The sequence below is a fragment of the Cydia strobilella genome, chromosome 25 (genome assembly GCF_947568885.1).
Source record: "Cydia strobilella chromosome 25, ilCydStro3.1, whole genome shotgun sequence".
NCBI classification, from domain to species: Eukaryota; Metazoa; Arthropoda; class Insecta; order Lepidoptera; family Tortricidae; genus Cydia; species Cydia strobilella.
Window position 1 is genome coordinate 8,301,137 of NC_086065.1, and position 57,492 is coordinate 8,358,628.

Below are 57,492 nucleotides of genomic sequence, written 5' to 3' on the forward strand. Positions count from 1 at the left end.
ATTTCGTCTCTAATATTTTTTTTACAGAATGCTGATTGAAAAAAGAAATACCTAAATTTCTACCTAAGCAAATACCTAGGATGACACAAAATATTATTTTTAGGTTTAGTATATGCTCTGGAAACTATATATAAAAAATAAGCAACATTAATATTCTTATAACCTCAGAAGTTATTGGTACAGGTCTATTTTGCCAGGCTGTACACGAACTAACGAACGAAGCTCTCTCGATTAGGCTTGGGCAAAGTATCGGAACGCACTTAAAGTGTCACTGTCAACGCTTGTGACGTCAACGTCAGTGTCATTGTCATGTCATTTTACAACTATCTTATAGCGAAACGAAAGCTCTTTTCGTTCGAATTAAAATGTGGCATAAACTAAACTAAAATATTCAATTTTGAATATTGTATAGAAAGAAACATCCCTGTTATTGTTTCAATAATGCTACAAGCTATAACGATGTTATTGCTACAATTGCAAACGATTTTACGTACTTTATAGCAGTGTTACTTGCATGTGATGTTTTTGTTGATGGATATCGTCATGCATAACTGAAGCTTTTCTGTAATTATGAATGGAATAAATAGCGACTGCCATAATGTAAGTATTTCTATTAATTTACAAACTGTATACAATGCGTAGGTACTTCGTATTCATGTCACTTTTTCCTCAAAACAAAGTAGAGTCCCAGATATGTTAAAAGTAAAGTTTAATTATAAAAGTAATTAGTGTTTATTTATTTAATCGTATGGCATTATGTTAATATATACAGATACAGAGAAATCATAAATCTAACTCCAGAGAATTAATCCACTTGATAGCTTCGTCGTTCAGTTTTATCAGGTCTTCCGGGGGGCCTCCAGTATATCGAGTAGATGGGCAAATTATAGTGTGGCATTTTTTGAACTACTGTGATGAATCTTCTGTGTTTTAGTGATGAAATGTTGGGTGCCGGATGGTGTAATTGAAACGAGTGTTTTTTTTATACCACTTCAGTGGCAATCAAGCATATGGCCCACCTGATGTGGTTATGAACTGTATGAACATGTAATAACAAATTGTTTATCCCTTAAATTTATTTTTATATTTATTTATTTGGGAAACATACAGCACATAATAATACAATAAGGTAAAAGATATAGTAAGAACATAGGCCAAAAGAGTTTCCACTTATAGTTAATACAAAATTCCTTAGCTCCGAAAAAAAAAAGTACAATTATTAGGTATTTTGAATTTAAAGTTGAATTTAACAATAACATTGAGTAATATTCCACGAGCACGATTAAAAATATAACAAGCATAATTTAGATAATATTTTATTAGCCTGGTTTAGTGTCGCACTGCTGGGCAAAGGCCTCCCCTCATTTCCTCCACTCGACCCTGTCGTTTGAAATTTCCCACCAGTCCGGATAAAATGCATCCAAGTTGTCCCGCCATCTCCTTTTCGGCCTGCCTGCACTCCGGCCAGCACCATCTATGGTGTTCCGTGGGTCCCACTCGGTAACCATCCCTTAAATGGATGATTTTTTCTTTTTGCCTGAAATTAACCTCATATTTAGTCCCCGTGTACTTACAAGTACAAATTAAATTTGAGTTTTGAACTCATATAGAAATAAAAGAAAGTTTCAAATTCAAAATGCGCAAAAATTGCCCTGGGTTTTACTAGGTTAATACCTATAAGTATATATGTAACATAATTGTTTACTAATTCTGGGAAAAATAATTTAAAAAAAATTAAAATTGATTTTCACAGCTAATCAGTGCTAGAATTAGACTTTATGTAGGGTAAATAATAATTTATGTAAATATACAATTATTGGTAAAAGATATGAAAAAACTTACTACCATTAGAAATTTACACTATTTATAATATTAGAATAGAATATATTTTATTTGTAGTAATTGTACATCGTCATATTCAAAAATTATTTACAATTAGAACAATACAATTATAAAATTATTAAGTATATTTTAAATATAGAATAATTGCAAACCCCGAAAAAACCTGACTAAATTACTAAAAATCATCAACTTTTCCAAATTTTTCGCCATTTTGTCTTAAAACATTTTTTTTTTTTTTTACTTCAATGGGAATGTACTTTCTTTTTAGCCAGCGTATATACTAACATAGAGTAACTTATACTAGAGCGGTACTGTCATAGTAAATTTTGTAACCCCAGTAAATTCACTGCCATCTGTCGACACACTTTAAAACTAAAAATAAATATTTATAAAAATACGATAAAATGTATTTAAATATAGATAAATGATTTTTTTATTTGCATTAATTATTTTTATGATTTTGACCCATGTCATTTCACTGATATGCGTTAAAATTGTTAAATAACAAACGAAACCGTCGACGCCATCTATACGACAGTTGGCCAAAGCTAGTAGCGCCCTCTGAACGAGAATCAAATTTTCTTGATTTTCGAGGCACGTTTTTTCCTTAGACTGTATCCATCTATCTTAGTTATCTTAGATACTTGGGAGGTCTACATGTGAAAGGTGTCAAATTGTTGTTTACTTATTACTCAATATGGTAGGTATTCTATTGCATCATATTGTCCCTTGTATGGTATTACATTCCAAAGTCTATATTATATGTAATGTTTCTGGTTAAAACTATTATTCTAATCCTTAATCTGTGCATTCCACGAGAATGTCCCTTATGAATAGGGTTGCCACCCATACTATAATATATAGTATCGTACTATATTTTAGTCAATTGTACTATATATTATACAAAAACAATATAGTACGAAAAATACTATATTTTCATAACTCAAGAAACGGTTATACAAATCTCACCGATATCACATCATATGCCAATTGGATTTTTAATTCGCCTCACATCGGCGTCTTATTTTTTTTTTTCTGAGTAAATACAATATTTTGACAAAAATACTATGTGTGTATAGAAAAAAGGTGGCAACCCTAGTTATGAAACGCCGTTCTTCTAATAGTTTATATATTGGCAGTATATCCTTGAACTAAGTATATATGGGAGAGGTAGAAACGGGAGTTGGAAGGGGCAGACCTCGGCGGACTTTCTCTGATCAGATCGGGGAAATCCTGAAGAAAGGCCAGGTCAAGAGCACCCTAAACCGGCGAGCGTGTATGAGGAATGTTATGAAAGTGAAGGAAGCGAAAGAGGTATGTCAGGATCGTAGCAAGTGGAAATCCGTGGTCTCTGCCTACCCCTCCGGGAAATAGGCGTGATTATATATATGTATATGTATGTATATCCTTGAACTTTACGGATTTGATTGAATTTGATTTGATCAGATTGGATTTGTTTTGTCGACCGGTCTGGCCTAGTGGGAGTAGTGGGTAGTGACCCTGCCTGTGAAGCCGATGGTCCTGGGTTCGAATCCCGGTCAGGGCATTTATTTGTGTGATGAGCACAGATATTTGTTCCTGAGTCATGGATGTTTTCTATGTATATAAGTATTTATATATTATATCATAGAGTAACTTATACTAGAGCGGTACTGTCATAGTAAATTTTGTAACCCCAGTAAATTCACTGCCATCTGTCGACACACTTTAAAACTAAAAATGAAGATTTATAAATATACGATAGAATGTATTTAAATATAGATAAACGATTTTTTTTATTTGCATTAATTATTTTTATGATTTTGACCCATGTTCTTTCACTGATATGCGTTAAAATTGTTAAATAACAAACGAAACGGTCAACGCCATCTATACGACTGTAGGCCAAAACTAGTAGCGCCCTCTGAACGAGAATCAAATTTTCTTGAATTTCGAGGCACGTTTTTTCCTTAGACTGTATCCATCTATTACGGAGTTATATCTATCTTTGATTATATATATCGTTGTCTGAGTACCCATAACACAAGCCTCCTTGGGCTTACCGTGGGACTTAGTCAATCTGTGTAAGAATGTCCCTATAATATTTATGTGTTTAATTAGCTGCCATACAAGGCAAAAGCATTTCGTAAGTGACATTCTCGTAGAATATCCCATATGCCTATAATTAGTGATATTTGCATTGAATTATCAGAACATAATCACTAGGTTAGATATAGTAGATTGTTAACCAAGGGATGAAAGGCACTCATTTCTGCCGAGGTATTTTGGCGATCGAACGAAGTGAGAGCGCCAATAATCCGAGGCTTTAATGATGCCTTTCACCCGAGTTAAACACTCTACTTTTCATTTCGAATACGAGGAATGTAAAATACATGTGTTTTTACACACTTTTATTTAGCTTTATATACCTACCTTTGTATATAAAGCTAAATTGCATTGCTTTGCATTGAAGCTTTGATTTGAAGCACTATATATATATAGTGCTTCAAATCTTGTAACTAACATTTGAACCACTTCCCGGTATCTGATTCAGTTGAAATTTGGAGTCCTGTCGTAATTCCGGTGACAATCCAATAATATGCTAACATGGAGCTGTTCTGATGATGCAGCCGGTAGGTAGCCAAAGGAACTCCTCGATGGAAAAACACAAACACATCAAGTTTAGGCTCATTTAAAGGTCTCAAGAAGTACTCGATAGACATGCAAACGAGAAGTACAGTCAGCAATAAAAGTGTGTGTCACAAAAATATTTTTTTGACAATTACTTGTTTATAAAACATGACCAACTATAATTTTTTATAGTATTTTTTTAAGGGTACCTTCAGTTAACAATTTAGGCAAAAGTGTCTCTATTTATGGAATGGAGAGTCAAAATATCAGAATGGAAATTGTATAACCAGTCCATTTAAACTCAAATTTTAATTGCTTATCGTAAAAAAAAAACGTACTTTGAACGTAAAATGCTCTAGTGCAGACACGTATCGTTTTCTGCACACCTTTTAGAACAACAATGACCCTTTTTCAGAGCATGAGAAATGAAAAGTAAATTTTATATCCCACAAGGAAGCAAATTTCTGTAATGGTAGGCCATGTGAACTACCAAGAGCTAAAATGTTTATTCCATGTATGCATTATTCATTTATTTAGCCTATTTATTCTGCTCTTAAGAGTCCCCGGTAAGCTTGGCCGAATTTCACCTTCCTATACAAACTGAGTTCCGTTCTCATTTTAAAACTACGGGTTGGATTGTAATGAAACTTTGCACATGACATGAGGTATATCTAGGTCTGTAAATAGTTTATATAGCTCCAGTTTATAAAACAAACGAAAAACAAGTTTTGTATGAAAAACTTAAATTCGCTGTATTTTTTTAACTATGGTATCTAAAGCTACATAAACTAATTACAGACATACACTACCTCTCATAACTATTTAGGCACTCGTAATTGTTTCCATATAATTGTATACAAAATCGACTTAGGTTTAGGTTTAAAGATATTTATTCTCATAAAAGACATACAAGTCACTTACACGAGAACAGAGTTATAAGTAAAAGTTATCCTATTTACGGTAGCATTAAAGTCGAGCTCGAGAGGTACACGCTCACACATTTTTTTTTTTTTTTTAAGGTGGGTAGTGGTTTAAAATGTATTGCGATAATTTAGTTTTAAACGCATTGAATGAGCCTGTCCCTCTCAGATCAGACGGTAATTTATTATAAAGCTGTGCACCTTCATATGTAAACATTTTTTTCCCTAATTGTGTTCTTATCTTCGGTAGCACAATGAAACTTGCACGACGAGTAGTGCGTTTGGATATTTGCTTCTTCGTTATAAAGGCTAAGTTAGTATGGAGTGCGCTGTTTAATATTTTCCTAACAAGAATGCTGGTACTATACATATACAATTGTTTAATGTTCATTAGGCCAGTTTCTGCATATATACGCGTGGTAGGTGTTAGACGGTGATAGTGAAAAAGAATTTTGATTATTTTATTTTGGAGTATTTGTAGGGGAGTTAGTTTGGTTTTGGCTGCGCTGCCCCACAGCTCAATCAAGTAGAGTAGGTGCGGTTTAATTAGACAATTATATATGGTATAACGTAGCTTATGCGGAATACAGCCTGATATGCGTCGTAAAGAACCAGTGATTGACGATAATTTTGACCTTATATGTTCAATTTGAGTATTCCACGTAAGATAGCTATCCATTCGGAGACCGAGGTATTTCTCATGTTTTTTATTTGTTATAGCTACATTATTTATCGTCAGTGGGCTGTGGGGTGGGATAGTTTTATTTTTTGCTTTGAAGATTACGTAACTAGTTTTGGATATGTTAATTGTGAGGAGATTGTATCGAAACCAGGAGTGTAATTTATTTAAATCGGTTTGAGCGTTTTCTATTAAATATTCTATCGAGGAGCCGAAGTAGAACAGACATGTGTCGTCTGCATATAATGATACATGACCTTTTAGGCCTATTTCGTGTACATTATTTATGTAGATTAAAAACAGTAGAGGCCCTAAAATGGAGCCTTGAGGAATTCCGCAAGTTATCGGCAATTTAGCACTTTGGGTTTTGTCTATTTTGACTACTTGATGTCTGTTTTCAAGGTAGGATTGAATCATCTTTAGTGCGTTACCATCTATACCGATTTGTTTTAATTTTTGAAGTAGCAAATTATGACATACCGTATCGAACGCCTTTTTTAGATCAATAAAGACGCCGAGGACTATGTTTTTTTTATCTATATTTGATTTAATTTTAGTTACAAGGTCGATTGTTGCAGTTAATGTATTACTTTTAGGCCTGAAGCCATATTGACGTTCAAAGATAAAGTTGATAGATTTAAGATATTCGCTCAAACGGGTATATATGACCTTTTCCAAGATTTTAGATAGTGTAGGCAAAACAGAAATCGGCCTGTAATTACCCGGGTCAGTTTTTGGGCCAGATTTATGAATAGGAGTAACTTTGGCGATCTTTAAGGACTCAGGGAATTCCCCTTTATACAGTAATTTATTGATTGAGTTTGTGAGAGTATCTGCGATTAGATTTTTTATGCATTTGATAGATTTGGTATTTATTCCGTCGACACCAGCACTGGAGTTAGAATCTATATCGTTAATAATTTTAATAATTTCATCGGTATTGCATGGTTTAAAATTTATCAACTTAGTATTAGTATGAGATTTAGGTAGGGCTTGTTTAGAATCATCATGGTATAATTTTGGTATTTCATCTGCTAAAAGAGAACCTATAGTCGAAAAATATACATTAAATTCTTCACATATTTGTTTGGCATCTATTATTTCTTTAGATTGTATTATAATTTTCGGTGGTGCACAGCTTTCTCGTATTTTATTACATGCTAATGTATTCACTAAACTCCACATTTTTTTAGGTTTCTTATTGTAATGTATGAACTTGTTGTAGTAATATGTGTCTTTTGTATTCTGAATTAATTTGGCAAGGTCATTCTTGGTTGTTTTATAGTTTTCTTCTAGGATCTTGTTTCCCCGGTCTTCCTTTAATTCACTCCAAAGTTTGTTTCTCCTGTTTATCCCGTTGATTATGTCCTTACATATCCAATCTTTTTGCGGAGGATTGAGGATTTTAGTTTTAGTGATTTTACTAGCATTTATGTATTTCTTTATAGAACTCTCAAGTGCCGTGTAGTCGTCATCGGTATTGTTCAGTTCAGCTTCTTCGAAGTTTGTATATAGCCTGTTGTAGTCAACTGCTTCATATGTGGTCTCTATCCTTTTTGGTTGCTTGGTTTTCTTTAATTCAATACATATTTGCTTATGATCAGACATTCCCGATTCAATGATTGCCATATGAAAATAGTCGTCTTTTAAATTAGTGCTAACATGGTCCAGTATAGATTGTCGTGTTTTAGAGTCCCTCGTACAGTATTGTTTATTAACTTTGTTTAATAGTGTGAAGTCTGTTTCTTTTAGAAGAGCTTTGTATTGTCGAGTTTTCTTTTCTTTAGCGAGTAGGTCAATATTGAAATCTCCGAAAACTATTGCTCTATTTCTTCTCTGCAACTGGTTATTTAGCTCATCGAGAAAATTTTGATAATTTGTATGACCTGGGTTATATATTACTCCAATTTCAAGTGAATAGTATATACTTTCAGAAGTATACCGCTAAAGGGGCCCACTGACTATCAGTCCACCGGACGATATCGGCCTGTCAGATGTTCGGAACTGTCATATTTTTGTTCTAACTGACAGGCCGATTCCGGCGGACTGATAGTCAGTGGGCCCCTTAAGTCTCAGTCGGGTAACAGTTTTTTGTGCAGTTCACTTTTTTAATTTAACAGACATATATCGAGCTTCAAAATGATGTGCAGAATATTTGTGTACATTGCCTATTTACCAAATGGCAAGCGTAAAAAATCCATAAATCGTTTTCCAGTACAAAACCGTTTTATTTTGTATGAACTAGTACATACGGGTTTTTTAAATCGTTGCATAAAGTAAACTCGAAATTTTAAAGGATGTTTTTTGGCAACAATTTGAGGCTCAATATATTTAATTTACCTTAATCAAAATTCAATCCAACATGCAAGAGTCATTTGCCTGCCATCGAACAGTATGATTTTGTTTTTTTTTTTTTTTTTTTAATTCATTACATTTCACAGCATAACAGTGATCCAAAGCACTGTGAAACCAATAGACATTTCATACACATAGTACACAAATCTAAATTAACATATAACAGAAGAAGGCCGTTCATTCCTCGTCTCGCAGAACCTCAAGCATTCATAACACACGTCCAACCATCCACTCGCAAACACATCACAGTTTGGTGCTGATTCGAGGAGCGAGTTTAGCAGGTGCAAGGCTTGAACAAGCGGTGATTTACGGCGGGACACAGGCGGGACAAATGGCGACAACGCGGTTGAAACAGAACTCTAGTCGGTGAGGGAACATATAGACGCAGCAACTGAGCTACTAGTTCGGGGCAGTCAGAATCCCCACGTAAAATTCTACTGGCTAAAGTACATAGTCTGTAATTTCGCCTCACCTCAAGTGAGTTAAAACCTAATGTACCTTGCAAAAAATTTGTATAGGTAGGTACAATTGTTGCGGGTGCCTTTTAAGCGGTAGTGTAGATATTCTACCGTAAGTACAAAGTTTCAGAGCAAACTAGCTACTCGCTTTAAAATGAGAGCGTAACTACGTTTTCGATTTTATAAGAATTGGTGTAGAACTGTACCGAATGTGGATTAAAGAAGATGTGTTCCATATCTTGGTGGAATGTGTCCGAAACGAGGCAGAGAGAATAAACTTTAGGCAAAAGTGCAACTGTAATTTATATCATAGGTAAAGTTAACTTCATTTTGGCCAACCCGCAATCAAAAAAGGCGATGAAAATATATGAAATTGTCAACTTAGGTATTAAGCGTAGATAATAAGAGTTGATTTGTCTTGCTATGTCACAATAAGGGTGACATTTTCATTTGTGAAAAAACCCTTTTTCTAATAAAGATAAAAAAAAAGAATTATTGTATTGTATTTATTTACATGTACATTACAGATTTTAGTACATAAGAGTGTAGGTAGGTACACAAATGACATGAAACCCTGATGGGCGCAGCAATGTAGGTAGATAGATAAGCAATACTCGTTTCGTGCATAATTTCATTAGTTGCAGGTGTTTGTATAATACATATTCTAGCATTATACAACTAGGTACAATGTTACTTTTGCACCGAGACCGTGGTACAGAGAAATACGAGTAGATAGACTGGATGGATACGAGTAGATATTTGTATATATATATATAAATTCGATGTATATATTTATGTTAGTAGTACTCTATGTTATTATATCACGTCGTCCACAACGTGTCCCGTCCCGAACTATGCTGTCCCGCACACTCCGCTGGCTCCACAGAAAACCAGCGCCGTTGACCACGCTAGTCGTGCCAGCTGCATTGCTGAGTGGAGACCATTTCAGCTTCACATCTCTATTTCTACTGTTTCGTTTATCTTTGTCTTGTATTTGCTATATATGTGTTGTATTGATGTGTTGTCTGAATAAATGATTTCTATTCTATTCTATTCTAGATAAATTCGCGATAGACCCGTTTCTAAATGTGATTTAATATGTGTTTAAACCGCGAAAGTTTTAAATGTTATATAGGTAGATAGACTGGATCAGCTATATTTACTTACAAGTAAGTATTTAAGAGTTAGAACAGCGTATATATTTATTTCGCTGTTTACTCATGTATTGTTTTAAAGTTTTATTAAATATTTTTACAAATTCGATGTCTTTTATAACATAAGGTAATTTGTTATAAATTTTTATGGCATTATTTTGTGGGCTTGTGCTATGTAATTATAGTTTTGAGTTTGTTGTCTGTATAAGGTTATTTTTATATCTCGATTCGTATCGTCTAGGTTGGTAAGCATTTTTTTTAAATAGATCGGGGTATTTACGTACAAATTTGCAAATTTCAAAGATATAAATTGAAGTTAAGGTTAAGATTTTAAATTTTATGAAGTAAGATTGGCAACAATGGCAACTGTAGGGGCAATAGATATTTGCTAATAATCTTGCGCATGTTTTTTGGAGAATAAACAACTCGTTTGCATCCGTGCTACTACCCCATAGGATGATGGAATATTTTAACCATGAATAGGCGTACGCATAGTAAGCTGCATGGGCAGATTTTAGGTTAGTGTTTTTTTTATTTATTATCTTAATGCATAGGTGAATTTTGACTTTTTTGTTGCAATCTTTTCTACCTGCGCTTTCCAATTTATATTGGAGTCGATATCCTATCCAAGTCGAGAAGTGTAAGACTTCCGGTTCGAACGCCATCTTGATAGTAGCCTCGTGATTAATTCCTTTGTTTTTTGCTCATAAATATTGTTTAATGTGTAATATCGTTACTTTTATTATAAAGTAATCTAATGTGGTAGTGTGCAGTGAACGGAGAATTTCTCTCAAAGCGTGTTTAACCACCATTTTGGAGTCAACGGCCGGTAGTCCATGTGCTTCTCGTAAAATCCAGCTATCGGTTTTACGAGACAACTACAACAACCACCGAACAACGTCGTGCTCTAAGAGCATTTGGTATTTCTACCTCTAACAGTCTATGAAAAATTTATAGTTATGTGAGTTTAAATTATATTAGTGAGTTATATTTGTCAATATGTTTTTGAGATTTTCGTAAAGGTTTTGGTCATTTAGACATGATGTAAGGACGGAAATATCGTCAGCAAATACACAATTTTGATTTATTATTTTTGGGAGGTCATTTATATAAATGAAAAATAGCAATCAGATCGGGGAAATCCTGAAGAAAGGCCAGGTCAAGAGCACCCTAAACCGGCGAGCGTGTATGAGGAATGTTATGAAAGTGAAGGAAGCGAAAGAGGTATGTCAGGATCGTAGCAAGTGGAAATCCGTGGTCTTTGCCTACCCCTCCGGGAAATAGGCGTGATTATATGTATGTATGTATGTAAAAATAGCAAACATCCGACGACATTACCTTGAGGAATGGAATTCTGTACGTGTTGCACATCAGATTTGATGTAGGTAATTTATACTACCGGTTTTGTTATCGATACTTTGTAGGGCGGGTGTAATTAGAGCAAGGCCGTTACGCAGCAGTGGGACATAAGTAGTTAGGCTCATAATTAAATAATTTAATAATGTTTCAGGAATACTCAATCATATCATCAGCGGGAGATGGAGGCACGGATCAGGAGGTTTGACAGTGAGTGTGTAGCGGCAGTGCGTCATATCGGACGTTTACAAGAACAAGTAAGTGGCCCCTATTTCCATGGAGACTATATAAAGGAGCCAAATCTCTATGTATGAAGTGTCCATCAAAAAACAGTAATTAGGCGGCGCCACCATACACCGAAATACTACCAAAAACAACCTACGTAATTTGGTCGGGTTATTTGTTGCCTTATATGATTCATGTTATACTCATGTCCCAGAGCCTAACTAGCGCCACCGGAGAGATTAGGAACTATTATTTAAAGCTTAAAGCGGTCACTTTTGCAACAATTCTGCCATAAGAGATTGGCATCCTTTCTATACCATCCATACCTATTTCACCACGGTGACAGGTGCGACAATTGTCGACATCACTGTTACCAAAGAGGATACAATAGGATAGAGCGGTACTGTCATAGTAAATTTTGTAACCACAGTAAATTCACTGCCGTCTATCGACACACGATTAAAGCTAAAAATATCAAAATATGTATTTATATGGATTAATGTTTTTTTATTTGCATTAATTATTTTTATATTATTTTGAGCCATGTTATTTCACTGTTATGCGTTAAAATTGTTAAATAACAAACGAAACCGTCAACGCCATCTATCCGAGAGTAGGCTAAAGGTAGTGGCGCCATCTGATAGAGAATCAAATTTTCTTGATATTCGAGGCACGTTTTTTCCTTAGACTGTATCCATCTATTACGGAGTTATATCTATCTTTGCTGTTACTAACGTCACAGCCGTCACAGGCCTCCATAGGCTACGGTAACCGCTTACCATCGGACGAGCGGTGTGCTTGTTTGCTACCAACATTTTAATAAAAAAAAACTCCATTATATCACCAATAAATAAGTACTTATTTTGCGAAGCTAATAACAATTGTAACAACATTTAAAGGAATTTTCGGTAAATCTTGACAGGAAATGAGTTCTGTGTCGGAATTTCGCGACAATTGTCGTGTCTCTTGTGACAATTGTCATTGGCCGTGACAGACGGACAGACAGACAGACGCACGAGTGATCCTATAAGGGTTCCGTTTATTTCCTTTTGAGGTACGGTACCCTAAAAAGGTTGGTTTGTGTAAGATTCTCCCATAATACTGTGCAACCTTTTTAAAAAAAAAAACTTTATTTCAGAACATTCAAGATTCCATACAATATTGTTAGTACCATCGTTATAGCTATGTAAATACATTAAAAATAAAAGCAAAACTTTCAACAATAAAATCAAAATCCAATTAATTTAAATAATGAATACAATAATAATAATTAATATAATATTGTCTTCGGTTACCGCGATAGTTACTCATGAAATAAAACTATGAAAACGGATTATATCGCGTATATTGAATTTATAATACATCCCGCGTATATTGTATTATAAATTCAATATACGCGATATAATCTGTTTTCATAGTTTTATTTCATGAATAATTAATATGTCAGATTCAGAATAATATAGACTAGAAAAATAATTAGAATGTCAAAAATTTACCATTTTTTAACAATATTATTTCTCTACAGGCAAGAAGTTTCCTGACCCAGCTATCGTGTGAGCCTAGAGAGTTTAAGCACCGCTTTCTGCAGTGCAACAGACACCTAGATGAATTCATGTATGCTGTTACAGATTTTAACATGGTAGCGAGCAGTTTCGGTATGCCTATACTTTGTTTTATTATCATTAGAAATAAGTTTTTGGCAAAAATTTAATTTTTGGTACAAGCTTTTATCGCTGACTGTACTTTTCTTTCCACGAGCAACTAATACTCATCGAGACAATACTAAAAACCCCGAACACAATTAGGTTGCGTTGTTTTATCACAGAGTTCCTATGACCACCTCCTGTCTCCATCATCAGATCAGCTCGATGGTACCATATTATTGTATTGTCACCCGATTTTTTATTTTATTTTATTTAAAAGGCACACTAAACAGACAACATTCAACATAGTTACAAAGAGTACATGAGTGGTAGGTATTGCATAAGAATGCCATCCAAAGCAAGCATGCACAGCAAGAAAGAAATATAAGGAGCAAAAACTATCCTAAAACTATAAAAAAGTATCCTAAAACTACTCAAAATTATACTAAATTACAAATTACAACATTTCGCAAATACTTAATAATACAAGAAATACGAAAATAATAATAATAATAATTAGAAACTAAAATCCGTTCTGAGCCATGCCGGGTCCAAAGATCCCCATAACACTAGCAGCGTTACCCCGCTGTATGGCGATGGAGACCTGTTGGACGAGCCATGACTCAGAACGGGGGTCACTCCCTTAATAATTACATGTCAAATTGCGTACTATTATTGAGAAGTGTGATGATGATGATGGCCGAGAACCCCAAGAACCTGCCTCCTAAATACTGCCTGCCGTGAGTCGAATACATGTGTATGCAAAGTTTTAGCTTCATCGGAAACCGGGATGTGGGTCAAATTTAACTTGCAAGATTTGACCCTTACAAACATAGTTACATACATACTTACATACATTGCAAGTTAAATAAAAGCTTAAAGACTACATAATCTTGATGTGTCTTTTTATTGAACTTTGACGACCGCTTTGGCCTAGTGGACAGTGACCTATGAAGCCGATGGTCCCGGGTTCGAATCCCGGTAAGGGCATTTATTTATGTGATGAGCACAGATATTTGTTCCTGAGTCATGGGTGTTTTCTATGTATTTTAGTATTTATATATTACATATATCGTTGTCTGAGTTCTCGCAACACAAGCCTTCTTAAGTTTACCGTGGGGCGCAGTCAATTTGTGTAAAAATGTCCTATAATACTTCTTTATTATTTATTATTAACTTTACCTTACGTAAAATAATTTTGGTATCAAGCAAAAACGTCTGCGATTAAGCGAAGAAATGTCATAGTCATAGTCATATCATTTATTGCATACATGTGTTTACATTAGGTCCTATTTATATCTTAGGTTACAACATGCACCCGTTAATGCATAGCAACATAGTTACTTAAATAATACTTAGTCTAAATTATATCTTAACAGCTATACATTATTCACCAGCTTAAATTATAATTTATCACAAAATTATCCCAATATTAATATTTTTACAATTACAAATTTTTACATTATTATTATGAAATCCAATTTATTCCAAATTATCATTTAAGAAATAATTTAAAGGATAATAGCATTTATGTAACAAAAATTCCTTGATTGCCTTATAAAATAATTTATAATTATTGTGCGACTTGATTTTGTTTGGCAGTTTATTGTATACCCGGATTGCTGTATATTGTGGGCTATTGGCTATATTTCCATGCATAAATGGCAAATGATAGGATATATTGGCACGGCAATGGCAGTATCCCGGAAATGGAAAGATTCGCACACATCTCTCATGATCTGGTATGCATCTGTGGCTTAGTTGGCAGAAGCGATTGGACCGGTGTTCCAATGGTCGCAGGTTCGAGTCCTGCCGGAGGTGTAAATTTTTCCTTTAATTGAAACATTTTTACCTTACCTCTTCAAACCTTCATATATTCGTGAAAAAATCAATGTTGTATGTGTACCTAGTCCCCCACTCACTTTAGCGTGGGGACCAGTCCAATCCCTTACGACCTGTCCCCAGCTGTGAGTACACAGACAGGTATTTTAGGGCTTCATCACTCCAGACGTAACTGGGACCCGGACGGACGTTTTCCAACCAATATTTTAGTGGATAATTTAGTGACACCTATCTACAAAAAGGGAGACAAACTTAACCCCAGCAACTACAGACCAATCAGTCTAACTTGTCTAGCAGTTAAGCTAATGGAGGCTATTATAAACGACGAAATAAGGCTATTCCTAGATAGGAATCATATAATTGTCGACCAACAACATGGCTTTATGAAGAGAAGATCCACTGTCACTAACCTACTAGGATGTGTCAAGGTCTGGTCTAGCCATCTGGATAAGGCAGAACCAATCGACGTGATATACCTGGACTATGAAAAAGCTTTTGACAGAGTGCCCCATCATAGACTCCTGGCCAAACTCGAGCACTTTGGCATAAGAGGAAAGCTTCTACAATGGATAGGATCATTTCTAAGCGACAGAAAATTTAGAGTACGTATCGCTGACAGTGTTTCTGACGAATTTGATGTCTGGAGCGGCGTCCCACAGGGATCGGTCATCTCAACCACAATGTTCAGCATATTTGTTACCGACTTACAAACCACCATCGAATCCAACTTCAGCTTCTTTGCAGATGACTCTAAGCTTTTTGTAAACCCCATGATAGACCATAGTAAACTACAGTCAGATTTGAACCGAATTAGGGACTGGTGCCTAGACTGGCTTATAAACCTCAACGAATCTAAATGCACAGTCCTCCACATGCACAACAAAAACCCAAAGTTGCCATACACTTTAAACAGCGTAGCGTTAGCAGGAACCATGACCCAACAAGACCTGGGAGTCATAGTGTCTAATGATCTCAAGTGGGAACCCCATATTTCACGAATAGTAAAAAAGGCTAACTCTATAATCTACATAATTAGAAAAGCTTTTCGTATCCTCACCACCGAAACAATGCTAAAGATATATAAGACCTACATAAGACCAATTCTGGAATATGGCTTTCAGATATGGAATCCATACTTCAAAAAAGATATTGACATGATCGAGCGAGTGCAGCGTAGATTCACTAAAATTCCCGCACAACTAAAGTCACTTTCATACGAAGAAAGATTAGTCAAGCTGGGCCTGACAACACTGCAAAAAAGGCGTGAACGCGGCGACTTGATCGAAACGTTCAAAATAATTAACGGATATTACGACTGTCCAGAACTAAGCGATCTGTTCGCTCGAAACTCAAACACGCGCACAAGAGGACACAACCTTAAACTAATAACAACAAAGCACAAAACAAATATCGGCAAACACTTTATTGCAAACCGAGTAGTAAAGGCTTGGAACAAATTACCCTCAGAAGTTGTGAACTCTGCAAGTGTTAATCAATTTAAAAATAGACTAGACAAACTATGCTAACTGTGCTAAGTGAACTATGATTTAGACGTACCAGCATCAGCTGCCTGTCTAAAATGAAATAATAATAATAATAATATTTATTTATTTAATCTTTATTGCACAAAAGAAAAACCTTTCAGTTCAAAAGGCGGACTTAATGCCATATGCCCCATATGGCATTGTCTACCAGTCAACCTTAAGGCTAAGCAGAGAGATTGTGGGCGGTGCTACAAATACAACAGCAAAACCAATAAAATAAAATAAACCGGTCAAGTGCGAGTCGGCCTCGCCCACTTTTTAGTATTTGTTGTTAAAGTGGCAACAGAAATACATCATCTGTGAAAATTTCAACTGTCTAGCTATCACGGTTCTTGAGATACAGCCTGGTGACAGACAGACGGACAGTGGAGTCTTAGTAATAGGGTCCCGTTTTTATCCTTTGGATACGGAACCCTAAAAATGACATATAATCACATATAAACAAATATAATATAATAAGAATTAAATTAATTTTTTACAGAAACCAACAGTGCACAGATGCATACATATCACCCTGTACAACCAAAGAACCCAAAGCTTGCACGTGAAATATCGTCTTCTCACTCTAATACACCATCTCACTCTAACATGCGAAAGCTACCAACAAAAGATAGAAAGTCATATAACAGAAGAGATCATAAAGGAATAAATAATACAAGACAAACAAGAGGGAATTCGAGAGATAGTTTAGGTTCTATTGGAAGAGATTTAAATAAAATTGAAGAAAATGAAACAGTTGTGGAGCGAAATGGAGATTTAACTGATACAGGTATTTATAACAATAATGCTATACTTATGCCGAGCTAATTAGGACTATTAGGAGTCGAAGTGGTAGCCATGGTCGAAATTGGCTGGAATGTATTCAGTCCAGGGACCGGCCCGCTATCCCTTATCGGGGTTTTATAAGGGTATTGCATAAGGCTTAACTTACCATACCCTTTGCCAGACGAAACCCTTTGTTTTGCTTTTAAAAACCCTTATATAAAGCTACCACATTTGAGTAATCGGTAGCCCAAATACCCTTACAAAACCCTTATCATCCGCTCACCAACACCTTGCATATTGCTTATAACTTATAAGGGTTAGCCTTATAAAGGGCTTCCCTTTTAGCATATAAGCGTGCAAATTTAAGTCGTCTACCTTGTTCATAAAGCACACATTACTTCGAATCCGAGCGATTGTCGGCGGCGACAGCGGCGTTCTTTGACTAGGCTTGTATTTTCTTTCCTTTTCATACACTACCGTAGATATATACTAATCGTGTCTCTTTCACGCAAAGGGAAACCTTTATAAAAAGCGCTTAAAGATAAGGGTAACCCTTATTAAGAGCTAGCCTTATTTTTGGTTAGCTTTTCGTTAAGGGTTAGTCAAAGGTAAGGGTATGAATGGGCTTGCAGTTCAAAAAGGAAAGTCTTTCAGTGTGTTAGCCGTGTTTAAGTGTCGCCCATTGAAAGGGTTTTATCGCGGAAAGGGTTGTCCGGTCCCTGATTCAGTCCCTGTGCAGAGGCCCTCTAATACAAGTGGAAGTCTCTTTCTGCAATAACAAAAGCTGTCAAAAATCCGGAGAATTATCCGGGACATGCTTAAATATCTTGATAACTTCTTTAAATAATTTTATTTTTTGTCTATTTTATTTTATTTATAAATCTTTTATTTGTACATAAGATATAATGTGAATTTTTGAATTTTAGAATAATTTAATTTTGTTTTTATTAATATCTGTGTTAATTCAATTTAATTTATTTGACTTAGCGTGTGTTGTTTTAATGAATATGTGATTAATTTATTGTTATCTATTTTTAATGATGTTTGTAATTAAATTATGTATATAATAGATTTAGATTAGAGTTAGATTTAGATTTATTTATTTCAGGATAAAAATTACACTATAAATATAACCACTACTACTACATACACTACTACTACATGTATATGTATGTGTATGTATGTGTTGATTATATGGACTACTTGTCTGAAATAATATTACAATACAATACAAAAGAAGAGACTTCTAGCTTTTGATAAACGGCCCCAAAGTGCCCTGCGATTTTCCGAATGTCGTCCACCCAACGAGATGCGGGTTTATATCTATCTATCTCGACGACCGGTCTGGCCTAGTGGGTAGTGACACTACCTGTGAAGCCGATGGTCCTGGGTTCGAATCCCGGCAAGTGATGAACACGAATATTTGTACCTGAGTCATGGGTGTTTTCTATGTATACATGTTGGCTAAAAAATAAGTGCATTTCCGTTGCCAGGGAGGTTTTGGGATTATACTGAGCAACTTTTACTATGGGACCAACCCCGAAATCGCGAAAAAGATATTGGCTGTTTCATACATTTTGTCTGGTCCATTTTTTATGGGAGGGTATTTTTTTTTTGAGTTTTCCTGGTTGGTCCCATAGTACCTAAAAGTTGCTCAATATAATCCCAAAATCTCCGTGGCAACGGGAATGCACTTATTTTTTAGCCACCCTGTATAAGTATGTATTTATCTATATAAGTATGTATATCGTTGCCTAGCACCCATAGCACAGAATAAGTAATAGTATTATCATACAGAACGGCCACGCACCGCCCCGCCCCGACTCGAATTACCTCGCCCCGCTACTGAAATCTGGCGGACTTCTGGCGTGCTCTCAGTACTATGTTTAAGCAACTTACTCACACTGAAGCATGACGCGTGTACGAACGTGCCGTTCACACAGAGACGCGAGTGATTTTTGATGTATAGCGTGTCCGCCCTGTGCCCGTAGTACAAGCTTTGCTTAGTTTGGGGCTAGGGTGATCTGTGTAAGATTTCCCCTAATATTTATTTATTATATGTCCAGGGACTCCAGGGTGTCAACCGGTAGGTCTGCCTCCGCAACCAAAGTTGGATCCATTGACGCACGAAGCTACTATTGTAAATGTGGAAGGTGCCCAATTATGGATAGTGGTCGAGGATACTTCGTTTTTCAAGTAAGTCATCAATGATTTTATAGTTTGGCAAGGGACTGTCTCATTTCGGGAGTAGACGGAGAGAGTCATACTGTCTTTGTCTTGCACTGGTGCTGGCGCCCAGAAGAAGGAATCTTATTTACTGACAAGATTTGCTTGACCAACTATAATGACCTATCCTCGCACAGCGCAGCTTTGCCTCTAGCGGCCCGAGTATGTACTGATAGTTCCGCTACTTGACGCTAGATGTCGCCTACGAAATCAATAGTCGTTTTGATGAAAAAACTGATGTATGGAGTGAGCACTCTTATGTCTACTAAATTGTCTTTGGCGGAAATAGAAATACATCATCTGTGAAAATATCAACTGTCTAGCTATCACGGTTCATGAGACGCCTGGTGACAGACAGACAGACGGACAGTGGAGTCTTAGTAATAGGGCCTTTTTTACCCTTTACGCTCCCTTACGTTCTCTTTACCCTTTAGGGCTTTTTTTTACGGAACCCTAAAAACGGGACACTGTTTACAAATTAATCCTTTTATTTCTTTCTTTTCAGGCTTATGGAAGAAATGTTGAATTATTACCAAAATCGAGAAGTTGTAGATTTCATACCTAAAACCGTTTGTAGTTACTATGACGAAACCGAAACTAAGCACTTCCTTAGAGCTCTCTACATTACATCAGAGGTATGTATTGTCTGGAAGAGATCGCTCTTTAGCGATAAGACCGCCTTCTGTCTACCATAATTTAGTAATATGCTAAATATGCATGTAAGTTTCAATAGGGGATATTACTGCAATGTTCTGCCACCAGAGTGCAGCACTAGCCCGTTTCGTAAACCATAGAGTAACTTATACATACTGTGCCTTTAACAGTTTTTTGACAAGTTTTCAGAGATAATGAAATATGATATCATAGAGTAACTGATACTAGAGCGTTACTGTCATAGTTAATTTTGTAACCCCAGTAAATTCACTGCCATCTGTCGACACACTTTAAAACTAAAAATGAAGATTTATAAAAATACGATAGAATGTATTTAAATATAGATAAATGATTTTTTTTTATTTGCATTAATTATTTTTATGATTTTGACCCATGTTCTTTCACTGATATGCGTTAAAATTGTTAAATAACAAACGAAACGATCAACGCCATCTATACGACTGTAGGCCAAAACTAGTAGCGCCCTCTGAATGAGAATCAAATTTTCTACAGGGCCTACCGGGAAACGCGAATCCGAAATTTCGCTATCTGCCTCTTTATCTCTCGAATATGAAAGAGTGACAGAGATGTTAGATAACGAAATTTCGATTTTCTTGTTTTGCGATAGACCCTCAGATTGTGGTAGTGGCGCCCCCTGCGCAGAGTTTCGCGTAATATTCCCTATTGTTATTATAGTTTCTTTTTTTGTGTAATTTGACATTTAGAGACATCTCTAACAAAGTATCTAATATTTCATTGATTCCATATTTGTAATTGTTTTTTTTTTGTAATTTTTGATTAATTTTATTGTTTGTAAAAATTTACATGTAATTATCTTATACCTAATATTATATTCATACTGATGTGTTTTGCTATGTAACTTAGATTTAAATAGTTGTAAATATGAAATACTGTATTTGACATGTAAAACTATGTTTCATAAAGGAATAAATGTTAGATGTTGAATTGTTGATGTTGATTGGTGAGCAATAAATAATATTTGTATTGTATGTAATAATGCAATAACATTACATTCAGACCATTCAGTTATCGTGCATTTCACTCGTACTTGTCCGTACATGTATTGGCGCGGGCAAGACGCACGATAACTAAATAACATGATTCAAATATCATTCTGATGACGTTCTAATTGAGTTGAGAATTTAACTAAGATTTTTTTTATTTAAAAATAAAATAAACTTTACAATGTTTTATCTATAGGATGGTGATCCAGAGATATTTCTCGTGGACACGGGGGAATTCCAACCAGCTACCCAAAGTCGCCTGTACCCTCTCGCCCCGCAGTTCGCAACCACCCCGCCTTTGGCGCATTTTTGTTATTTAGCTGATGTAAGTAACCTTAAAGTAATGTCTTAATGTCTACATACTATACGCTCCTACCTTGTAGCCTAAAAAATCTGTAATTTACACTCTTAAAGATATTTTATTTAAAAAAAGCGCTGGTGGCCTAGCGGCTTTCAATCGGGAGGTCGCGGGTTCAAACCCCGGCTCGTACCAATGACTTTTTCGAAACTTATATACGAAATATCATTTGATATTTAAAAGTTGCTTTTCGATGAAAGAAAACATCGTGAGGAAACCGGACTAATCCCAATAAGGCCTAGTTTACCCCCTGGGTTGGAAGGTCAGATGGCAGTCGCTTTCGGAAAAAGTAGTGCCTACGCCAAGTCATGGGATTAGTTGCCAAGCGGACCCCAGGCTCCCATGTGCCGTAGCAAAAATGCCAGGATAACGCGAGGAAGATGATCCTTCGACCCAGATATGAGTGATATGACAATGGAGAATCACAAAATTATACTAACATGATTTGTGCCTGCATAGTCCTGTCCAACGCTAAACCCCTAAGCGTCTTGGACACGTCGGACACGGACACGCCGGACACGGATACGGACAAGATATTTTATGTAATATTTCTGTTTAGGTAGAACAGACGGATGATAAAAAATTAGAAGAGAGACGAACAGAATTTCTGCAGCAATACTTGGGGCAACGATACAAAATAAAACTTGTAGAAGATTTAAATGATGACCGGTAAGATTTTATTATACTATAAATATTTATTTATATTAAATTAACTGTTGTTTTTATAGTACCGTATACCGAACTGTTATTTTTTAACAAACGAGCGCAAAAGTAGGGTCTCTGTTTCAGCATATAGGCAAAAAAGCTTTTGTATTGTTGTTGAACTGTTTTTTCCTACATGTAGCATTTCTAAGGTTCCGTACCTAAAGGGTAAAAACGGGACCCTATTACTAAGACTCCGCTGTCTGTCTGTCTGTCACCAGGCTGTATCATGAACCGTGATTTTTTACCGTTTTTTGCGTAATTGTACGGAACCCTTCGTGCGCGAGTAAGACTCGCACTTGGCCAGTTTTTCAACGGATTCTCGTAAAGTTTTACGAGCAGGTTCGATAATTATGTTTATTTTTTTGTACTTAATTCAGTTTTTGGTTTTTTTTTTCGAAATGTGGGATGCAGAAACAATGATTAATTTTTTTTTTTTTAATAGCCTACTTTAGTGTCCCACTGCTGGGCAAAGGCCTCCCCTCGTTTCCTCCACTCGACCCTGTCGTTTGTAGTGTCCCGCCAATCCGGATAAAATGCGTCCAAGTCGTCCCGCCATCTCCTTTTCGGCCTGCCTGCACCCCGGCCAGCACCATCTATGGTGTTCCGTGGGTCCCACTCGGTAACCATTTTGGCCCACCTTTCAGGGTGCATGCGGCAGACATGCCCAGCCCAGTCCCACTTAAGCTTAGCGGTCTGGACACCTGCATCTATGATTAATAATTATCTTAATTTCAGTTCTTTTCTGTCTCTGGGTGTTTACGTGTTTTTAGAAGATGGGACTACCGTCAATGAGAAGGTACAAGCACTGGATTCATGTAAGTCGAAATAGTACTAAACGCCACAACCACCTTATAACTCATCATCTTCCTCGCGTTGCCCCGGCATTTTGCCACGGCTCATGGGAGCCTGGTTGGGTAGTCCCCAATTATTGTAGTTAGTAGTAGTAGTCCCAATAGTCCCAAAAGTAGTTATCCCAATAATTAGCGTAGGCACTAGTTTTTACGAAAGCGACTGCCATCTGACCTTCGAACCCAGAGGGTAAACTAGGCCTTATTGGGATTAGTCCGGTTTCCTCACGATGTTTTCCTTCACCGAAAAGCGACTATTAAATATCAATTGATATTTCGTACATAAGTTCCGAAAAACTCATTGGTACGAGCCGGGGTTTGTACCCGCGACCTCCGGATTGCAAGTCGCACGCTCTTACCGCTAGGCCACCAGAGCTTTTTTAGCATTAGAACCACCTTATAACCGTGCTAAAATATTTGTGTACATATAAAATTAATGTTTTAGACGATCCAGAATTGAACAATAACTCCAAAACCAGTATTGACAACGAAAACGTACATTCTTCGACTGAAATAAATAAAATAAATAACCCCACACAAAATGATAAAATCAAACCTGATGAAAACGAAAGTATAGATATACTTAACAAATCTAATGAAAATATTGTTAAAGATATAAGTTCTGAAGGAAATATAATAATGTTACATGAAACAAATACACCTAATGAAGAAATTGATTCTGAAGAAAATAAAATAGAGACAGATGAAATTAATATTATAAGGGTGAATAAATTAGACCTGAGATCTGATGAAGAAAGGGCCAAGGAATTGGAGGTGATAGAACATATGAATTTAGATGAAATGAAATATACCGAATATGAGAATGCCGTTGAAGCTGTTACGGTAAGTTTTGAATATACAAGTTTTTAACTTTTAGCTACGGAACGTATGTAGATGCCCAGGGCAGTCTGTTTTAAATGTTTGGAAGTATACCTAGTCGGCTCATAAGTTCTGTCACTGGCCTTTAAAATTTAAATTTGGAACTCCTAAAACAAAAACCGTTCTGCATTTGAATTTCGAATCTTTATTAAATATTTGAGTAGTATAATTTAGCAATTTTCTGTTTTCTTCAACATGGAGTGGACGCTTAAAGATAGCCGTACCGCAATAATTGCACTATATCGTTGTGGTCACTCGCCGACTAAAATTTTTAAGCTACTTGAAAATTTAAAATTCTCTAAGATTTGTGTATCGTACCATAGAAAGATACAGTGAGGTCTCTAGTTTAAATGACAAGAAAAGAAGCGGTCGTCCGCGTACAGCTAGGACTCCAGCGGTTGTACAAGCAATTAGGGCACGCATTGCCAGAAATCCCGCTAGGAAACAAAAAGTTATGGCCCTCCAGATGGGTTTGAGCAAAAACACGGTGAAAAGAGTGCTTAATCAAGACCTGAGACTTCGTGCTTATAAACGAAAAACTGGCCATCTTCTCAATGGTCGGCTTAAAGCTTTAAGGCTTAAAAGATCTAAAGCTTTATTGAAGAAGTACGCTAAAAATAAGCACCGTTGTATACTGTTTTCGGACGAGAAAATTTTTGACATAGAAGAAAACTGTAATAAACAAAATGATAGAGTGTACGCTCGCAATAGTAAAGAAGCGTCTAATAGCATTCCCCGTATTCAAAGAGGTCATCACCCTTCATCTGTGATGGTTTGGCTGGGAGTTTCTTATGCGGGCGTCACTAGTATGCATTTTTGTGAGAAAGGAGTAAAAACTAGTGCCAAAGTGTACCAAGACACGGTGTTGACTAATATTGTGAAACCACTATCCCATACGATGTTTCTAAACCAGCATTGGGTTTTCCAGCAGGACTCTGCTCCAGCGCATAAGGCAAAGTCTACACAAGCCTGGCTCGCCTCCAATAAAATCGACTTTATACGGCATGAAGATTGGCCCTCCTCTAGCCCAGATCTTAATCCTTTAGACTATAAAATATGGCAGTATTTAGAGGAAAAGGTGTGCTCAAAACCTCATGCAAATCTAGACTCGCTGAAAAAATCTCTTGCTACGGCAGTGGCCAATATCGACATGAAAGTGGTGCGTGAATCCATTGACGACTGGCCACGAAGACTTCAAGCCTGTGTAGATAATTATGGCGGTCATTTTGAATAAATGTTATACATTTAGATTCTCTAGTTTATAAGCTTTCAAACGCTGTACAAATTATACGGAATAAACTTAAACTTTTGATTTTATTTGATACTATGTATATGACAGAACTTATGAGCCGACTAGGTATATATATATATATATACTATAGTATAAATCTTCTTAAATGATTTTTACGTCTAAGACATCTGTTATGCAAAAGCCATTGTTTCTTTTGTACGAGCGGTCGGCCATTGTGTGCCATTGTCTCTGGGCGCGTGCCACGGCGCGTGCTATTGTGTCTAACAATGGCACACAATGGCCGACCGCTCCTAAGAGCCCCGGAATCACCTGATTGGTTGATTCGGTTAGGAGGTCGAACAATACTGTTTTACTTTAGGAATGGCCAGGGGGCGCCACAAGCCCTCAGGAAATTGCATATACTTTGAAAAATTCGACCTACGCCGCCTTGACCCCGGTGGCCGAGGGGCTAAGGCATCTGCCGCGGTAGAAGAGGCCGCTGGTTTGATTCCAGCCCTGGGCACTTGGCCTTGGTCGCTTTTTCTTCGGATATGACATTTATTTTGGGGTTTATTATTATTATTAATGATTAATTCATTTATTCATATAATAAAACAATTACACAGTTACATCTTATACCTTTAAACGTGCAATTCTTGTATATATCTATCTATATATATTTATATATTTCGGGGGTCTCGGAAACGGCTCTAACGATTTCGATGAAATTTGCTATATGGGGGTTTTCGGGGGCGAAAAATCGATCTGCCTAGGTCTTATCCCTAGGAAAACACGCATTTTTATATGTTTTCCGAGCAAAGCTCGGTCTCCCAGATATTATACTATAAATAATGTTAATGTTATTTGTTTATGCATTTATAGGGTTATAACAACAGAGATGAAATGGACATCTGCAAGCATTACAAAGGGGGCGAGAGTTGCTTCAAGGGTAACCGATGCAACAAACGACACGTCAAAATCCACCCAGGTACTTAAGGAGCTTGGGGTCTGCTCAGCAACCTAATCGCAATAATTGCTATAGGCACTTTTTACGAAAGCAACTGCCATTTGACCTTCTTAAACTAGAAAACTAGTCCTTATTAGAATTAGTCCGGTTTATTTATGATTTTTTTATTCGAACGGGCATTTTAAAAACAATTAGTAGTAAAAAAGGATTAACTAAATTCGTCTAAGCTAATTCTTCATCAACTTTGTAGTGGCATAGACATAGACATAGACATAATTTATTGGTAATAAGGTATTACAGGTCACAATTTTTTGTTACATATTTCTACACATCTTACATCTTTTAATTATATCACAAATATTTTTTTTTTTAAATTAAACAATTCAATATTACACGTTACTATTATAGTGAGAAAGTGTCACCATAGCCATCATATTTTCAGTAATTTGACGAAGTGTGCACAGTTAGCTTGGTCTGACTATCTAGATTTCGAACCCTGACCAGGCGTGGCTCACTCCGCGATCTCGTCGCGCCGCTACAAGTACATGCGGCCGCCCCCAGTTCTGAGGTATAGCCATAATGATTGCCGCGCACCGCTACGGAACGGACGCCTGTTCGTGCTTGCGCCACCTAGCGGTCATATCTGCGCGTTTTGTTAGTGAATCTTCTGTACCTAGTACTATTATTTATTCTGTGCCCTAACACAAGATGTACCTTCCACAGACGGCTGGACGCTAGACCGCGTGTCCGTACATGTCAAGTGTCCATCCCCGCCCCTCCCCCTGCCGGGCACGTGGCACAAGATCAAGGTCACGCACGTGGATGACACGTGTCAGCTATACGTGCACTTTGAAGTTCCAGGTGAGTGTCTGTTACTGCCAAATGTCGCTATATGCCATACATTTTTCGTTCTTTCCATCATACAAAGTATATACAAAATTGTAACGGAATGCAAGTAAAAGTTTAGGACACTTTCTTAGGGTTCCGTACCCAAAGGGTTAAAACGGGAACCTATTACTAAGACTCCGCTATCCGTCCGTCTGTCTGTCTGTCCGGGTGACCCCTGGTGAGGCTGCTGTACCTCATGAACCGTGGTAGCTAGACAGTTGAAATTTTACAGATGATGTATTTGACCAATGCGCGTTATTCGTCCAAATACGATGAAGTGTGGAGGACTTATTCGTCTGTATTTGCCTTATTCGCACGCATAACGCATAAGCGCAAATAGCAAATACGCGTATCCGTTCACTTGTCTGTTTTTTGACACACTTCAAAGGAATATTTGATGATATTTTGTATTTGACCTGGGTGGAGGGGGTTTGGTTTGCGTAATGTGACAAGGAGGCGGGAGGGGTCAAAAAACCTAGAAATTCTTGTGACGCAAATAATGGACTATGCTAAGCTGACCCACGAACTTTGTATAAAATTAATATTATTTAATTCTAACTATTTAATTACAGAGGAACCTATGTCTCTATCCGATATCACGGATGAAATCTCCCTCGCCGCCGAGAATTCCGGACCTTTAAAGGTATTTTTGTATACTTACTTTTTACAAGCTTTTATTTAACCTGAAATGTTTGTTTGTATGTAGACTATGTATGTTGAGGTCAAATCTTGCAATTTGGCCCACGAATCCGAAATTTCGCTATCTGCCTCTTTATCGCTCGAATATGCAAGTGACCGAGATGTTTATAACGAAATTTCGATTTTCTTGTTTTGCGATAGACCCTCAGATTGTGGTGGTAGGAGCGCCCTGGCGCCCCCTACGCAGAGTTTCGCGTAATATTCCCTATTGTATGTATGTATGTTCGAGTCAAATCTTGCAAGTTAAATTTGACCCACTTCTCGACTTCCAATGAAGCTGAAAATTTGCATACACGTGTAAGTCGGGTGACAATGTAATATTATGATACCATCGAGCTGATCTGATGATGGAGACGGGAGGTGGCCATAGGAACTTGTGATAAAACAACGCAACCTAATAGGGGATATTACTGCAATGTTCTGCCACCAGAGTGCAGCACTAGCCCGTTTAGTAAACCATAGAGTATTTTATACACACTGTGCCTTTAACAGTTTTTTGACAAGTTTTCAGAGATAATAAAATATGACATTAATGCATCAAGTCGGTTTGTTTACAGAGGACCTACCGGGAAACGCGAATAAGAGAAATCGCTATCTGCCTCTTTATCGCTCGAATATGCAAGTGACAGAGATGTTAGATAACGAAATTTCGATTTTCTTGTTTTGCGATAAACCCTCAAATTGTGGTAGTGGTGCCCCCTGCGCAGAGTTTCGCGTAATATTCCCTATTGTGTGTGGATTTTTTTAATAATTTCAGTTGTAATTTGACTGTTAAAAGCACAGCAACAGCTTATTATTTCGTAGTTAATGATAATTACCATTTGCAGTTAATGCCGGCGCCTGGCGAGTTGGTATCGGCGCCGTATGAGGGCAGCCACTACCGAGCCAGAGTCATCGTAGCACACGACACAATAGAGGTAACATGAAATAATTATTGATAGATTTAGATATTTAAATTTTACCCCCTTATTCATGAAACTTTACTAACCTGAATTAAAAACTGTAATAGATGTCATATATTAAAGTGACGAAGCCCTCCAGTGGTGAAGGCCGGATTCGAACCGGCGTCTTTAGCTATCGCGGCTAACGCCATGCACCCCTAGGCCACCCCGCCACGGCGGTGCCCGTCCGAATTTCTCGACTATATGCCATCTTAGTAAGACTAGGCGTCTTTGACCAGCTCTAAGGGCAAGCAGTGCGCGCTTGCACCTCCTAAACGAACTCCTTACGGATTTACGTTGTAGCTAGAGAAACTGGTGCTGCCATCTATGAGCAAGTTTGGGAACAAAACAAATTATTTTATTAAATATTTTGATTTGTGTTTTAGCCTGAATTAGTTAAATTATGTTTTATCCCATTCTTACAAATACATAAGGTTAATAATAATAGCATAGGGCATAATACGGTTTGCACGATGGATCTGAAGTGTATGGGAAGATCCGCAGATCCGGATAATTTCATACATTTCGGATCCGGATTGCAATGTGAAACTTGGGGAAACGAATTAAAAGGAAAGGGGACGAAGCCACGTGACCGCTTTCTCCATACAAACGTAGTTCCTTACGATGTTTTCCTTCACCGAAAAGCTAGCGAACTGAAGAAATATTATTTATACAGGCAAAGACAGATATAACTCCGTAATAGATGGATACAGTCTAAGGAAAAAACGTGCCTCGAAAATCAAGAAAATTTGATTCTCGTTCAGAGGGCGCTACTAGTTTTGGCCTACAGTCGTATAGATGGCGTTGACGGTTTCGTTTGTTATTTAACAATTTTAACGCATATCAGTGAAAGAACATGGGTCAAAATCATAAAAATAATTAATGCAAATAAAAAAAAACATTTATCTATATTTAAATACATTCTATCGTATTTTTATAAATCTTCTTTTTTAATTTTAAAGTGTGTCGACAGATGGCAGTGAATTTACTGGGGTTACAAAATTTACTATGACAGTACCGCTCTAGTATCAGTTACTCTATGTTACAGGTATTTTACGTAGACTACGGTAACACGGCGAGCGTGTCTATCTCCGATCTTCGCCCACTTGAACCCCGCTGGCTCACGCTGCCAATGCGGGCGGTGCCGTGCCGGCTTGCTGGCGTGTCCGTGTCCGGCGTGTCCGTGTCCGACGTGTCCAAAACGCTTAGGGGTTTAGCGTTGGACAAGACTATGCAGGCACAAATAATGTTAGTATGCCTTCTGTGTGTGTGTGTTCTCCGTTATCACATCTGGGTCGACGGATCAAAAATGTGGCTGGATCTTATCTGGCTCGAAGGACCAATAATGGCGGAAATATATCCGTAAGAATAACCCAAAGTAAGAGAATCGACGCTCGTGGAATTAACGTTGGAAAGAAAGGCAGGCACTAATAATTAAGTAAATATTCTTATTTGCACCAATAATTATATACTATGTTAGTATTCATAATACTTGGTTAGAATAAGTAAAAATGTAACTAACACATATCCGGTTCGAAGGACCAAAAATGGTGGAATTATTCGAATATCTAAGGTAGGACTTACTTTTTCTCAGCAACGTAGATGCTCAGAGAACTCACTTTGGAGAAACAGGACTGCATTTCCTTTAGTAATCGTTAAAATTACTTAAAATAGGAAAACCCGTATCTAGTTTGTAGGACCAAAAATGGCGAAAAGCTACTTTTAGGTAAGACTTATTTAGATCCGACACCGGCGCCAGCGAGACTCAAGGGACTCGCGTCAGATAGGACTAGGGTTTGCACGACGGATCTGAAATGTATGGAAAGATCCGCGGATCCGTATCCAGATCCGGATAATTTCATACATTTCGGAACCGGATTGCAAACCCTAGATAAGACTATGCAGACACTTAACATGTTAGTACCTTTGTAATTCTTAAAGATTATAAATAAAAACCGACCAAGTGCGAGTCGGACTCGCCCACCGAGGGTTCCGTACTTCTTAGTATTTGTTGTTATAGCGGCAACAGAAATACATCATCTGTCTAGCTATCACGGTTCATGAGATACAGCCTGGTGACAGACAGACGGACAGCGGAATCTTAGTAATAGGGTCCCGTTTTTACCCTTCGGGTACGGAACCCTAAAAACCCCATCAAACATTGTTTAACTTTTTTTTGACAGCGCTCGAGGCTTCGACGAAGTGACCGTGAAACTTATCGACACCGACGGTTTCGACGTCGGCGAGCAACTGGCCGTGTTTGCCGACTTCACCCTACAGCCTTACGACGTAGAACATGACGAGCGACGTTGCGTGCTCGTGCCAGCTTAGCTTGAACATTTGAGGTTAGAAGATAATCATAGTCACAGACCACAGAGCAACATAGACCTACGTGCATATGCATAAAGTTCAATTTCAATTTTGACACTTCGGTGACGTGGCAGATAAATAAGTGACAGCTTTTGTGTTTGACACGGCGTCGAAAAAGTTAATAACGCTAATTTAAATTTCTTAACAATTTTTTTTTAGGTGCAGCGCATGACAAACGAGATTAATTTGAAAACTGAAGATTTATATATAAGTTTTTTTTAGACAAACAAAATATTAATTAAGTATTATGCCGGGTCACAGACGTCACAGTCTTTAAGTACTATACACTCGTCGAGTGAGAGTAATACAAGTGTGTACATATTGCTTCTCGTCTCGCCCTTTTCCGATTGGATCCATTTATTGCCGAGATTGTGAGTCTCTTGACGATTGTGTACAACTGGCATTAGTTTTAAAGTAATAGGGTATTTGACAACATTAAAAATATATAACGAATTGCTGTCATCCTGGAAGATAATAAACTAATAAAGTATATTTCACTATATTTGAATGTAAATTATGTTTATTTTTTGGAAAATAAACGAAAGAAAATTTAATATTTTTTGAAATTTCATCAGGGACGTGAACGCTCTGTGATTGGTCAACGCTCGGATGACGTCACACGCGTGTAAAAATTCTTGATTGCCTTGAGTGTTTTAACTGTTTTATTTGTATTTAGTTAATTTTAGTTATTGTTCCACAGTTTTCTGATATATTCCGATTTATCCGTATATCTAGTAGCACAATATTCATAAGAATCTCAAAATGGAGCCGAAATATGTGAAAGCTGATAGCGCAACCTACCAGACAGACGCATTAATGGTTGCACTTTTCTTTAAAGATAATCCGGATTACTATGCTGCGGAACTTAGAAATGTAAAAATAGCTGTGTGAGTATACGTAGAAATTGTTTATTTACGATGACGAGAATAATATCTCTATACTGCACTTTAGTTTGAAAGAAAAAGTATGCCTACCTACTAATGCTGAAAGAGCTATGTTATGAGGTTATGTAGTAACATTAAATACCTAGATCTTGTTTCGTTAAATAACAAAATCCGCTGCTTTAATTACCATATTTATTTACAGTTAAATATTACTTACATCGAAGTGGTCTTCACACATAAAAACATTTGTATGCGCTAAAATGCTCTTTGGGTCTCTTCGCGCTAGTTTTAACCACATTTTTCTTTTTTTGGGATCGTTGGAACGGAAACAAACAATTTATCTGGATTTTTTATAGTCGTACTTGAACATTGCGGCACTATACACCATTTATATACCATTTTACAGTGAAATAATCAATTCAACGCACATAAACCATAAGATTTACTAAGGTCATTGACTGAGTTTATTAGCGTGTGACGTCACATGTGCCACGTGATTAGCCCCTTTGCAAAAACAGCGTTTAAGGCGCGTTCAAAATAAATAAATTTTAACATTGTTTTTTTTATATTTAATACAGGAAATTTCACGGAAATATCAATGTAGTGTAATTATTAAGTCATACACAATAAATTAAAACCATTTTCAAAAATTAGTCAAATAGCCTATAATAAAAAACCAATATTAATTATTAGTTTTTAAGTAACAACGGTGAGTTTCTTGCGGCGTTTCTTCTCACCGGATATCGATTTCCGAAGCGCTGGTAGGTCAGACATGTAAAATAAAAATAAAATAAAATAAAAATAGCCTTTATTTCTACTATTACATTTACATAATAATTTAATCACATTTACAGGTTAGGTAATAGTAGTCGGTAAAATAGTTTTAATAAATTCTATACTTTTATAAAAATTGTTTTATTTATATTTAAATTAGTTGTATTGAATAAATTAAAACAGGGGCCTATTGCATAATAAAATACAAGCTAACCTGCTATGGAGTACACATAAAAAGCGATTATACAGGATTTGGATTTAGTTAATTACTTAAATTAGTATGATTTTTATATAATTATAAATATTTTTTATTGGACTTACAACTTACGAGGAACTTTTGACATTTCTAAATTCAGCTGAACAAGTATTCGTTTGATTGTAAAAACTCTTCAAGCATCATCACATAAATTCCAGACAAATTACTTAACACTTAAGACTGACTATTCATAACGTGACAAACTTCATCTAAAAAACTACAAAAAAAGTAAATGAACAATATTTAGAGGACTTAACTATTTTACCTATTAATAGTAATTAATGCATCTTAATTTTTTGAATGGAACGTTCATGATCAAGAGAACTAAAATTAAAAAGCTATAAAACCTGTTTATCTACCTACCTACTTAATTTGTTCGCCGAGTTCGCCGACCAAGTAAGTGACACAACACAACATTATTCGACTTAAACATTAATAAATAGTATTACTTACATCGACTATTTCACATAAGTCGGCACTGTAATTACAAGGATAAGAATCAAAATCGTCCTTGTACCCTTTAACATACAATGATTCCTTGACCTGGCTGTTCAAGTCTACGTCCGGCCTATAGTGCGCGGAGCAGGCGGTGATGTTACGGATCTCGCCGTGTTCCACTATTATCAGCCCGGCGCCGGTCACCGCGTTCCCCGCTAGCAGGCTCGACGTGTGAGTGTGCCCTCTCTTATGAAACTTCGAGACCAAAAGCTGTCCGTCTGGTCCCATCACGAAAATGGCCGCCTTCTGCGAATAACACTCGTCGGCATCGCTCGTGTCAAGAAGTACTCCTTGAGAATCATACAGCCTGCCATTCTTAACTGACACCTCCCACTGCGCCCTGCTGTGAACATCGTAGTACACCACAGTTGGCGGACACGTGTAAATAATACCGTTGTAAATACATTTTTTCGTCTCCAACCTCTCTCTTTGCCTAGCCACGTCCCATTTCATTTGGGGTCGGCTCTCCTCGTCAATCTTCGCCACACTCTTCTATTCTGGGTCGTCGTGTCGTTGATTTGGGCTTTCTTTAGGTCATTGTTGATGACAGACATCCAAGTTTGAAGGGGTCTACCGGGATTCTTCGGACCGGTGTTTATACTGAGGACCTTTCTGGTCATATGATCCTCGGGTCTCCTCATTACGTGTCCATACCACCTTAGACGGGTTTCAGCGAGTTTCTCCTCAATGGGTCTGACTTTAAAACTGCCACGGATGAACTCATTTTTGATTTTTTCGTCTCCAACCGGTACTGGTTTTGCATACCAAACGTTCCGTACGTGAAGGAGATGCTTACGGCATTTACATTTTCGGCAAATAGTTGTACAGTTCCTGAACCTGGGTTATTAGTATAGATTCCCCTTGAATTCCTCACTATGTATAATTTTCTGTTATAAAGGGCCATGCTTGTGTATCCAGTATTAGGTATACTATACGAGGTATAATTCTGCTGATCCATATTCAAGTAATTGATAAAACCAGCATGTTTAAGTGCATAAATTTTCTCCGCTAAACGTACCATTCCATAAACATCCGACCAGTTGTATTCATAGAAAATGCTGCAATCGCTTTCTTCAGTTAACAAACAACGATCAATACGACCGGCCGACGCTGCATAAATATACGAGTCGAACGCCGCTAAAGATGAAATATTTCTATGGATGTCAGCGAAATGCCAGCAGCTATGAGGTGAGTCCAGTTCGCATCGCAGGTTTGTCCCATTCCAGAGCCCAGCGTGGATGTACCCAGCAGCTACCGCTAGACCACTGATATTAGTGCCTGCTTGGTTGAATTCGTAGCAGGAATGTCTTCTTCGCCACAAACAGCGGAGCATTGTCCCTGAAGCCAGCGAAGCATAAAGATATTCCCCGTGTACCAGGATGGAAGTAACATTTGAGTGGCAGGGACTAGTATGGTAGACTTCACACAAGTTCGGTTCTTCGATCGGGCAACGAGTTATACTCCCGTTGTTATTACCAATAATCATCATTGGCGGCATGTAGGAGACTTCGTTGGCGATCTTCTTCGTTATGAGTGTTTCTGACATTTTAACTTTGCTGAAGGCAGATTCTTGGCTCGCGATGTCCCTGATGGTCGATGCTTGACTGCTGCAGATCGCGAGCGCGGCCAGCGCCAGGTAAAACTTGAGAAGCATCGCGTTGGCTCGATAAGTTGTGACTGAGTGAGGAGTAAGTTTAAGGCTGAGTTTTACTAAAGCTTTGTTTTTACGCGGTAAAGGTGCGGAAACCTTTTCGGCTACACAAGCAGCTACCACCAAAACCTCTAAGAGACTACAATTTGTTCGGGTGCGGAATTCGGCTTGAATGGGTTGTTGTGGACTCCTAATAGTCCTGGGTCCCGTGTGTAATAGACTCTATTACTGTGGAATATAGTCCATAATGCAAATCGCGGATTTACAGATAAGAGAGTTTGGACCCATTATCACTGTACCTATTAACACTGGCACTGGGGTCATGAATATACAACTAACGACTATTTGTCTTGTGTATTTGCCGATAACATTGTGCTTCTAGGTGAAATCGAACTCGAGATGCAGAGTAAGACTTAGAGTTTTGAATGATTCACGGTTAGTTTCACTAGACTTATATTGACCGGGATATAGACCGTGATTATCTTTTGTATTATTATTGTCGTGAACATGATGCATGTAACTGCGTCGAAATATCGGGAGCTCACAAATAATACAAAAGGTAATCACGGTCTATATCCCGGTCAATATAAGTCCAGAGTAAGACTTGACAAATGGCGGCAAAAATTGGAGAATGTTGGTCTGAAGATCAGCAGATCTAAAACAGAACACATGTTCTGCAATTTTGGCGGTCTCTCCAGTTTTGCTAGAACTCGACGGCGTTACATTGCCGGTGAACTCCTACTTCAAGTACCTCGGGTCGCTCGTACAGCGCGATGGCGATAAAAACCGGATTAGCACAGAATGGATGAAATGGCGACAGACCACGGTAGGAAGCATTTGCGATGCTCGAATGCCTCTTCGGTGGTACGGACTTGTGATGCGGAGGGATGAAAGTGATGTGACGAGAAAGGTATTACGAATGAATGTGGAGGGAGGTAGGTAGGAGAGGAGGAGGATATGAAACGAATGCGAAAGGACAAACGAATGATGTGTATTGATGATTTGTAATAAAATTAAGGTAAAAAGTTTTAAGTTAAACGGTTTTATTTTCATCGGTGAGTGTACCAAAAACTAGAAAATAAAAGATATATTTATCGGAGTCCCGTATATGACAATACTAATACCTATATATATGTTCCTTTCCAGCCAGTAATAATGCCACACTGGCAGCAATGTAGTCTTGAGTCTGATTCTAAACGTCACTTTACGACACTATTTATAATGTCACCCTCACTTTTTTCCGTTCAAATCGGCGCAAATTAGCTTAGACGGACTTTGGGAGTGAATAACCATGAGAATATTCGGCATAAGCCAAATAAGAATAAAATACTAAGCAAAGCATCGCTATTTGTTCTTAACACTACAATAAATAATAGTACATTATGATACAAGTGTGCTAAGTTGGTCATTACACACGAAGCGATATTGTGCGCGCGAGCTGTAAGCGAGCGCGCAATAAGAAAGCCGATGTGTGTAATGACCAATGCACACGCGTTTCATACGACGTTTTTCAACACACTTGCGAGAAAAAAAAGAAACTCATATTAATCAAATTTTAATAGTTAAAACAGTTAGTATTGTGTGTTGCATCTGTCATACTCGTACTGCCGGCCGCCCCTCGCCCCGGCCGCGGGCCGCGCACCGCGCAGGCGGTCGGGCGCGCCGGTGCCCGCCAGTCCGACCAATTAAAGAAGGCTCCCTTTCCATGCATATTATTAGCAATCAGTTAGCCTCTTAACTCAGTCGGATAATATAATGAAAAAGCACGAGTGGAATAATACACTGAAAGAGCACGCATGTTTAATATCTAGGATTATGAGCCAAAAATCGGTGGAATAAAAACGTCGTTTTGAGCAAGTGTGTTGAAAATAATATTTACAGCCTCTTAACTCAGTCGGATAATATAATGAAAAAGCACGAGTGGAATAATACACTGAAAGAGCACGCATGTTTAATATCTAGGATTATGAGCCAAAAATCGGTGGAATAAAAACGTCGTTTTGAGCAAGTGTGTTGAAAATAATATTTACCTAATACTAATCTATCCAGGTCATATTAGCCCTCTTCACATCCTCATTATAATTATCTTCGTTGAACCTATGTCTAAACCTGTCTTCATTCGCGTTCATATCTCCTAAACTTTCCAACTCAGTTACTGATAGTTCTTTAAACTTCTTCCCTTTCAATTCTTCTGGAACTACCTTAGAGACTTTGCCTCTTTTAAAAGCAGCACCATTCAGCTCATCAGCCATGGAATCTATAGCTCTGTGAAGTTCATTTTCAGGATCACCGTTCCGTCGGTTTAGAAAACCCTCGTTTTTTATTTCGGACTTGGGTTGTTCATCTTCTTCAAAAGCCTTGTTTTTGAATACCTGCAGTCCGCTGATTCTGTTTTTCTTCTTTTGGAATTGAGCCTGTGAACAGAAAAAGAAGAATATGAATATTTATTTAAAAGAAAAAACCTTAATAACATTAGATATATTATCCTGTGGCCCCACACTAGGCTATGCCTGTCACGTGGTAGCCGGATTCGCAATATACAACCAAAGATTAAGTAAAAAACTAGGTGACATTAATAGATGTACATTGTAAGGATTGAGACAATTATCATTAACGGATCTATCGCTATTGAATTTCATTGTTATTTTACCATTTTTCCGACGTTTCAGCCAGTTTGACTACTAGCTGTGCTGTGGTCACGGAAGACTGACGTCCCAGCAAAATGTTAATGGAGATATTCGTAAACACACAGACTAAAGTCGTCGTCAATAGAACTTGCAAACAATGTAATCAAACCGTTTTACCTTCATTACTTCATAATCTCGCTTAGGTAAAATAGTTAGGTAAAATAATGAAATTTAATCGCGTTAGACCCGTTAATGACATTAATTATGTGTACAAAAATACTACAAATAAGTACAAGCTAGTGTTACTTGTATGTATCAGATTTTACTTTACTTGTTCGTCCCAACTGACCTCGTAGAGTTTGTCGACGACCAGACTGTGTCCGGTGTTGATGCCGATGCCGCCAACTTCTTCAATGCTGCTGGAGCGGTGGTAAGGCCGCAGGGCGGAGACGGCGCGAGACACCCCCACCTGGAATCAATCCTTTATTCAGGTCTAGCCTCGGGCCTAGCCCTAGCAATAAGATCGCGCCCATAATCGACAATGTTAAAGAACGTCGCCTACGATGGTACGGACATGTACTCCGCCGCCCTGAAGACCATGGTACGAGCTGCCCTGAGCATACCCACGACAGCGCGAGGCGCCAGAAGACGGCCCGCCACATGACGACGGTCCAGAAGGACCTGAAAGAGACGGTAGACAACACCGTAGCCCAAAACCGGGAACAGTGGAAAAGGCAGACAAGGAGAGCCCACCCCAGATAATGGGATAAGGCTTAGGACAAGAAGAAGAACATTCAAGTAGTTCTAGCAACAAGTATTGTCGAATCGTTAGTGAATATGACTGACATAACAATTTAAAGGATGACTCACGCTAGAACGGCCCGGGTTCGGGAAGGCAAACTACACTTCATTTTTTATGGCAAGTGACCGGTGATCACGTTAGGCTATCTACAGAAAACGATGTGTCGGATGCCTAGCTCGGCCCGGGCCCGGTCAGTCATAATACAATCGAACTAGGATAGAGGTCAAAATCTAGAACAGTCCTGAAATTTATGTGTGTTTGTCGCGGCCTGATCAGAATTGATCATTTCATGAAATCATCAATCAATGCGGCCAATCACATTATGAGAAGTCAAATCTAACGTAACCATATCATGAAATGGTCGTTCTATAATGGCATTTCATGATATTATCAAAATTAATGTTCTGGCCACGACATATAATGTTATGTAAGCGTTTTCATATCCGAGCGTTTCTTTTTTTTCAAATTTTTTTTATGAGACCTTTTTTCCACTTTTGTGTTATTTCTAGTCAGGATCACGAGCCCTTTTCATCCTTATAGGAGAAAAAAACGTGCCCCAAAATTTCCATACATTTTTCTTTCCAAACTTTCCTTTTTGTTACCGCCATATATAGGGAAAAGGTAACACAATAGAAAAAAACCTTGGGACATTTTTTTATCCCATTAGGATCGAAAGAGCTCGTGATTCTGAGTAGAAATAACATAAAAGTTGCAAAAAAGGTCACATAAAAAAACGCTCAGACCAGGCAGAAAAACGCCAGGAAGATGATGACTAACTTGCTCTGTTGCTCTGTGGTTAAAATAATTAAATTCTTGTAATCCCCCACCTGGCCGTGTCGGATCCTATGCTCCGTGAGGTCTGCACCTAGCAGCTCCTCATACGGGTCCATGCGGATGGGCAGCACGCAGTCGATGAGCCAGAGCAGTAGCATGGTCACTATGACCCCCCAGGCCATGAGGCAGACCCCCGTGAGGGCCTGGACGCCCAGCAGGTACCAGCCGCCGCCTAGAAAAACCAATCGTAGGTTATTTTGACCAAATTAGTGCCGAAATTAGGGTAGTCTCCGCTACCGCCACCGGCGCCCAAGCCGAGTCATCGGGCGCGGAGAGCTGTTGTCCGCGGTCGCCAACGCGAGCTCCTGACGATGTTCATGACGATGCTCGGTACGGAGCGAGAGTTTTAATATATTTAATATATATATTTATTATTATTATTATTCAAATTAGTTACACAGCATTACATAATAGGCCAAGCAATAAGAAGGTATAGAGGGAAATGCAAGGAACACAATTTTTAACTTCGTAGCTTTGTTTGGACTAGTTAGGAGATGAACATATCAAAAGTCCCCGGCCGTAACCCTGGTGCTGGGGGGGAGAGGGGGGTTTGAAGGTTCCATTTTTCGGTTTTTCGATTATATCTCGGAAACTATGCGTCTGAGCGACTTGGCCACTTATACAAAATGAAAAGAGATTTAATTCGTTACAAGTTTTATTCAGTCAAGTTTTTCGATATATTGTATAGTTTTTGAGATATCCGCTCTTGAAGGTTTATTTAGGGCTCTCATTTTTATCTTGATTATCTACATCAGTAAAGCTGCTAGGCCGGGTTTGGTAACGTTTTCGTATAAATCGGGGGTGCTAAATTCATTTATGGTATCAACAATACACCTTTCCGAAGTAAAACATATAAACTTTAAACAAATAACTTTTTTTAACTCCTCTTCACGCTTAAACCGCTGAACCGATTTAGTTGAAATTTGGTAAATAGGTGTTTTAAGTCCCGAGACAGGATATAATATAGTTTTTATCTCAAAAATCATACTTTGAAGGTGTGAAATTGGGTGTGAGGGGAATTCAGCTTCTTCGCCGAAGTTGAATTCCTGATTTAGGTTTGAAGTCATGTTTGGTATCATTATCAACTAAATCAAACATGTAGACCATCCCAAATATTATTTAAATAGGTTCAGCGGTTATTGATTCCCCATACAAATTTCCACCCCACATTTCACACCCTTAAAAGATGATTTTGGTTATAAAAACTATCCTATGTACTGTCCCGGGACTTAAACCATCTCTGTACCAAATTTCAACGAAATCGGTTCGGCGGTTTAAGCGTAAAGAGGAGTTTTATAAAAAAACATTTTTTTAAATATTGTTTTTACTTAGGAATGGTGTCAATTTTGATACCATAAATGAATTCAGCACCCCCAATTTATACGAAAACGATCCCAAACCCGGCCTAGCAGCTTCACCGATGTAGATAATCAAGATAAAAATGAGAGCCCTAAATAAACCTTGAAGAGCAGATATCTCAAAAACTATACAAGATATCGAAAAACTTGACTGAATAAAACTTGTAGCAAATTAAATCTCTTTTCATTTTGTATAAGTGGCAGAGTCGCTCAGACGCATAGTTTCCGAGATATAATCGAAAAACCGAAAAATGGAACCTTCAAACCCCCCTCTCCCCCCCAGCACCAGGGTTATGGCCGGGGACTTTTGATATGTTCATCTCCTAACTGGTCCAAACAAAGCTTCGGAGTTAAAAATTGTGTTCCTTGCATTTCCATCTATAACTTTTTTTGGGCATTTATTTCCTGGCCTATAATAAGGCACTGCGAACTACAAAGCCTGTCACAGCCATATATGTCTGAGTCTCACGAAAGTTTTGTTATTAAAATCTCCTGACCTACCTTTGAACAGCCCGGACCTCCCGTTCGTGGTATCCATTGGTATCGGGTTATCAGCAAAAAGGCCCACGGCCAACACCCCTGGAAAAAGATATTTAATTTAATTATAACCTGGAAAATAGAAGTGTCTTTGCAAAACAGTTCATCACCATTTTATGGTCTTCAACTGGAGTTCAATTTCATGCGAGGCTGAAGGCCGAGCTGCAGGAGAGCAGGGCCTGGAATTGAACCAATGGCCAAATACTAGCGAGGCCGAAAGCCGAGCTCCACATAGTGTTAGCCTGGAGTTTTCCTACGGGGCGCATTCAGGCGAGGCCAACGGCCGAGCTTCGATGGAGCTGAGTTTGGACAAGAACTAATAGCCAATTGGTTTAAAAAGCGAGGCCGAACGCCGAGTTCAGCTGTATGAGCAGGGCCGAAGGCCTGGTACGTTCGATAACGGCACAGTTTAGTGCAAAACCGCAACCAACCTATAACATTGCTATAACAACCATAATTCAAGTGTGTAATAAGTAGTTAATTTACCCCAAAGTCCGCAAGCACCATGGACACTAGAAGCTCCGACTGGATCATCAACTCGCAGTTTGTCAAATAGCGGCGTGGTCGCGCAGGCTATAGCGGCGCCGATTAGACCAATCAGGATGGACTCCCAGGCGCGGTAGAGGAAGCAACCCGCTTGAAAATAGGTTAAATCATAGCTAATAACTGATGTCCAGAGCCTGTCTTCTCTGGAGAAGAAGACAGGGTCTGGACAGGGACTCGTGAAGGAATATGGGAGAGGCCTATGCCAAGAGCAATCATACAAAAAGTCTGCGGAGAAAGGCTAGCAGTAAGCAGTAATAACTGATGGCTCTGTGAGCTGTATACCTCACCAACCTCCCATGTCTCAACCCCCTCGTCATCTGTGCGTTTCTCCTGAAATTTCCTGCCTCGCATAGCTACCTAAACTGTGGAATAAACTTTTGCGGTATTTCCGGACCGATACGACCTTCAAGAAGAGAACGCACTCCCATATTAAAGGCCGGCAACGCACTTACAACCCCTTCGGGTGTTGCGAGTGTCCATGGGCGATAGTAATCGCTTACGGCGATTCGTCTGCTCGTTTGCCTCCTATATAATTAAAAGTCTCCGTTTTTTTTAATTTTTTTCTAATACGTTAACAGCGTTAACGAAAGTCTCTGTTTCGGGTTTCGGTTTGGTCAGAATTGGATTTATATTGACCGGAATATGGACCGTGATTACCTTTTGTATTGTCAATATAAGTCATATCTCGGTCAATATAAGTCTAATGAAACTAACCGTGAATCATTCAAAACTGTTATTGCTCAAAATTGGTTACGTATCGGTATGAGTTTTGAATGATTCACGGTTACTTTCACTAGACTTATATTGACCGGGATATAGACCGTGATTACCTTTTGTATTATTTGTGAGCTCCCGATATTTACACAACATACAGAGCGCTGTCTACACAACTTTGACACCCACCCGCTATCTTCAGTCACCCGTGAACATGATGCATGTAACTGCGTCGAAATATCGGGAGCTCACAAATAATACAAAAGGTAATCACGGTCTATATCCCGGTCAATATAAGTCTAGTGGTTACGTATGTTCTGATGTTCTCTGCAGGTCGCATTTTTCAAGCGATTCGCGTGAAATTTTGTGAGCAAGTTTACTGATTCGTTTTTTGGACAAAGTGCACAACGGCGGAAATTAGCATAAATAACTTAAGCGCCCATAGCGATTTTCTACCATTGTGCTATTGGGCCATTGTGAGTTAGCTGTGATAATGACAACGAAATAAGTTTTTTTTTTATTTATAAATTTTTTAAGCTTATCGCGACGGGCCAGCTCACAGAGCCACTAGTTAGTAGGTACCTACATAGTTCTAGTAACTTCTAAAACAGCTCTTACCGGTGATGGAGACCAGGGAACCAAGGACACTGTTAATCAGCTCCATTACGTCTGCCTTCCCCTTGTTCTTGATCATAGTGAATCTGAAACACAGTTTCAGTCAGCTGGAAGACATCCCTTTTAGGGATAAGTACGCCTGGACTTTTTCGTGAATCTGAGCAGTAGCTAGTGCAAACTGAAATCACTAGAATTTCATTCATGGAGTCTAGAGGCGTCTATGCTATACACTGAAAAAAATAATTAGCAAAACTCATTGAGTAATTAAACAAAATATCTGAACTTAATAAATATTGATAAGGTAATATTTTTTATCAATATCCTGAAATCTATTTTGTTACAAAACTTACAAACCGACCTGTTGGCAGTAACAATATTTATTTGTGCAACAAGAGAGGAATATTGGTTTTTCTTGCGAGTGTTGATTTTGAGTCCCGAGAAAGCGAAAAATTCTATAATTGAATCACGAGCGAAGCGAGTGATTCTAAGTTAGAATCATGAGCGTAGCGAGGGACTCAAAAACACGACATGTAAAATAACTTTTCTCTCGTGTGACACATATAATTTTTCACCTCAGTAGTGAGAACATATTAAAGGTTAAAATGTATTTCGAATTACACAGAAAAATACAGAAAAAAAAGTGGCAGTTCATAGCCACTAGCCACTTCAATGAATGTTTTAGCCTTTACTAAATTAAAAAGCTACTTTGTTTTACTCCCTGGAGTGAGGAAAGTCGCACTTTCGTCACTCCCTGAAGTGAGGAAAGTAGGCTTGTTCGAGCTGCTGAGGTGAAAAATGTTTTGTTATAACAGAACATTTCTTTCAGTGTATTTGGGCGTAATTTAAGGAAAAGGATCCAAATAGAATTTAAACTATGTGTCAAAAATACGTCAGTCATTTTAATTACAAATTTCAGAGAATGGATCCTTTTCGCTTAACTGTCCATTTTAAATATTTATAGTAGTTTAATTAGGTATTTAAATTGGCATATTATACGGACTATATTTGATGCAAATATGTAAATAACTGATATCTTTTACATGTGATCTACACTTACAGTAGCCCAAAGCAGCCACCTCCGAATGATCCCATCATTGTCATGACAGCCGCGCGCGCAGCGTACTGCCATTTTGCGCCGCTCACCTGAAAATTATAGCAATAATAGGTATAGTTTTATCACCCGAAGGAGGGAGGGTGGGGCAGGATTATCTGCGTTCTCGAGGAAACGTAAGTAGCGAGTTGGCTATATGTTTAGTCCAGTGACACCTCTACACTCAGCCCTCACACCGGTGTTGCCCTTTAGCCATCCCAGATGTCGCTTTTTGTGGAAGCCCATCTTGTGGGGGCGACTCACCATCAGTCGGAAATAAAATTGCATACCGTTTTATTAGGTTTTTCATCGCATAGCCCAGATCCTTTTCCTTAATCCATCGCGTTCACTCAATAGCCTAGTTCATGTTACGGGCAAAGAGCAGCATCCGCTCGGTGTACCCCTTACATCTCATTAAGGGGCCTGGCGGACAAATCCGTCAATGTGTGGCGAAAAATAGACACAGATGGGCAACGGACGGGCATCCAGCGGATTTCTCGCCACACATTGACGGATGTGTCCGCCAGACACATCTTTCAGGCAGATCCGACGGGCAAATCCGTGCGTGTATGGCCTGCTACTGACTATCAGTCCGCCGGACGATATCGGCCTGTCAGTTAGAACAAAAATATGACAGTTCCGAACAACTGACAGTGACAGGCCGATATCGTCCGGCGGACTGATAGTCACTAATCAATGGGCCCCTTTAAAGTCTATGGGTTGACTTGGGCCCCCAAATGTCCGGAACACCATTGTTCCGTGATGGGAAAGAAATGTGTTAATAACAAGTAGGTATAGTTTCCGCTAAATAGTTTAAGGGTTTAAAGGCTACCTTATGTCTTTACGCCCCTAATAGGTATATAATATGAACTTCCTGAAATAGGTGCATAATTTATTAATTAAATACGTATAAGTCTCAGAAAAACACATTCGCGTGCAACAAAACTGTCATTTAAATCAAAATGGCCACCATTTACTGCAAATGGCCGCCAATCTACATTAGTAAATAGTATAATTTAGCTAATTGACTTTGTATCTATTATTCAATGTCCTTGACTTTGAAATGTGAGGTAAGATGTATTACGGTTGTTACATAAATTGAAAACATGTTTAAATAAATGAGGTTTTATTTGTTTGAGAGATCGTGAAGAAAATTACGTAACTGACTTTGCAAAGTTTATATTCCTAGCGATAAAATTTTTAGTAGCTCTGACTAAATTACTGATAAAACTTTGTTTTAGTAGCTCTGACATTGTATAATTAGTATCTCCTGATCTTGACAAAATTTTATTTGATCTCCGCCATGTTGCAGATTTTCAGTGGTAGATATGTAGGTACAAGTTTATTTTACCATAGAGTAACTTATACTAGAGCGGTACTGTCATAGTAAATTTTGTAACCCCAGTAAATTCACTGCCATCTGTCGACACACTTTAAAACTAAAAATGAAGATTTATAAAAATACGATAGAATGTATTTAAATATAGATAAATGATTTTTTTTTATTTGCATTAATTATTTTTATGATTTTGACACATGTTCTTTCACTGATATGCGTTAAAATTGTAAAATAACAAACGAAACCGTCAACGCCATCTATACGACTGTAGGCCAAAACTAGTAGCGCCCTCTAAACGAGAATAAAATTTTCTTGATTTTCGAGGCACGTTTTTTCCTTAGACTGTATCTATCTATTACGGAGTTATATCTATCTTTGATTTTACTGACAAGGAGAATATTTTGAAAACGGTGCGTAGCCAACATGCCAATCGTTTACGCTCCGTAGCGAACGAAACGCAACTGTCACTGTCGCACTTATATGGAAGAGTGATAGAGAGAGACAAAGCTTTTCGTCGTCACGTTGGCTAGGCACCCTGACCATGACGTTGAATTGAAATTAGTCACCGATGTAAACAACAAGAAAAGATTTCGCAATTAAAAACGATTTTACCACAAATACATCAAAAAGATTATCTAAATCTCTATAACCTGTCATTTATTTTTTGACCATGTTAACTTAGCAATATTTAGTTATTTGTGCAACAAGGGAGGAAAGTTGGTTTTTTCTTGCGAGTGTTTATTTTGAGTCCCGAGAAAGCGGAAGATTCTAAGTTAAATGTAAATGTTAGATGTAAAATGACTTTGCTCTCGTGTTGCACATATAATTTTTCACCTCAGTAGTGAGAACATATTAAAGGTTAAAATGTATTTCAAATTACACAGAATAACACAAAGAAAAAAAATACGAATTTGTAATAGAAGTATGAAGTGGCAGTTCATGGCCTTCACTAAATAATTAAACAGCTACTTTGTTTCACTCTCTGGAGTGAGAAAATATATGAGTTTGAAACTTACCCCATATGTACTCCCGGAATTGAAAGCGAGCCACCCCCACCACAGCACAAAGGTGCCCATCACTGCGTTGACGGGGTTGCCGAGCGGCAGCGGAGCGGTGCCCTTCGCATATCGGCCCAGTCGGGGGCCTAGCATAAGCGCTGAGGCGAAGGCCGATGAACCACCTGGACAAAATACAAAGGAGTCACACAAAATCACCGCTAAAAAGCCGCTTCCATACAATCGAAGTAACGCTCATTTAACCTTTTGGACGCCAAAGACGGATATATCAGCACCGCAGGTCCAACGCCAAAGCACAGGGCGGACACGCTATACATCAAAAATCACTTGCGTTTCTATGTGTGAACGGCACGTCTGTACACGCGTCATGCGTCATAGTGTGAGTAAGTTGCTTAAAAATTGTACTGAGCGGCCGGCAAACGGCCGTCAATCTGCTGTCGCGGGGCGAGGTCATTCGAGTCGGGGCGGGGCGGTGCGTGGCCGTTCTGATGTATGATAATACTATTACTTATTCTGTGGCCAAAGACCGATTAATCCGTCACAGACCACAGAGCAACATAGACCTACGTGCATTCGCATAAAGTTCAATTTTAGTTTTGATACAAGAACGACGCGTCTTTTAATTACATGAAACTTGACATAAACATCTAGGTACATATACATACATAGTTATACCGAGGTAAGTCTGCAATGATTTAGATAGCACATGCAGTGCAAGTGTTATTTAAATACGTCATAATTTCATAGAACTATCAAAATCGTTGCAGACTTATCTCAGTCTGACTCTATCTTTTTTTTTTATTCAAAAAAGTATGGTACTTACATTAATCTACATTTTACACTTATATTTAGGTTCGCAAACTTACGTTTAACGGCGATCTATGTCTGGTACTAAGTATAGTTTTTGTTGCTAAAATTGTAACCATATACTTACAGTACCATTAAGATGCACAGGTCCTTAACCAGTGAAGTCTACGGCTCCGAGCCAGCTATATCCATGACCCCTAGTCGAATCAGGAACCCATGGGAACCCCTAACCCAGCCCGCTGTATACTATCCATTATTTACCAATAAAGATGCACAGGCCTAGAGCCAGCAGCCACGGCGCCTAGTCGACTCAGGAGCCCATGGGAACCCCACACCCAGCCTGTTAATAAACAATCCATTTGTGACCAATAAGATGCACAAGGCCGGAGCCAGCGATGTCCACGGCGCCTAGTCGACTCAGGAACCCATGGGAACTCCATACCCAGCCTCCTATATATACACACTATCCATTGGTTACCAATAAGATGAACAGGGCCGGATCCAGCGATGTCCACAGCCCCTAGTCGACTCAGGAACCCATGGGAACCCCACACCCAACCCGCTGGCACGCAATATACTATTGTATTCAAGAATGAAAAGAGGCAGTAGGCTTTGAAATTGCATCTGAAATAAAAGAAAAATAATGAGTACTTATACATTTCTTCTAGAAGAGATCGCTTAATAGCTATAAGACTGCCACATTGTAATATTTTTATGAAACTACAATTTTCGTACCTTTCAGCCATTGCTCCGCTGACAATAGTAGTAGCCGTAGTAGCGAAGGACAGTTGAAAGAGGAAGGAGGCAAAAACGGGTCCCATGAGCGAGTCGCCCACCGGTGGGTCAATCAGGAAATCACCCACGCCGATCACGGGGTTCGTGTACGGACCCTGCCCGAATGACATACCGTAGCCGAAGATCCAGTAGGTTAGGCCTGGGGGCAAAAATGGTGCATTTTCTATTAAAAGGGACCTTATTGTCGATGGCGCTTACGCCGCACAGCGTCACGCGGCATTGTATTTATTTCGGAGCATCGTTTATAATGGCGTAAGCGCCATCGACAATAAGGTCCCTTTTTATAGAAAATACCACAAATATGGGGTTAATGAGGGCTACCGCGTTTAATTTCGCCGCTAGGGGCGCTAGTGTGGGTGGAGGTCTTTCAAAATGTCAGATGCATAGAAGTTTTGGGGGTTTCAAGCTTTTTTATTGGGAATTTTCACTCGTTTTTCATAATTATGGTAAATCTCTGTTCATCTTTGATTAATCATGGTAAACAATAGATGTAGCTCAATAAATGTTAGTGGTTTAAAAAAATGCCTACAAAATATTTGCAATATTAAACAGGTTAAAAAAATGGCACATTTAGACGTTAAAATACCTTTGTGTATATTAGAACGTATTGATTTTATAAAAATAAGGACAGAAGAATTTTGAGATCTGTTTTTCTGGACCTTCATCTACAGTGGCGCCAACTGGTGAGCACAAAAACGGTAGCCCGCATTTAAGATAAAAATGTGACGTTCCACGAAGAACGGTACCTTACGGCGGTCGGCGCTTACGTTGCGTTTCCGCATTAGAAATTGAGTCGCCGCTCATAACGGCGTAAGCGCCGACCGCCATAAGGTACCTTTCGTCGTGGAATGTCACAATTTTTTTTTTTTTATGAAATAGGAGGCAAACGAGCAGACGGATCACCTGATGGTAAGCGATTACCGCCGCCCATGGACACCCGCAACACCAGAGATGTTCCTAAAAATGGGCGTTTTTTCGGTGTCACATGAATCCGCTGGCAAAAAGCCGCTCCCATACAATTGAAGTAACGCTCTTATTTTAAAACAACATGCTTAAATTACATGTATTTTGCTTAGAAATACAATGAAAATTTTAACTATACAAAATAATTCTGCCCGCAATGTAATACAGCCTTAGCAGCATTTATACGTCATTATGACGTCAGCGACGTCATTATGGCGCCATAATTACGTCATTATGACGTCGCTGACGTCACTTTGCTGCCTGGGAGGATACAGGAGCATTCCATGTAACGCGAATTTTCTGAAGATTTGTAGATATGGGAGTTTCTGTTTCTGTGACAAATGTTCAGAAATATGCACATAAAAATAACCGTCGGCTTAAAACGTCGATTAAAAAGTTGTAATACATGAAATAAAATGTGTTTGTACGAGCAAAGATAGATATAACTCCGTAATAGATGGATACAGTCAAAAACCGTGCCTCGAAAATCACGAAAAATTTACTCTCGATCAGATGGCGCCACTACCTTTGGACTACTCTCGTATTGAGGGCGTTGACGGTTTCGTTTGTTATTTAACAATTTTAAAGCATATCAGTGAGAGAACATGGGTCAAAATCATAAAAATAATTAATGCACATAAAAAAATCATTTATCCATATTTAAATACATTTTAACGTATTTTTATAAATCTTCATTTTTAGTTTTAAAGAATGTCGATAGATGGCAGTGAATTTACAGTGGTTACAAAATTTACTATGACAGTACCGCTCTCTATCTTATTATATCCTCTTTGATACAACACAAGTTACGGGATAACGGGATACGAGCTTTTTGAATTAACTGTCAACGCTTGTTGGCAGTTACTATTATAAAGCTCGTATCTCGTAATGTCATGTGTCATGTCATCTTATGTCTCTGTGTGCAGTACATTGCTGCTCGGTAAATTAAAAAAGCCGGCCAAGTGCGAGTCGGACTCGTGCACTTACATACTTTTTAGTATTTGTTGTTATAGCGGCAACAGAAATACATCATCTGTGAAAATTTCAACTGTCTAGCTATCACGGTTCATGAGATACAGCCTGGTGACAGACAGACAGACGGACAAAGGAGTCTTAGTAATAGGGTCCCGTTTTTACCCTTTATAGGTACGGAACCCTAAAAATAATAATTACGAGGTCATAGTTAAGTGTAACTAAAAAAATATTCTAATCTAGGACTTACCACCAAGAGAAATGTCTGCCAAATTCTTCATCATAATGTTGGCTTCATTTTTAATGGACACACAACCAGACTCCAGCATGCCGAAACCTGAATATTATTCAATAGAATTAATAAAAGAAATAAATTAAGTTCTGATTTAAACTTTCACGATTTTTACTCATTATTATTCACAACGACGGGACTTAATGTGGGACGGGACGGGGGTGAATTTAAAACTTATTTTACGCGATTAAGTCCCGTCGTTGTGAATAATAATAAATTAAGTTATTTTAATTTCGAAAATAATAGGCTAGTCTGAATTTAAACTGTCTTGAGTTGTTACTTAGAGCATTTTCACATTAATAATATAATGTTTATTCTTTATTTTAGACCAGGTCCATATACATTTTAATTATAACATTAATATTAAATTATATAATAAATAACATGTCAGTATGAAATAAATTTTTCCCCTCACTAGCTTGGAAAGCCGTCTTTTATCCTTTAAAACGAGCGGGGAAAAACGCATTTTATCCACTAGTGGGGAAAGTAATTTGATCTTGGATGGAGCGTGTTTAAGTAGCTTGACAGATAACAAAACGTAAAACGCTCATAATAATGGTTCGTTCGATATTCATTATCATAAATAAATGGTTTGAGAATTTAATAAAAAATACCAAATTTAGCTTTATTTAATGATTTTAAGTCATAAACCTTAAATTCCATAAGAAACATTTGTTTTTTAAAATGATTTTGAATGTAATTCTGAACGCACAAGTTGAGTCTATGCGATTTCAAAACGCATTGTCAAAAATGTCAACATTGTCAACAAAAAAATTCTTACCGACTCCGACACGTAAAAATAAACAACTTCCAGAGTTTTCTGTTATAATATCGTATTATCGTTAAAAAAATGAGTGATTCCAGTGATGAAGATGATCTAACGCCTGTGGATGTTGCACTTTCCTCGCTATAGTGAGGGGAAAAGTTTTGTGTTACACACGGGTGCAAGTGTATTTTACTTCTCGTGTGTTAAAACACTCGCTACGCTCAGGATTCTATTTTAGAACTACTAGCTTCGCTCGTGGTTCAACTATAGAATCCTTTCGCTTACTCGTGTTTCAATTCCACACTCGCGGGTAAAATACAACTTTGCACCCTTGTATAACAAATAACTATTTCACATCACCTATTCGAAAAAGGGTTTGTTCTTCCCCGCTAGGAGGGATCAAAGTGGCACTTTTCTTCCCTGCTAGGGGGGATCGAAGTGGCAATTTTCTGTTCTAGGACACGATTTTTTTTCCTTTTTTTTGCATACAAATTTTTAGGTAATTAATATTTCCTCATAGGTGATGTGAAAAACAGTATGTGTCACATTGTAGCAAAATTATTTCTACCTTGGGCGTTATCACTTGAATCCCTCACTACGCATAAGATTCTATTTTAGAATCCCTCGCTATGCTCAGGATTCAGTTCCAGAATCTTTCGCTTCGTTCAGGATTAAATGTACGCCCTCGCCGTAAATATGTAATTTTGCTCCCTTTGTGACACAATCTACCAATTAGCCTTACTACACACACACATTTAAAAAAAATCATTTGAGATAAAAATAAATATAAAAAGGCGCCTTTTATTTTGTTGTGGTCGTATCTGAGATACGATATCGGATCGATCAATAAACTATACAATATACTGCCAATATAGATACTGTATGTAGAAATAGAAGGCTGTTTATTTTCTGTGTGTATACTGTGTGTGTGTGTGTGTGTGTGTGCGTGTGCGTGTGTGCGCGTGTGCGTGCGTGCGTGCGTGCGTGTGTGTGTGTGTGTGTGTGTGTGTGTGTGTGTGTGTGTGTGTGTTAGGCAGCCATGTAGAGTTAGACCAAGATAAGTCTGCAACGATTTTGATAGTGTAAGTGTTATTTATAAGTCATAATTTGAACTGCGTGTGCTATCAAAATCGTTGCAGACTTATCTTGTGGTCTAACTCTTAACTTGCTGGATTTTCAGACTTGGCATGTGTATAATTTTGACTAAGCGTGTGTAACAATTAATTAATTATCTTAGTTTCGTATTTGTATTGCAGAACCTCTGTATATTTCATTAGGTACCGTAAAATGGGGTGAGTAGGAGCAAACTATAGCTCCATTTTAAATTGGATTACATTATTTTTGTAGCAGTAGCCTTAAAATCCCATCATATCCCCCTTTCATCCCTTCTCTCCCCATTCATAACCCAACTCTCCCCGCGAACCCTACTCACCCCATTTTACGGTATGTAAATAAATCTATCTTAGACACTACAGTTTACGTTTAAAAGTTATTGGTTACAATCGAATTGTTCTACATAGAGAGCTATATGGGGCATTTTCTATGAAAAGGGACCTTATTGTCGATGGCGCTTACGCGGCACAGCGTCGCGCGTCATTGTATTTATATCGGAGCATCGTTAATAATGGCGTAAGCGCCATCGACAATAAGGTCCCTTTTTATAGAAAATACCACATCGCTTTTTTATAAGCTGCTTGAGAATGAGATACTTTGACGCGAAGTCTGATCAGCTTGAAGCTTTGCTTGAAGCTGACTGTAGGGCCAGGATTACACTTGTAAGTTTTACTTACGTAAGTAGGGACACAGCTATACTACAGAATGAGATATGAATATCGTTATCTCATTCTAGCAAATAGCTTTGTCTCTACTTAATAATAATAATAATAGCCTTTATTTCAGACAAGTGTTTTGTAAGTACAATTTGTTAACATATATGTATATATATATATCTAATTTCCATCTGTATGCCTTTTGTAGGCAAAGGCCTCCCCTCACTCTTTTCATTTATCCCTATCTTTTGTTATTGTAGTCCAGCAACCTCCTGCTGCGCTCTTAATCTTAATTAATCTTAATCCCGCCAGTAACTTACAAATAAGTAATAAGAGCCCCTATAATATGTCAATAAGAATTTTCAATAGTCTCCCAAAGGAAATAGCGGGAGAGCAAAAATATGATAAATTTGTTAACTGCTTGAAAAATTATTTAACGAGTAATTGTTTTTATTCTATACAAGAATATTTTGATTGTAATAAATACCATAAATAGACATATAAGTAATACATAGCTTAGGTAGGTATTACTTTTGTGTAATGTTATCTCTGTGTTTAATTTACATATGTATTAGTTTAGAGTAGATAGATAAAATTGCAATACCCTTACAGGGTGTCATGTTGTGATACATTATCGATTAAGAACATCTGTAATTTTACCAATGTGAAAGCAATAAATATATATATTATATCCCATCTTCTTCTTGGCCTGCCATGCTTCCTCTTTTTGTCTCTAGTAAACCAGTACATTAATGCCTTAGACCACTTTTATCTACCTCTAATTGTGTGACCTGCCCATTTCCATTTTAACTTCTTAATTGTTGTAGTAATATCTTTTGTTTTAGTACATTTCTTTATATCTATATTTCTAACTTTATCAGATAGTCGCTTTCCCATCATACTTCATAAATCATAGCGTTTTAAGAAATTTCTAGCTTTTTGTAGTGGTAGTTTGTCTCTACTTACGTAAGTAAAACTTACAAGTGTAATCCTGGCCTAGAATAAGTATTAAGTATATTCTGTATGTACATACCAGTCTGCATAGTGAATATGATGAACGACGATGTCAATATCCAGTTTGTATCTTCCAGATCAATCTCGAAGTTCCCTTGAAGATTGACGGAACTGTTCCTGAGCAGGTCTGGGGACCGGAGACCTATCCTCGGCTCCGTCAGGTTCCAGTCCGTTCTGTTCTCATCCATCTTGGAGTTAAGAAATTTAATTCGGAACTTTAAGAAGACGAAGAAACAGTTTATTCAGATAAAACCCTGTTAAGAGTTCATGCTGTTTTTGATGAAATTGGAATCTAACACGATATTTTTGTTTAAATGTCTTTTCAGTAGGTATTTTCTTCTATTTAGCTGGAAACTCGCAATATAACTTCTGTGAATAATGATTTAATTTAAGCACTGTTTAGTTGTTTTGAAGTAATAGCATTTTTTGATTCAATTAAGTGCTTCATGATTTCCGTCAATAAAGTTTTGTACGAAACACTAAAGGGAAATAAGATTAATTTTAAATCAATCTATTTTAAAACTTCTTCTTTACATATTTTAAAACCATAACACACCCGCTTTAAACTAAACAAACTTTTTTTTTTCTTACAAACAAAATTACACAAAATCAAAATTTAAACAATTCGAAGAAACAAAATAAACCTTTTTATTTCACTTTTTACAGATAAATATTTGCAATTAAACATTTATAAACGTGTTTTAAATCGGTCTTTAAATTTGCAAACTTTTTGGCTTAATGGACTCGTATCCAAGACATGTTTGTTATTTTTTTTTTATAAAATGACGCGTTCTGTGCGCATGTCGAACGGACGGATAGACTGGTCGGTTTGAACATTTTACGTTTCTTATATATGCATGGAATGACTGATGACGACCGAAGCAGCAATCAAGTCTTCTATACTGTATGACAATTTACGACAAAGTACTTAAATGGGTGTTTTTATACTTTAGTACTTTACCGTGGACGTCCGTGTCCACGGTAACAACACGATTGTTTTTTAGGGTTCCGTACGGAGTAAGAATAAAAACAGGACCCTATTACTAAGACTCCACTGCAAAGCTCCACTGTCCGTTTGTCCCCCAGTAGCATTTATACGTCATTATGACGTCAGCGACGTCATTATGACGTAATAATGCCGTCATTATGACGTCGCTGACGTCATTTTGCTACCTGGGTCTGTATGTCTGTCTGTCCGCCTGTCTGTCACCAGTGTCATGAACCGTGATAGCTATATAGACGGTTGAAAGTTGAAATTTTCACAGATGATGTATTTCTGTTGCCGCTATAACAACAAATACTAAAAAGTACGGAATCCTTGATGGGCGAGTCCGACTCGCAATTGGCCGGCTTTTTTATTATCGTTTAGCGTTTGTCGATGTACGATAGACTAAAACACATTTAACTTAGGACTTAGGTAATTAATTAATTAAAACTAAGCATCCAAATGAAGTACTATAGGTATGTCCAAATGTATGGCAAAGATAGGATATGGGATGGCAGCGTGTATTAATATTGACGGCACCTTCCGGAAATGCTTTGAACTAATTTGATGGCTTCAACTACTGAACAATAGATGGCGCAGTAAACAATACACTAAAACCGCAAAATGATGTGTTCAACTACTCGATAATAGATGTCGCTATAAGTGGCATTGCATCTAGTTGCAATAACCAAAGATAGATAGTAATTAATTAATTAAAACTAAGCATCCAAATGAAGTACTGTAGGTATGTCCAAATGTATGGCAAAGATAGGATATGGGATGGCAGCGTGTATTAATATTGACGGCACCTTCCGGAAATGCTTTGAACTAATTTGATGGCTTCAACTACTGAACAATAGATGGCGCAGTAAACAATACACTAAAACCGCAAAATAATGTGTTCAACTACTCGATAATAGATGTCGCTATAAGTGGCATTGCATCTAGTTGCAATAACCAAAGATAGATATAACTCCGTAATAGATGGATACAGTCTAAGGAAAAAACGTGCCTCGAAAATCAAGAAAATTTGATTCTCGTTCAGAGGGCGCTACTAGCTTTGGCCAACTGTCGTATAGATGGCTTTTACGGTTTCGTTTGTTATTTAACAATTTTAACGCATATCAGTGAAAGAACATGGGTCAAAATCATAAAAATAATTAATGCAAATAAAAAAAAAACATTTATCCATATTTAAATACATTTTATAGTAATTTTATAAATCTTAATTTTTAGTTTTAAAGTGTGCCGACAGATGGCAGTGAATTTACTGGGGTTACAAAATTTACTATGACAGTACCGCTCTAGTATAAGTTACTCTATGATAGGAGTAAATTTTTGACGAAGTGACCAAAATTATTTACATTGTAATTTTGTTAGTCACTTACAAGTGAAGTTATTACGTCTGTTGCAGCCATTTGGTAAAATTAGCCAGCTATACCCTACGCCGCCGCCTATGCCGTTCATTAAACGCCGGCTTCCAATTTGATGAAATAGAAACATTAGTAAATAAATAAAATGGGGCATTTTCTATGAAAAGGGACCTTATTGTCGATGGCGCTTACGCCGCACAGCGCTGCGCGGCATTGTATTTATATCGGAGCATCGTTAATGAAGGCGTAAGCGCAATAAGGTCCCTTTTTATAGAAAATACCACAAATAAGTAACCTAAACCTAACCAAACAATAAATTCGTCAATGTACAATTTAAGGACAATGCAGGGGTCTTGGCCCCGAGTATCCTTTCATGACCTTTGGGGTTGAGACCCTTGGGCCCCCCACGGGCCCTAATGCTCTACAGCTTTTTAAAGTTATCCAAAAGACTAGTCGACTTCACTGGCGACCAAAGAGCTGGCAGCTTTCTCACGCAACGTATTAGCATCGCAATACAGCGGGGAAATGCTGCCAGCATCCTCGGCGCCATGCCAAAGGGGCCACATTTTCTAGATGTATTTTAGTTTTATTAAGTTTTAGTTTTTAGTTTTATTTTATAGATAAGCTCATTTCAGTAAATAAACATCTGGTTAAACGCGCTCAATGATTTGGCTGGTTGTTCTTCAGCTATTTCATCAGATGACGGCGTTTAATAAACGACCTAGGCGTCTAATTAGCTGGCTAATTTAACCAATTGGCTTTAACATATTTAAGATAAATAATGTGTTTTTAAAAATTCATTTTTTCACAAACTGACCAATTTACAATGTAACTTTGTTAGTCGCTTAGATTAGAAGTGTAATCAATATATCTAAATCACTACATCTTGTAAACCAAAGTCCCCCGCCGCGTCTGTCTGTATGTTCGCGATAAACTCTAAAACTACTGAACGGATTTTCATGCGATTTTCACCTATCAATATTGATTCTCGAGGAAGGTTTTGATATTTGAAGGTTCTGATTTCATTTCTT

The 57,492-nt window shown here is 37.8% G+C and overlaps 3 protein-coding genes across 3 annotated transcripts; 1 reads left to right on the plus strand and 2 right to left on the minus strand.

The window, feature by feature from the left end:
- The first annotated feature begins 471 nt into the window (after positions 1-471).
- LOC134752803 (uncharacterized) lies at positions 472-31,591 on the plus strand. The gene is made up of 17 exons (XM_063688533.1): positions 472-600; positions 11,529-11,631; positions 13,125-13,254; positions 17,110-17,397; positions 19,460-19,589; positions 20,125-20,254; positions 21,495-21,623; positions 22,216-22,325; positions 23,097-23,176; positions 23,655-24,052; positions 26,202-26,307; positions 27,010-27,147; positions 27,747-27,817; positions 28,701-28,790; positions 29,863-30,062; positions 30,998-31,159; positions 31,344-31,591. Coding segments are annotated over exons 1-16 (2,253 nt in total). The 5' UTR covers positions 472-598; the 3' UTR covers positions 31,146-31,159; positions 31,344-31,591.
- A 1,939-nt stretch (positions 31,592-33,530) lies between these two features.
- Positions 33,531-35,250, minus strand: LOC134752638 (uncharacterized). The gene is made up of 2 exons (XM_063688308.1): positions 34,343-35,250; positions 33,531-34,017 (listed from the first exon to the last, which is right to left on the minus strand). The coding sequence occupies exons 1-2, from the start codon at positions 35,248-35,250 to the stop codon at positions 33,531-33,533; spliced, it is 1,395 nt and encodes a 464-aa protein (XP_063544378.1).
- A 2,010-nt stretch (positions 35,251-37,260) lies between these two features.
- Positions 37,261-54,309, minus strand: LOC134752814 (putative ammonium transporter 2). The gene is made up of 12 exons (XM_063688563.1): positions 54,123-54,309; positions 50,513-50,599; positions 48,268-48,466; positions 48,011-48,156; positions 46,726-46,889; positions 44,338-44,423; positions 43,284-43,366; positions 41,892-42,041; positions 41,370-41,447; positions 39,504-39,682; positions 38,224-38,343; positions 37,261-37,661 (listed from the first exon to the last, which is right to left on the minus strand). Exons 1-12 carry the CDS (start codon positions 54,289-54,291, stop codon positions 37,284-37,286), a joined length of 1,839 nt encoding a protein of 612 aa, XP_063544633.1. The 5' UTR covers positions 54,292-54,309; the 3' UTR covers positions 37,261-37,283.
- Between the last annotated feature and the right edge of the window lie 3,183 nt (positions 54,310-57,492).

Excerpts from the sequence above, each read along its gene's own strand:
- LOC134752814 (XM_063688563.1), bottom strand. The coding sequence starts at position 54,291 with ATGGATGAGAACAGAACGGACTGGAACCTGACGGAGCCGAGGATAGGT. Across the intron at positions 48,467-50,512 it reads GGCAGACATTTCTCTTGGTG|GCCTAACCTACTGGATCTTC; the intron begins GTAAGTCCTAGA and ends TTTTGCCCCCAG. Across the intron at positions 38,344-39,503 it reads ATAGGATCCGACACGGCCAG|GTGGGGGTGTCTCGCGCCGT; the intron begins GTGGGGGATTAC and ends GATTGATTCCAG.
- LOC134752803 (XM_063688533.1), top strand. Across the intron at positions 11,632-13,124 it reads TCGGACGTTTACAAGAACAA|GCAAGAAGTTTCCTGACCCA; the intron begins GTAAGTGGCCCC and ends ATTTCTCTACAG. Across the intron at positions 27,818-28,700 it reads AGAATTCCGGACCTTTAAAG|TTAATGCCGGCGCCTGGCGA; the intron begins GTATTTTTGTAT and ends TACCATTTGCAG.
- LOC134752638 (XM_063688308.1), bottom strand. The coding sequence starts at position 35,250 with ATGCTTCTCAAGTTTTACCTGGCGCTGGCCGCGCTCGCGATCTGCAGC. Across the intron at positions 34,018-34,342 it reads GGTATGCAAAACCAGTACCG|GTTGGAGACGAAAAAATGTA; the intron begins GTTGGAGACGAA and ends GCAAAGAGAGAG.